General features: G+C 37.5%; 3 protein-coding genes across 3 annotated transcripts; 2 read left to right on the forward strand and 1 right to left on the reverse strand.

Annotated features, from left to right (window-relative positions):
- The first annotated feature begins 4,854 nt into the window (after window positions 1-4,854).
- Window positions 4,855-9,108, forward strand: LOC109180792 (cationic amino acid transporter 9, chloroplastic-like). The gene is made up of 8 exons (XM_019330492.1): window positions 4,855-5,200; window positions 5,730-6,139; window positions 6,301-6,477; window positions 6,590-6,814; window positions 6,906-7,082; window positions 7,349-7,585; window positions 8,577-8,666; window positions 8,801-9,108. Exons 1-8 carry the CDS (start codon window positions 4,954-4,956, stop codon window positions 8,948-8,950), a joined length of 1,713 nt encoding a protein of 570 aa, XP_019186037.1. The 5' UTR covers window positions 4,855-4,953; the 3' UTR covers window positions 8,951-9,108.
- Window positions 9,109-10,273: 1,165 nt separating this feature from the next.
- LOC109180791 lies at window positions 10,274-12,710 on the reverse strand. The gene is made up of 2 exons (XM_019330491.1): window positions 12,644-12,710; window positions 10,274-12,613 (listed from the first exon to the last, which is right to left on the reverse strand). The coding sequence occupies exon 2, from the start codon at window positions 12,611-12,613 to the stop codon at window positions 10,478-10,480; it is 2,136 nt and encodes a 711-aa protein (XP_019186036.1). The 5' UTR covers window positions 12,644-12,710; the 3' UTR covers window positions 10,274-10,477.
- An 18,352-nt stretch (window positions 12,711-31,062) lies between these two features.
- On the forward strand, window positions 31,063-34,114 carry LOC109180811 (phosphatidylinositol 4-kinase gamma 4-like). The gene is made up of 2 exons (XM_019330517.1): window positions 31,063-32,954; window positions 33,503-34,114. The coding sequence occupies exons 1-2, from the start codon at window positions 31,623-31,625 to the stop codon at window positions 33,875-33,877; spliced, it is 1,707 nt and encodes a 568-aa protein (XP_019186062.1). The 5' UTR covers window positions 31,063-31,622; the 3' UTR covers window positions 33,878-34,114.
- Window positions 34,115-72,089: the final 37,975 nt, after the last annotated feature.

A 72,089-nucleotide genomic window follows, 5' to 3' on the forward strand; every position in this document is an offset into this window, starting at 1 on the left:
TGAAATAAAACTATTAGCATAATCATGATCTAGCATCTCATAATGAAGTAGCAATATTGTCGCAAATCTCATAATAATAATAATAATAATAATAATAATAATAATAATAATAATAATAATAATAATAATAATAATAATAATAATAATAATAATATTTGAGGTGGAAGTTGCGGATAAAGGAGAAGAGAAAAGAGTTTTAATTAGGAAGGGTAAATTATGTCATTTCTTTAAAATAATAGGGATAAAGATGGAAAAAAAAGTTAGAAAGCTAGGAGCTTATTTTGGAACGCTACCTAAGATAGCGTTTCAAAATAAGCTCTTATTTTAAGCTAGGAGCTTATTTTGAGAACATTACCAAACAGGGCTTATAGCTTATTAGTAGCTTAAAATAAGCTATAAGCTCCTAAATAAGCTCGGCCAAATAGAACCTATATAATTAAGATTAATATATATATATATATATATATATATATATTGATTTTATTAAAATATATAGAGAATAGTAGTACGTCTCACTTTAGTATAATTTGTGTTACCGAAATTTAAAACAAATTTATAATTCATCATTGGGTTTAGCATTCTTTTGTGTATAAAATTTAATGGTTGTTTAAATTATCTGTCAACTGTCTAAATTGAAAAATAATATGAATTAAATTCATATATTTTTTTATACTATATTTAGCATTTTTTCTATATAACACGTGGATTTGTTTTTGAAAAAATATATCTTTTGTGACACCCCGTAAATCCAAACACTAATCGAGGATTAATTGAAGAATTAATCCAAGTTTCCTTGCTAATCTTTTTCTATACATCATGAAATTTAATAGTCGAGGGACTAGATTTTGACTAGTCACTTAAGTTAAAAGGTTGTACCTTGTGCTTCTTGAGTTGTGCCCTTGTTCCATTGTCTTTCCAACATTAGTAAGGGTAGAAATGTCTTTTCACCTAAAATTTTGATTCAAGTTAACCTAGCAAGACTCTCCCATTTCATTCATCCTTTCAACCCAAAAACTCTAGCCTCTCTCTAAAATGATTTAGCTTCTTCTCCAAGCAAGAAATTGAGCATCAAAGCTTTGCAAGATTTCCTACCAAGATTCCTACTTTCTCCTTCTTGAGCATAGGAAAGGGTAAGATCCTTAGCTTTTTTGGTGTTTTTAACCTTCTTTTAGGTGTCTTTTTCTAAAGTTAGGATCTTTGTTGTGTTTTGGTTTGTGTTAGGATCTGAAGAGGAGCTCTAGGAAAGGCTATTAAGGGTGAAAAGAAGAAGTTGTTAGGCTACAAAGGTAACCCATGCTATACAAAACCTATTTTCTTACTTATGATTCTTGGCTTCTACTTGTTATTCTTGCGTTGATTTGTGAGATTTGATGCATGATCTTGTGGTGATGCATGTTTAGAGCTTGTTCTTAGGGTTCTTGAATGCCATTGCTTGCTATTTCTTGGGTTCAAGTCATATTATTGTTGTGTGTGAGATTTTGGGTGTTTTAGACTTGAACTTGGCCTTGTTGTTAATTTTCTCCGAAGGGAAATGTTGGTGTACAGGGGTGTACCCGCGGGCGGAACGGCGGGCAGAGGCCTACCCGCCGCCCCACCCGCGGGAACCAGCCCCGTGGGTGTATGTACCCGCGGACGGAACCACGGGTGGAGGTCCACCCGTGGCCCCACCCGAGGGGTACCATATTGGTGATGTGCGGGGATTTGTTCTATGTGATTCTTTCTTCTCGGTATTGATGTTTTGACCTTCCGTTGTTGTTTTAATGGGCTATTTGTGAGTCTTCTTGATGTTTCGTATGTCTAGAACGGTGTGTTAGGAATCCATGTAGGATTTGGTGTCTTAAATCGTGCTAAGGGTCAACCTTTGTGATTCGTTGGGCTAACGTGAGTCTTGAATGTTCTTTGGAACTACTTTTGGTTTACCCATTTGATAAGCATACTAGTTTGATGTTGAAATGCTAGTATGTGTGGTTTGTTCCTTCATGTTGGGATTGGCAACTTGTGTTGACAATCATTAGGTGTGGATTGTAATCCTTTGTTGTTGAGTAGGATCTCATGTCTTTATTGTGATCTCTTGATTGATTCCTATGAAGTGATCGTGTGCAAATCGTTGTACCTTTGTTGATACTTGATTGAGAATATTGTTGAGTCTTAGTCTTCTTGGTAATGATGATGACCTTGTGTGACTATGATTGAGATTGGTGGTTTGTTACTTGAGCTTTGCTCACGAGATTGGCGGTTTTGTGATTATGATATTTAATGGTACCCTCGTGTACCGAGAGATCGGCGGTGAATAGGAGTGTCGACGGGGGGGCGACGATCCGCGGAGGCAAAAGGTTGGACTCAGAAGTACAGGGTGACACTAGGAGGTAATGGTTGGAACCGAAATAAGGTCGGGGTAGCCATAATGTTGGAACAGGGCATAAGGTTGGAACTATGAAACTTGTGACATGTAGTTGTCACTGTATGAATGTGATTTCCTTGCTTATGAGCATGTCTTGATGTATTCTACCTTGTGAACGGTAGGATGCATCCTGAGTTGTGTTGTCTTTCATGTTTGTGGTTTTGTTGTTATTGTGAGGAGGATGATCCTCGTTTTTATTGTGAGTGATTGATGAGTCTTTGATGTTGACTTCCTTCCTTGGTTTTGAAATGATATATACTGTATTCCCGTTCCAAATGGTTTTGATTATATCTATCTATACTATGTTATTTAACGCGTATTGATGGGTTGCCAGCATTATTCACTGACCGGGTGTTATCCCTTGACTTTTACAGGTTTTGAGTAGATGCTGAGCGCGCTAGATGTGGGCCTTAGTTAGTATAGACACCTTGCTGGACATTTATCCTTGTTGGCCTGCGTGCCTTAGAATTGTTAATATTTTGTTAGATTGTTGTTGACTAGCTTGTGCACCCATGGTTGGAGGGTGTGGCATAACGCTTACCGATTTTATATAGTTTCCGCTGTTGTTTATCTTGATGATTAGATGTTTACCTTTGAATTTAAGTTTTAAAAATGTGGTAAAAATCGGGGGTGTTACATCTTTAATCATGGTCAAAATGTACGTAGCACTTTCAAGAATAAGTAATCTAAGAGGATTAAAAATTTTGATTTGTGAGGATAGTGAATAATCTATGAGTATGACTAAAAATACCGTATACAAATAAGTTTTCAATAATGTTAATTGTTATTTAGTAATTTGCTATATACAAATTTTCTTATTTTGTTAGTATTATGTCATATTGTTTAATTATGTTATTATTATTATTTATGGCCGTGCATTGGACGGGTACAAATACTAGTATTTAATTATGGTTATATTATTATTGTACCTCATAGTCATTTCGCTTTTATATAGCACATTTAACATTCCGCTTTTATATGAATATATACATATATATATATATATATATATATATATATATATATATATATATATATGAATAACAATCATATAGGAACCCATGTTTAGGTAGGAACCTAGGAACTAATCTAAACCCTTTATTTTATTCAATCAACGGTGCATGTTTAATCTCTTTTTTTAATAGGCTTTTTCCACTGCTTTGTTTGTGTTTTGGGCGAATAGGGTTATTTTAGGAACTTTAATAGGTGCATGTGCGTGGAAGGTGAGAAATTCTCGTTGTTTCTTCGCAGTCTAGATTTGTTCACAGTAGGTTGGACTCTTTCGTAGACTGTCATCTTCCTCATGCTAGTTTGTCGTTCCCTTCTCCCTTGTCGACGCAAAATCCCTGCTTTCATGGACCAGAAATGTAATCCAGGTGGGCATTCTTTCAACTTCGTAGTCCTCAAGCTCGACGCATTCTTGAAAGAAGAATTGGATGTTGTCGACAAACGGGCCGGTGGGGAAAATGGGGTACCCCGCCTCTGCAAAACTGTGGAGACCGAAGAACTTTAGAGTTTTCTTCCTCTTCTTGAAAGCTTCAAGAATCGGTGGCGACATTTTTCCGGCTTCGACTTATGTGATTCAAGATTTTACCGTTCTTAAAATCTTTGCATGCAGAAAGAAGAAGACGATCGTAATTCGTAAATGGGTATTTCCACACGTCACCACCACCGCCATGTATATCCGGCCATACCCCCAGTCGGGGAGGATCTTCTGGCCGGCGACGGAGTGGGAATCTTGCGATTAAATGCCTGAAAAGAATATTATGCTGTAATTAAAACTACGACTACACACAATTTTGCTATGTTACAATAATAATTAAATGCTTCTATATCCCCTAATACTGTTTACCTGGAGTAAAAATTAATAAAGTGTTTTCCTTGGTTGTATTTCATAACAGTGGCGACAATAAGGTTTTATCCGATGGCATCGAGTCGCAACTCAGATCGGATATTGCAGCGATAGGGTCGAAATTTGATTCTGGACTTCATTTCTATAACTTGGCAAACGGGAGGCGAATCGGGTCGACAGAGTGGACTGATATATTGGACCTTAGAATTTACAAGGCGGCAATGCCATCGCCGACTCCGATGGCTCTGTTTTCGCTTCGTCTCAGTGCCAACACAGAGAGAATTGCATTCTTGTGATCGATAAATCCACCATGAAAGTGACATCGGAGTTGGGAAGACAATACAATAGCTCAGCCAAAATGACCCGAAGTAATACTGATGAAGAATAACACGTGAAAGGACAAAAATTGCCCTCCTACTTCACGACTGTTTAACAACAAATGTAACGGTAGACTAAAAGTGTCCATCTTTTAAAAAATTAAACAAAATATGACTAAATTAATAAAATCGGATAAAATATATCCATCGCGCAATAAATGTAAGACTAAAAGTGGATTTCACTCAATAAAGTAATTTTCGGTAGAATTTTCCGTACGAGACAAAATTGATATTATCTCATCCGCTACAAAAGAATATACGAAATATCTGCTGCTGACTTCCGTGAAGACAGCATTGAGAGATCATCGGGAAATAAAGTAACGATGCGGGTCGATAAGCGCCCCGACGATACTTCATCCTCGTCCACCTCATGCTTCGCTCACTTTTGGTCATCCGCTAGGCGGTCCAAACCTCTAGCTCCGCCGTCCGATGCCGCCGTCCGGACAGTCTCCGGCGAGGGCCTAGTACGCCGTCTTGGCCTCTTCGATCTCATTCTCCTAGGTATTGGCGCCTCCATTGGAGCTGGAATCTTTGTCGTCACCGGTACCGTTGCCCACGATGCGGGTCCCGGTGAGTTCGCATCCAATTTTGATACTTCCCTTTCTCCTTCTTTACCTTTTTCTTTCTTAACAATACATTATCAGTTGATGTATGTGAATTGTTATGTTTGTTATTTTAATTTGAGTTTTTAGATTTCATTTTCCCCTCTTTAATTATGATTCATTTCAAGTTGTTAAATTTGTTTGTCCAATTATTATTTTCTTGTTCAGTGTTCAGCATATATAATGTATAAACATAAATGTGCTTTGTAACTATGAGTTTAGTCACATGCTTCAATTTGGTATTAGAGCCGGTTTGAAGCTGATTTGTTGAACATATAATATATAAATGCAATCCAACTATAAGCCTATTAGGAGCACATGGTTCAATTTTTAGTATGAAAAAAATGATATTTTGCTCCCTATACTCTCCCACTTGCTATATTTTATGCAATTCTATAATCTATTCCTACCTCTCTTTTTCTTTTTATACACACCTTATTTCAACTTTATTGTTTGTTTGAATTGTTGATAACAAGGGGTTCACTAATTCAATGCAGGTGTCACTATCAGTTTCTTAATTGCAGGACTATCCTGTGTTCTCAATGCACTCTGCTATGCTGAACTTGCGTCACGCTTTCCTGCAGTTGTTGGTGGAGCTTACTTATACACATACACAGCTTTTAATGAGCTTACTGCTTTTCTTGTTTTTGCTCAGTTGATGCTTGACTATCATATTGGTGCAGCTAGCATTGCACGTAGTTTAGCAAGCTATGTAATTAATGCATTAGAGCTCATTCCCTTTTTCAAGGATAGCATTCCCAACTGGGTTGGGCATGGTAGTGAAGAGTATTTGGGAGCATTTTCTTTTAACCTATTAGCTCCAGTTCTACTTATAGTTCTGACAATAGTTCTATGTCGGGGTGTTGGAGAATCCTCTATGTTGAATTCAATAATGACAGTGACGAAGGTGATCCCTTTATCCTACTTTTCAACCTTTATATAATTTATATATATGGAAGTTGTGGTGCAGTAGGGCATTCATGTGTCTTCTCTTGATCTTCAACAATAAATTATGACTAGAGCAACAACAGCCACATGCCCTTTAAGCTGACATAAGATTTTCTGCAGGTAGTTATTGTTATCATTGTCATCATTGTTGGAACTTTTGAGGTTGATGTTTCAAATTGGACCCCATATGCTCCAAATGGTTTTAAAGCAATATTAACTGGAGCAACTGTGGTATTTTTTGCGTATGTTGGATTTGATGCAGTTGCTAATTCTGCTGAAGAATCTAAGAGACCACAGGTAAACTATTTGCAGTCGAACATGAATTAGACAGTCAGTTATTGACTAGAATAGTCATAACCTTTATTTTTGTCTACATTTATTTAATCTTATGTTATAAAATGATACTCAGAGAGACTTGCCATTAGGCATAGTAGGGAGCCTCCTGGTCTGTATAGTACTATACATTGCTGTCTGCTTAGTGATTACTGGGATGGTCCCATACAAACTCCTTGGTGGTGATGCTCCTTTGGCTGAGGCTTTCAATGACAAGGGCTTGAAATATGTATCTGTGCTGATCAGCATTGGTGCTATTGCAGGACTCACAACAACTCTTATGGTAGGGCTTTATGTTCAGGTAAGTTCAAGTTTCTTCCTGTTATCTGGTTTCTTTAAACCACTTACAAGTTACAACAGGCAATGCTGTTTATTACGTTTCTCTTGAGCAGTCACGACTGTATCTTGGGCTTGGAAGGGATGGTTTATTGCCTTTAATATTTGCTAAAGTGCATCCAACAAGGCATACTCCTGTTCATTCGCAAGTTTGGGTTGGGATCGTTGCCATCATTATGGCTGGTCTATTTAATGTGCAACTGCTTTCGCACATTCTTTCAGTGGGATCCTTGGTATGTTTTTCTCTATTATCTTCTCCATTGTGTTTAAAACTGACTGGCAAATTATTATTATGACTTATGAGTTATGAGACTAATCTATAAGCCGATAAAATTCAAGACGAGTCATTTTATGACAAATGATCTTGAATAATAATGCATTGACGATGGATTTCTTTCCTTGAAGGGTCATAATTGCTTTCTTGAATAATATATATATAAGCATACATTGTATAAGTTTTAAATTCTCGTGCAACTCACATTGCACTGATTTGATCCAGACAGGATATTCTGTTGTTGCAGCTTGTGTGGTATCCCTCCGTTTAAAAGATAAGCCTGTGAATCAGGTCTCCGCAGGGTGTGTTTCAAACAGGAATGAAGGCATCATTTGCCTCACCTTAGTTGCCTTTTGTGGGTTTGCTGCTGGAGTCCTTTACCGTTTTGGTGCTTCATTTGCTTTTGTGATTGTAGCTGCAGTTATTGCCATCATTGCTGCCGCGGCTCTTCATTTCCGGCAAGTAAGTAAATTCAATTATTTTGCTTTGGCTAGTATGTCTCCAAATATTTAGTAATTGGGGGAGTCCACCTGGATTTGGCATATCTTTGCAGGGGGAGAGTTGAATGTATAAATTTTAACATGCCCTCCTAAATTTTCCTGTGTACTATGATATTGGTTTTACTGTGTCATTTTGCACCTTATTTCCTCTGAATGCTTAGTGTTCATTTGTATTACACTTCATGCTCATTTCAATGTGCCCTCATGTTCATTTGCATCTAATATGAACCTGCAGTTCAATTGAACTTAGCATGTAACATAATATAAATGAACAAGAAATGTGGCAAAATGTAAATTGACGATAATATCAGCATGTGTATGTTGATGTAATCGTCTTGTGCTACCAGCCATGGGTGTCCAAAGCTTGAAATTCCTGAGAGTACCAAATAATCTTCCATAATTATGGCCATTTGAACCTTAAGTAGAACTTTATATGACATTGTGGATATGCTTAAACAATTAGACAGTTCTGAAATATTCTGCATTGCATTAAATTTGATGGTAAGAACCGTAAGATCAACACAGGAATGTTGAATTATCGGATGCTTACTCTCTGGCTCTCTGCTTAGGCAAGGCATGATGGCTCTCTCACCAAAAGTGACTCTTCAATATAAATTTTAGCTACACACAGAGCACAGTGGTGATACATTTCATTTGGTTCTCTAAAGCAGAGTTTGTGAAACAAAGTAGGAATAAGTAGTCCACAGAAATTTTTTTGGTTGCCTAATGGTTTCACTGCTCTCGTGTGACCCGAGGTAGCTCCTCATTTGATAATAGCTATCTTGTATTAGTTGACAGCTTCGCATTAAATTGTGTTAACTGTTTGCAGGTGTTGGTGGTTATGTATTAATCATCCAATTGCATTAACCGTTTCTTTAGCACAATGAATTTGGAAGTGTTTTGGTGCCCAAGCAGCTTCTGCCAAGGATTCACGGTCTTTCTTGTTTTTGCAGGTTTATACTAATCCACCGGGATTTTCTTGCCCAGGAGTTCCAGTTGTACCTGCTGTTTGTATCTTCCTGAACATTTTTCTTTTTGCCCAGGTTTGCTCATGAAGAATCATACTCTGTATCATATAATTTTTTTTATCGCACAATAACAACTTTGTCTTGGAACCGTAGCAAATGGATGTTGAAACAGTAAGAGCCAAGCTGATTTGTGTCTTCGTTTTCTGCAGTTGCACTACGAGGCCTGGGTGAGATTCGTTGTTCTGTGCATCATTACAGTTGGTTGTTATGCACTTTACGGGCAGTATCATTCGAATCCTTTAGGTTCAAGCTCTTTGGTTACTTACCATAGGGCACCTTCAGATGAAGCTAATGCTTAAGGCTCTTATAGTGTCCTTCAATGCCATTGTAATCTCCTTTGAGGAGAGTCAACTGTACTGTATGTTGTACAATAACTTCTTGGATTAAAATGCTGGATGTTTGGGTGTATACTATGTGTATTTGCTTGAATAACCGCTATTCCGATCACTTTGGATGAGATGGTGCAGGTCTTTTCTAGCGTAATTCCAATCACTTTTAGAAGTGGCTTTTTAACACATTATTTGTAATAGCTGTTAACATATTGGGAGTGTTTGGTAAATAGCTGTTAGTTGATTGAGTTAATGTGTTTGATTAGTTGATATCATTAGCTGATTGTAGAAAGACGCAAATTATGCCGTGGAAACGTGTTCACCATGCTTGGTGAACACGGTCCCAAACGGCATCGTTTTTACCGGAAAAAAAAAATAGTTAATGTGCTCTTAACAGTGTTTTGCATTCTATGTTCAGATTATGAATTTACATTTATTAAATTATGCTGTTATGAGATTATGAATTTACAGTTATGTAATTATGAATTTTCTGTATATTCATAATCTCATAATAGAAAATTCATAATCTCATAACAGAAAATTCATAATCTCATAAAAGAAAATTCATAATTTCATAACTGCACATTTATAAATTCATGCCAGTACATTCATAATTTATGAGTGTTGAAGAAACTTGTGCGAAAAGGAAGTGAAACCGCAAAATGTGAATGTGAAGAAGAAAAGTCGCACTGTTAATTAAAAAAAAAAATAGATTGGTGGAAGATAACGGTGTCCGTAGGCACCGTGTTCACCATGGATGGTGAACACGGTTCAATTAGTTGTTAGCTGATAGTTGATTATATGCAAAATGACTGTTTTTTGAATTTTAACGTTTTGGAGCAATAAATTATTACAAAAAGTTAATTAATCAAACACTTATATTGGTTGTTAACCAAGTCAAACAGCAAACAAGCTAAAATTGGCTGATAAGCTAAGTATGTTACCAAACAGGATCATGATGTGTTTGCTGTTATCATATTATATGTACATCTACTGACACAAATTTATTAAGTGCAGATACAATTTTTTGACCAAGATTCACAATGTAAGATGGATCTATGTGGTATAACAATTGCAAACTGATAGTCAATGTGAAAATTATTACTCCGTATTATTAATTCTCATAAAATGTCATCTACTCTTGGTTTTCAAACACACCCCTGGCATACATGAAAATGTCACTCTTACATCTTCACTATAGTTGAGGGGCCAAACTTGGCTTCCCTGAACTAAGAAGTTTGGAGAAAAATAACAACAATAATAATTTGTATCCTTTCAAGGGGGGAAAAGAAATGAAAGAAATAGAGCCTATATATATATTTCCCATGTAAAGGTTCTTGTATGAGTTGTATCCAAGTCAAGTACTACAAATAAGAGATGTACAGAGCATAAAAGAATACATTGTCTTGGTGAGATGGAGACCAGATTTCTATTCAGTTCCCCGGCAATGGCGCTTTATAATACACATAGTCACATACCTTTCTGATAAATGATCTATCAGGTGGTGGATCGTCGAAATGATTCAACCTTCTGAAGCCTGATTTGCTCTCTAAACTTTGCTATGAACTCACCGGCTTTTCTATCAACCTCACTTCCTAGTTCAACATCATCAACGAGGTAAGAACTAGATTTTTCGTCATCTGAACTCACATCCGAGTTATTCAGCACACTGACTGAATCATCTCTTGACTCCAAAATGTCACCAATAACCGAGGCCTCTTTTCCCCCGTTCTGTTTTGGATAAAAAGCTGAGTTTGGAACGGTGTCACCTTTCCCGGTGTTTATAGGGCCATTTACGCTTTTCACTGATGAAAATGATTCAACTGGACTGCAATGACTTCTGCTTTTAACAGAAGCACTGTCATTTGAGCTTAGATCATCCTCGAGTCTACTAGCTCTAATCGTCCTCACTGATTTTCCCCTTAGCAAAACTTTAGGACGGGGTGAAGGTGATGGTTTTACACGTGAGTCCAAAGGGCCAATTCTTTTGACATCCTTGCCAACATCTTTGTGAATATCTCTCGAGGGTCTCTGTGGATTCATCTCGGTCGAAGAAGGCCATTGATTCCTTGAAGAGATAGACTTTGCTACTCCATTTATTGGATGTGAAACCGAAATAGATTGAGCCCCAACGTCCTTGTTCTCCTGATGATCATGCATTTCGATATTTGGCAGTTCGGGAGAAGACGATTTGGAATTGGTTTCAGAAGGCGTTGGATGCCAGAATGACCAAGATTTAATATACTCATGCTCAGATTCTCCAATAGAATGCGAAGGAGGTTTAGCATAGCTCATCACTTCTTCTCTGCCCAAACCCTCATCGAACTCATCTTCCATCTGCATATTCATCTCTGCTGAAGACCCGGTGCTAGATTCTGCTGCCACATCTCCATGCACCGAAATCTCTGTTGGCTGTGAAATCGAGACTGGGAATTCCTCCTCAAGATCCATCTTTCCCTCGAAGTTTGGGTGCTGTTCTCGAGAGGGAGAGGACGGGGGTGTGCTTGTACCCGGTGAACAAGTCTTGGAACTACTTCGAGAAGATGGTGGCTGCTGAAACGATGTGGATCTAAAGTGCCTAAACTGCCTAAACTCAAATTCTGAAGCAGATTGAGACCTACAATACTGTGAACTAGGCTTATCAACTCTCCTCGTTTCTTCTCCCAACTCCCTCCTCCTTGGTCTCGAGCCCTGCAGCAAATTTGCAGCAGCCTCCTCAAACTCGGTCTCTGACACATTACTATCATTACCCCTATAAGAAGCACCTGCAGAACCAGAAAGAATTCTGGTTTTCTCAACTTCGCTATGGCTATCGATATCAGGCTTATCAGTGTCAGCTACTCTTGATCTCAAGCTCCTAACTGGCAACCCCAAGGGCTTATTATCAACAAACGAGAGAGGGTTAGTCCTATGATATCGATTAGCTACGACGACCGTGGATTCACCTATAAAATGCTGAGAATTCATCAAAGTCTGAGAGAACTTCCTACCCTGACACTCATTTCTAATCACAAAAGATCTGCACCTCTCATCTCCATCTAGTTCAGAGTTTCCTTTACCCACATATTCATCTTCCAAGTTCTGAAAACCCCTACTACTCTCAGGCATGCCAATTTTCCCATAAGACCCATACAGATTCTCATGCCCATTATCAAAAATTGAGGACACATTAGAAATCCCAGACAGATAAGCATGTGAGCCATCAAATCTTGGGTGGGTTTCTAAATCCACTGTGGGACTTCTCTTGCTAAACAGACCATAGCACACGGCAACGCCGATGAACATGAGGTGCAAGAGCTCCCAGAGCTCGGGAAAGATGCTTTTTTGTCTGATAAAGTCGGGAGCTTGGGAAGGGAACAGTGGGATAATTACAAGAACAAGAATGACAATCAGAGATTTGCCGAGGGAGTTTGAGCGAGATGACTTACTTGTTTTCTTCCGGTGGGGAGGTGTGAAGTGGGATTTCTTGGAGTAGGCTGGAGGCGTCGCCATTGTTGTGGGCGGAGAGAGGATCTGAGATTTCTGGTTTGGTGAGGAAGAGAAGAAAGGTAGACTTCTGACCAAAGGGAAAAAAATAGTGTGAAGGAGACTGAAGTGTATAACTCCTACTACTACTGTTTTCTTTTGTCCCATTAATAACATCCTAAAGTGACTTTCTCCCATCCCTTACTTACAACTCACTCATGTTACTTGTATCTTGGCACATATTTTATACTTTAAAAAATAAAAATAAAAAGCATGTCGGATGCAAAAAAAGAAAAAAGAAATAGTTAACCCGCCAATTGTCGCGTTCACTGCACGCGTTCGACTAGGGGTGTGCAGAAACCGAATAACCCGCCCAAATCGTCCGACCCGAATTCGACGGGTAAAGAGTTTGGGTTGGCCGTATTTGAGAATGGCTATCTGACCCGTGGGTTCAAAGAAACGAGGTGATGGTAATCGGTTTGGGGGCATTAAATGCCACCCGAACCCGTCCGAATATCCGATGTAGCGTTAGGGTTGGTATACTATGTGCTATACGACATCGTCCAAGAGTACTATATATACATACGTTAAGCTGAATCCCTAGGTTAGGTCATTCATTTGTGGAGTCACACCCCTTCGTCCCTTCTAGAGAATTTTCTCGTTCTCTCGAATCTTTCTTCTCTCTACTCTCCGAGTTCTCTCATCTCTCACTCTCTATCGTTATCCATATCCGATTCTCTGTGATTTCTCTGATGGCCCGTTTGGTTCACAGAATAAATTTGGAGGGAGTAGGAATGCTATTCCATAGGGAATGAAATAGGTAAAGAATAGAATAAGAATTGTATTCTGTTGTTTGGTTCGCAGAAGGAATAGACATTGGGAACTGTATTCCAATGTTTGGTTGGTTAAGGAATAGAATATATGTTTAAAAGACATAAATGCCCTTATACAAAAAAATATCATCATCATCATCATCATCATCATCACCATCACCATCATCATCACCATCACCATCACCATCATCATCACCATCACCATCACCATCACCATCATTATTATTATTATTACTACTACTAATACTAGGCATCAATTAATCATCATTCCATAATCAACTAGTAATTAATATATTATCATGATCATCATCATGATCATATCAAGTCAACTTCGTAATCAACATATCACCATTATTCCTTATCAATAATATTAAAATAATGATATGTAAATTATGAAACAAAATAGTCATATAAATAACAAAATTTTTTAAAGAATAGTTAACAATATTCAGAAGAAGCATAACATATGTTATTTTTAACAAAATACTCAAAACAATCCAATGATAGTTACAATGTTCATAAAATATAACTATGAAGAAGAATGATTAATTGATAGCAAGGAATCTTCTGAACCACTGTAGTCTTCGATCAGGATCAAGACTGAGAAAAAAAACTACTTTATTAGGATGATCAGTGAGCTTAAACGAAACAAGGTCCATTTCATCATTTGTCAAACCATCAACCTCTTTTAATGCACGTTCAAGCTTCTTAAACATATCCATATCACGATCATATTGAAGACCATCGGACAAATTCTTACCAACCTCTGATATTGTATTGCTTATTAGCTTCGCAGTATTAAGCATATTCTCATCACATATCTCAATAGCTTCATCATGACTTCTTTTTCTCTTACTTGAATTGCTTCTTTTTCTACCATCATTTTGTGGCTCAGGTTGTGTACTCGTTAAATCAATATCTTTCAAACCAACAAATGCACTATCTTCCGTGTCAGCTCTTATATCATTATGTTCTTCAGCTTGTATTTCTTCAACTACGTCATCTGCTGTCTGTGCATCTTTTCCAGTTGCACGATCTTTAGAATATATTGCAGATAACTCATTATAAAACCTAAAGCTTCTTGTTCTAAAAGGTGCAGCTTCTTTGTAACTCTATAATAAACATAAATAAATTATTTGTATGTATACATTAATAAAAATAAATGAAAGTGCAAAAAAAAAAAAAAGGTAAATACTTACAATTAAGTATGATTCCCAAATTGCATCTTCAGCATATACCATGTGCTTTTGCTCATTCCAACCGAACCCACTAGTGTTCTTACCTTGCACCATATCATGAATAATGCCCCATTCTTTTTTCAAGTTTTAATTCTACTCTCAATATGTGGCTTAGCTTTTATGGTACAATTTGGTATTTTGTCCAAAATTATTCTTTCAAGTTCTAATAAATAACTTGTCTTAAACCCTGTATCAGAATTATATTTTCCTACATTATGCATTTCGATCAAACAGGACACTAATATAATGTCTTCTTTGAGTGTCCACTTTCTTTTTGTTTGCTTAACACTTTGAGAGCCAATGGTTGCAGATGTAGGGGAGAAGCCAGTCTTAACTACAAATAAATTGAAATAATAAATTATTAATCAAACTCAAACACATTACATTGTTCATAAACCACATTACAAAAAACACCAAATCACAAAATCAAACATCAATGAATATGTCCTTAATTTCTAGATGCTATCTATTCATTGAACATGTCATTTGCTAATTCTGTCATCCAATTATTCCAAACTTCTGAAGGCTCTATTTGTGTAACATACATCATCATCTTCATGTATGCCGTTACCTTGTACGAATTCATTTTCCATAGGATCAACATTCATCTCATTTCTAATAAAATTATGCAGCAAACAACATGCAATTATAATTCTATTATGATGGGCTTCTGAGTATAGCCCATCTCATTTTCAATTACCCAAAACAGTGTTCTATGACATTGCGAGCAGCTGCATGTTTCATATTAAAGAACTCTTGAGGAGTTGTCGGTTGATGACCTTGCCACCATTCATTTAAGTGGTACCTTTGACCTCTAAATGGTGCCAAAAATCCCTCACTATTAGCATATCCTCCTTTAACTAAGTAGTAACAACCTAGAAACATAAGTTTATAGTTTAATAAGAATGCATATTATATTACATGATATTTGGAATTTAATATTATAATGCTTACCATTAGGGACCTTAAGTGGATGCCTTCTAGATAATGCATCCCGAAGAACTCTACTGTGCTACAGATCCTTCCCATCCCGGAAGAACATACACAAATTGCATATTAGGCGTATATATACCTAATATATTTGTTGCAATTTCACCCTTGCGAGATCGATATCTAGGTTTATCTTCTGATGGAACTTGTATTCTAATGAAAGTTCCATCTAAAGTGCCTAGACAATTCTAGAAATAATATTAAATATTATTAAATATATATTCACATTGTAATTAAATTTATAACTCAAGTGTAGGGGATAGGTTTAACTACCTTAAATCATTTCCGTCTATGATATGTAGAGGTAGCTGGAATTGGTTCAGGATCTTTGAATAAATGATTTCAGAGTTTCAAAACAATATTTAATACTATATTAAAGTATCGACTAATAGTTTTTCCCGACCCTTAAAAATTGTTTTGAATCATCCTATTTTTTACGTGATGAGCAATAATATCTAAAAATATTGCTACTTGCTCATCAACAAGCATATTTCTTGTTGGCCTTAACCCTCCTATAGTTTGTAACATTGCACACAACTTCACAAAAGCATGTCGATTCATCCTAAGTTGAGATATGCATTTTTAATCACACGAATACACCGTTCGTAACATATATTCTCGAGACCCAAAAGTATTAATAATATAAGATTTCACTCATTTTTTATTACAACACAAAATTGTCAACATAGACATCATCATTATAAACAATAAACTCACAGAAGCACACATATCCAACCACACACGCAATATAGCTACACATCTTTTCCTTCTTTCAATACAGGTTATTAAATGCAATCGAGTCATAACTGCAAATTAAATTTAAAACTTACAGTAATAAAAACTATAACAATAACTTATACATGTATCAAAAACACATATATGCAAATACAGATTATAATAAACAATATAAAACAACAATACATACAAATTGCAAAAATATAAAACATAAAACATACAATTGCTGTATACATGCTTTATACATGTTAATATATTGCTGAGTGCAGCAGTGTGTGTGTGTGTGTGTGTGTGTATATATATATATATATATATATATATATATATATATATATATATCATTTATAAAAGAAATTTAGAAGAATACCTTGATGATAAATTTCAATTTGATGTTGATCAGCAATGGCGAGAGAAGATGCGAGTAAGCGGGAGAAAGATTAACGTAAAAAATTAGGTTAAAGAAAGGGTAAAAAATAAAATAGATTATAAAATCTATTCCTGAGCGTTCAGTAATAGGCTAATACTGGGAGGGGGGCCAGTAATAGCTATTCCCCCTGGAGAAGGAATGGGTCATTCCCAGGAACATTGTTCCTGGGAATACAAATGTTTACCAAACAACGGAATAGGCCCATTACTGGGAATGCTATGCCATTCCCAGCATATTCCGTGAACCAAATAGCCCATGATTCTCTCTAGTCTCTAGTGCTTAGTTCTCTCTTAGTCTTATGACTCTTATCAGTTCTCGTCTTCGAGTCTGAGACTTTGACTCTTTGAGTCTTTGAGAGTTTGATCTAAGAGTTTGAGTCTTTCGTTCTGGACTTCTGGACTTCTAGGTGGTCAGTGGTCTGCTGACTTTGAGGACTGAGAGTTTGAGGCGGTGACCTTTTGTTTTCTGGACTCTTTAAGTTCTGGTGGAAGCCCTAGGCCATAGCTGTTTGCCCGGTAACTATTGGTGGAAGCCCTAGGCGTTTAGGCCATAGTCATTGCTCCGGTGACCTGTGTTGAATTCAGAAGACCTTGTTCTCCGGCCGAAGTAATTCTGAAAACTCTAGTTTTATCACTTTGTGTATTATTTAATATTTATGTCATTAACTCATTATGCGATATTATATGTCGTTGTTGTGACTTGTGATTCTATGATTCTGTGGACTATGATATTGTGAATCTGTTGAGAAGTTCCAGATTGCATGTCACTTGTCTCTTGATTGTGAATTTGTGATACTTTGTTGTGATTCTATGATTCTGTGGACTGTGAGTTTGTGATGCTGTGAATCTTTTGAGAAGTTACAGATTACCTTAATGAGTTTATGGCTCCTTATTCCTTAACGGTGGAAGTAATGAGTTTATGGCTCCTTATTCCTTAATGGTGGAAGTAATGAGTTTATGGCTCCTTATTCCTTAATGGTGGAAGCCTTTAAATAAAATCCATATGATGATGAACTTTTTCAAGTGCCTGAATCTGAATTTTATAACATGTAAGTTTATGGATATATGACCGTTAAATCTAAATAAAGCCTCTAAGTAGCTAAGTTGCTAAATGGTAACTGTGAATTACTTGATATACTAAAATCTAGATTATACATGATGAAGTATGAAATGTTTTCAATTGCCTGAATTTGGATTTCTCTCAATTCTACCTGTTAAAGTAAATATGTGGTAATGTGCATGCTTGATGCCTTTGTCGATAATTGTTGATGATTTTCCATGAGTGATTTCCCATGAGTGATTTCCCATTCACTAATACTTTCCCTTTTTAGATGGAAAGTATTAATTGTATATCTGGAAGTCAACCTGAGGTGGAAGCCACAACTGGAGACAAGTCCATCTCAATCTCAGCAGCATTTGCCTCCACCTGTTCCAAAGAAAAGGAAAGAGGTTGAGACCAGATCTCCTGTATGGGATCACTTTGAAAAGATAAAAAACAATGAGGGATGTGTGATCAAAGCAAACTGTTTATACTGTTCAAGGTTGTTTGCATGTGAGTTTAAGAAACATGGGACTTCTTCTCTGAGAAATCATATTTTAAACTGCCTTAAAAATCCTCACTAAAAGGATACAAGGCAGTCCTTGCTTACTTTCCAACCTGCACCTTCTTCTGCTGGAATTGAAAGTAGTGAAGGAACTGAAGGGGTGTTAGGTACTTGGGTGTTTGATCAAGACTTGATAAGGAGAGTCATAGCGGAGATGATTATTGTGGATGAATTGCCTTTTAGGATTGTTGAGGGACAGGGTTTTAGAAAGTTTGTTTTAGTTTGCTGTCCTAGGTTTAAAATCCCATCAAGATGGACTATTAGTAGGGATATCTTCAAGATATTTTATGATGAGAGGATGAACTTGAAGAAGTTCTTTTGGACTAGTAGTCAGAGGGTCAGTATCACAATTGATACATGGACCTCAGTCTAGAGAATAAACTACATGTGCATAACTGCACATTTCATTGATAGTGAGTGGAAGCTCCAAAAGAAAATCATTTCATTTGTTCCTATCTATTCCCACAAGGGGGAAAGTATTGCAAAGGCTTTAGAAAGTTGTCTTTTGGACTGGGGTCTAAAATCAGTTTTCAGTGTCACAGTTGATAATGCTTCCAGCAATGATACTGCCCTAGGATTCTTGAAGAAGAAGTTGGTATATCTTGGGGTTGTACTACTGTTAAGAGTAAGTATTTCCACATGAGGTGCATTGCTCACATCCTTAACTTGGTGGTACATGATGGGTTGAAAGAATCTGATAGTGCTGTTAAGAAAGTGAGGGATGCTGTTAGACCCTAGGGACAAAATAGAATATATGCCCATTCAGTTTAACCAATTATATGGTGAGGACAAAGTTAAATCAATGTTTGATAAGGTTCTTGTTGGCCTTAAGGAGTTGTTTAATTTCAAGATTATGTTGTATGTTTTCTTGTCCAGTCTGTTCCTGAACAATCTGACAAATCACCTCCCTCAATTATTATTTCTGATTCTATTTCTGTTGGGAAACCTCAATCATTATTGAAATCCCAGATTAAGAAACAAAGATTGGAGAGTGGGGATTTGTCAAGAAAAAAAACTGAGTTGGAAGTGTATTTGTCTGAGGTCAGTGTGGATGAGGAGGATTCTTTTGACCTTCTAAGATGATGGAAGCTGAATTCTGATAGGTTCCCTGTGTTATCTAAAATGGCAAGGGATGTACTTGTTGTTCCAATCTCTACTGTTGCATCTGAATCAACATTCAGTACCAGTGGCAGGGTACTAGATGCCTTTAGGAGTTCCCTAACTCCTAAGGTTGTTGAGGCACTTGTGTGTGCACAGGATTGGTTGATGTTAGCCAATAAACCAATCTCTGTTGAAGAAAACATTGATGATGTTGAAAGGATTGAGAAAGGTAAATACTGAAAATTTACATTTTTTAACTTATAACTATTACTTCTTTTATTTTAACTTACATTTTTTTTTTTGCAGAGTTGTGCAGCACATCCAACACTGGAGTTGGATCTTCACTGCCTACAATACCTGTATGGTTATATACTTATATATTCATTCAATCATTCTGAATTCCTAATTAAACCATAAAGTATTTCTTTATTTATTTTGATATTTGATGAATGATGAATATGCTGGAGTTGGATATTCACTGCCTACAATACCTGTATGATTATATACTTATATATTTATTCAATCATTCTGAATTTCTAATTAAACCATAAAGTATTTCTTTATTTATTTTGATATTTGATGAATGATGAATATGTGATATGTCTGTATCAGTCCCTTAGTCCCTGATTCCTTGGATGGGAACTGAAAAGTGCTCAATGGCGCTTAGGTACGATTCAGTACTCATTTTTGTCTTTGGCCCCTTTATCCGTGTCTGGTAATGTATATTGCGCTTAGGTACGATTCAGTACTCATTTTTGTCTTTGGCCCTTTTATTCGTGTCTGGTAATGTATATGGCTTCACTCTTCTGTTCTTATCTATGTTATTGTCTTTGGCCCCTTGTGTAATGATGATGCTTCCACCATGTTGTCTGAATATATAGAATTGGATTTGGTATGTTGGGCATGTTTGGTTAGCAGCATCCGCCATTTTTTGATAAATTTGACTAAAATCAACATTTTGACTTGATCAAAACACTAATTTTAGTGTTTGGTTATCAGCGGTTTAGCTCCAAACTGCTGAAAACCCAAACACTGCAATTAGCAACATTTGAGGTTGGCGTTTTGGGGAATGTTAAAATCTTCCCAAAACACCCTCCATTTATTTATTAATTAAAAAATTAAAAAAATAAATTTAATACTGCATTAGAAGCCTGAGGCTGGTTTCTCTACTCTTTCCCATCCCACATGGGATGGGCAAGGGTACAAAAGAAGGGGCGTTGAGCTCCCTTTTATAAGGGAGCTCAGTGCCCCTTTTCTTTTAAACTACCGATGTGTGATCCCACATCTTTTTTATTTTTTTCTTATTATTATTATTATTATTTATTAATTAATAACAATAATAATAATAATAATATTATTATTATTAGTATTATTATTAGTATTAATATTATTAATATTATTAATATTATTATTATTATTATTATTATTATTATTATTATTATTATTATTATTATTATTATTATTATTATTATTATTATTATATACGTATACCCTTTTGGTCATTTTACATGTTAATCGCTAACCTTAACTGCTAATTTTACCAAACATATTTTCACAAACCGCTAATACAATTTGCTGGTCAAACCCGTTAATACAATCCGCTATCTGATAACTGCTAACACAATCCGCTACCACTAACCGCTGACCGCTGATAACCAAACAAGCTCGTTGCCTATGTAGTGTGCTGTTTTGTGCCATACTCATATTGAGCAATTTGCCTCCAATTCTTAGTTGATCTGGAAAAATAGCAATCTGAGCACTTTTTATAATTTATAAATTATCTATCATGTAATTCATGTTCAATTGTTTAAAGTTTAAATATTTTAAATCTTATCAAAGTTTTATGTTATAACTTATCAGGAAGAGGAATAGGTTATTATCATATTAGGGAATTTCAATATAGACATATGGTGGTATCTGCCTATATGGTATTCTTTTGTGGAGTTGTGAATGCTGAATGCTGAATTGCTGATTGGTTTAAAAACTTGGAGGCTTGTAGCTTGTAGTGACTGCTGACTGGCTTTTGGATTATAATTTCTAAGTTTCTAAGTTAAGTTCTAACTCTGAATTCTGAAATGTAAATATGTAATTTTGTATGATTAAATGCTTAATGCTTAGTTTGTAAATTCAAGTCTCAAGTCTGTAAGTTTGTATCAATTATCATTGTATGTTTTGAAGTTAGAAATGTACATTTTAATTTAAGTTTGTATGTTTCTAAATAGTTTGTAAGTGTTAAGTGTCTAACTGCTTAAGTAGTTCAATAATTTAGTAGTTAAGTTTGTAAAATCAATTCTTTTAATTAAATAAATTTATTATTTTTGCACTTACAATTTTATACTAAATAATCGATTTATCCGACGGTTTTAACGGATTCCGTTGGATAATTCGACTGTATATCCGACGGATTTAGGTTTAAAAAAAAAACGGATAGGGGCTCGAATAGCGTATCCGATATCCGATTGGGGTGATCTTCCGTGAACCCGAACCGTCTAAACCCGTCCGTTGCACACCCCTACATCCGACTGGGCGTGGTCTGTGCAATTCACGCACGGAATTGCTCCTCTCTTCTCCACTTTCTCTCTCATGCGGACCCCACAAAAAAACCAATATCTTGCTGGCAGTCCCCAAACCTTCTCTCTCCTCCACATAAGTAATGATTTCCTAAAAAAACTGAGCAAAAATCACTATTGTGATTGCTCTAATGGATTTTAAATAATTTTTTAAGTAATCCTTTCAGACATTTATATACTTTCTAAGTATTTATAAATGTTTTATATCACAAATATTTATAAATTTTTATTTACTTTTACAATCATTTTTATTTAAAAAAGTTTACAAAAAGTATTAAAACTCTAAATTAAATACACATTTACAAAATTTTACTAACTTTTATTGGTTGTCACAAAAACATAATATATTATAAATTTAAAGACAACATCAGTTTCAACATGTAATAGGAATTAAAACATTTATTTCTTGTATCAAAACAAAATATTCAATTCTTAATACAATTATAATTGATAGGTATCGGGTAACGGTACGAAAAAGGATATTGTATATGATTCGTGGGCCCAAGACCCCTAAAACAATGTAAGTGAGCTAACTATCAAGCCATACCACAAACTGGTATATTACAACTACTGAACTACGTACTGCACCGTTGACTAATAGGATATCTAGTAATAGATACGAAAAAGGATATTCGATTGACGGGACCCAAAACTCATAAAACAATGTAAGTGAGCTAACTATCAAGCCCAATCATAAATTGGTGGACTACAACTATTGCATGTTGACTAAGGGAGAAGTTGAGTTGTCAAAATGGGTCATCCCGACCCATACGGGTTGACCCGTCACGAGAGTTGGGGAGGAAACAGGATGGGCTCAACCAACATATTTTGAAACCGGGTTGTGAATTTAAGCCCAACTTAAGTAGGTGTGGGCTAGCGGCAGGCAAAACGAGCCACTTGCTAGCCCACTTTTTTTTTTTTTAATTAATAATTTAATTATTATTTATATTTTAAAATATTAAATTTGTTTGTATAACCTAAGATTCAAACCTATAACCTTTGAATACAAGGGAAGAGTGGAATTTCGGGGAACAAAACAAGTCAGTACCGCGACAAAAGGAACGCCTAATCTATCCTTGCGGACATACTCCGCGAGCTCGTCATTAGGGCAAAAATATAACATGGCCAACTTGTGGTTCGGAGCACAATTTTTCGCAAGTCAATCCGCCACTTGATTTTGTTCTCGCAAAATGTGGCAGCATTTAACATTCCAATTTTTCATTATCCAGGCTTTTCACTCAAAAATAATATTACAAAGGGTTCCACCACCTTTAGCGTAAAAAAGAGGGTCATTAATATGATTGAGCACATTGGTATTTGGGTTGCCTTCCCCGGCGAGAAGGTGACCACAATGGGTTGCCTGAAAACGCCGGAAAATGCGTCAAAAAATGACTGAATTTTCAATAACCTATGATAGCAAGTCATTTACCTATATTTGGGCTTCATTGCATCAAAACGCATTGTTTATAGGTGTAATTGCACATTTAAAAAGTTGGAGGGGCTAATTGACTCTTTAACAAATGTTTGAGGGCCTATTTGACCCTTTTCTCTTTATTCTTTTACCAACCAAACAATGTATTTTTTTTTTTTTGAAAGGAAAAAACAGATTTCATTAAACAATAACCAAGTGAGAGATACAGGAAGATGGCATAGCAAACCACGAATCTAGGACAGAAGAAGAACCTGTTACCCGTGCTAACACATGAGCGACATGGTTCGCTGACCTTCTGACATGGTGAACGGACACGTTCCCTATGTCATTTGCAATGCTACGACATTGCTCCATAACCAAACCAACACAAGAGAGATCTAATACAGTAGAATTAAAACGATTACAAAAAATAAGAGAGTCTGATTCTAAAATTAAATTATTGAAACTTGCAACCTTCAACCAAGTTAGAGCTTCCTTGACTGTCATGAATTTCGCCATTAGTGGGTCACGATTACAAACAATACGAGAAATTTTCTTGATATATATTTTTATTTATGAAATTTCAACTCTATATTTCCTTCAAATATTTTTTCGCGAACCAAACGAACCGTTATAGTTGAAGGAGAAAATAAATAAACTATATTGGATAAAAGTGACATTTTCCTGAAACGAGAAATCATCAACAATTTAGGGCTTTAACTTTGAAACCTTCAAACGAGTAACTCTGAGAAGAATTAACATTATCGAACCAGTACTCTTGAGAATGGCGGAGCTGATGCTGAACATGGGGGTCCTAATCGACATTGTTGACGAGGAATGGATGAGGGACACTCTGCCTAATGATGGTATCCCATTTTCTCACTAATTTCTTCTGTTAATTTTTTATTTTTTATTTTTTTTTATTTTTCTTGATCTTAATCAGTCCTAGATGCGAAAATAATGTTTGCTTTCTTGATTTGTATTTACAGATCTTACACTCCCGTCGCATGTACTACTCCCGCGAACCGATGATACTGAGGATGCAAGTAAGATTTTCTGTGAATTTTTAAAGCTTTGTTGTGGAAAGAAATTCTGAATTTTCCTTTTTTTTTTTGGAATTCTTGTTTATGCGAATTGTACTATGAGCCAAGCTCACCTAGCCCAGTGAGTTGGAGCGGATATTGATTATCTATGAACTTAAAATTTCATCACATTTAAGTTAAACGCTCATTATTGGAATGTTCAGCTGTCTTTCTACTGAATGTTCATATCATTTTTACAGAATGTCTATCGGGGCTCATGTAGCTATGCCAGCAATATTACCAATGGATTGCTGAAACACTTAGAATGATAGTATATGAACTGACTATTTAAATACTTGGAACATCATGTATACATCACATTGACATATTTTTCTGGTATGCATACAGCATAGACGATGACCCCCCATTTTTCACTGTTTCGATAATGGTTTGTTGTACCTTTTTCAGGATCGGTAATTGTTGTTATATATGTTGGTAGTGTTTGATAAAGTTTATCTAATCTGTTGTTTTGAGATTATAGAGTAAATTGTCTACTTTTACTTGATTGGTGGCTAAGATTTTATAACACTTTTTAACTTACTGAAGCTAGTAATCCATAAGAGTTAATTCCAGCAATGGTCCACCGACTATTGTGATTTTCCAAAATTAGTTCTCGACTTTTAATTTGGACAAAAAAGACACTTGACTTTTTAATTTGTTCCAGTAATGGTCCTTCCGTCAAATATTAGTTAGAATGGCGTTAAGTTGAGGGGTAATGTTGTCATTCCATGTTGGTAAATTACTTATACGGTCTTTTACAAGGAATTGACCAAAGACGACCACCGGAGTAAACTCTTGAATCGACAGCAGCCAGCAGCGACGACTCCAAACGATTCCACGCGACGCTGCCACAAACCTCCGGCGAAATCTGTAATGCATTTACAGTAATGCTTGCATTACAGATTTCGCCGGAGGATTCTACAGCAAAGTGGCGGAAAGTGGCAAAATACCATTTCAGCTGATTAATACAATTCCAGTATGCATTTTGCACTTTAATTTCCAGTAGCATTAAATCAGTAGCAAAAAAATCGCAGTAGCAAAATACCATTTCAGCTGATTACTTCCAGTAGCAAAAAAAAAAATCAATTCCAACAAAAATCCAGTAGCAAAATACATCATTCTTTTGTAGAATCCATCACCATAGTATATCTTAGCATTTTGATACTTTGGGTTAACAAAATTAGTTTACAGAATTAGGGATTTTAGCATTCTTGTTAGTTTACATATTGGGGATTTTGATACTTAGGGTTAAGAAAATTAGATTATACAGTTCGTGGATACATGGAGTCGCTAGCTAACCTTGTGGCCGAAAGAGCAGGTTGTCGTCGTCGCCGCCGATTCACAGATTTCGCTGGAGGTTTGTGGCAGCGTCGCGGTGGAATCGTCTGGAGTCGTCGCTGCTGGCTGCTGTCGATTTAAGAGTTTACTCCGGTGGTCGTCTTTGGTCAATTCCTTGTAAAAGACCGTATAAGTAATTTACCAACATGGAATGACAACATTACCCCTCAACTTAACGCCATTCTAACTAATATTTGACGGAAGGATCATTACTGGAACAAATTAAAAAGTCAAGTGTCTTTTTTGTCCAAATTAAAAGTCGAGGACTAATTTTGGAAAATCGCAATAGTCGGAGGACCATTGCTGGAATTAACTCTAATCCATAACTTACATTAAGGACATTATAGCAGTGCATTATGTATTATTCACATTTCACAATCTGTAACTCTGTTAGTCATAATCCATTATCATAAAATTTACAGAATAGAGTCATTGTTGGTTAGATGGGGCCTGTTAAGGAATTAATGATTTCAGTTATTGTTCATTTTGTACTATAAAGCTTAATGCTCCTTTGCAATGATACAATGGGTGTCTATTTGAGCTGATAATTGGATAGTAGCTTGAAGAATGCAATATTGTGTTTACTGCATTATTATTGATATAAATGTGATATCTTCATCGCTTAGTGAAGCGCATGTCAAAAATGTTAGAGAACTAACGCAAAGATTCTAAAAGAAGAGGCTGATTAGGCATTTAATTTAAAAAGATTAAGATTGAAGGATAAAACTTCTAGAGAGTAGAGACTGACAATATCCTTGCATAGTTAATGTCCATCTGTGAGATCCTCAAACTGTACATTTCTTAATGTAGTGAGGTTATACTTTTTTGCTTGTTAAGATCTTATTGCTCAAGCATACTTATCCTGTTATCCATATATAGTTAATACCATCTAGGGTCCTCTGAGTATAGTGGTTTTGCCACGTTTAGTCCTAAACTTTCAATTTGACCCTTCGACTTTCAAATTGTTACCATCCGTGGTCCAAGTTAACCACCCTTGGTCCTTCAACTATCAAATTTTAACTAGCCATTATCCTTCTAGGATGACCAGATCTGGTTAAATTTTAAAAGTTGAAGGACCATGGGTGGTTAACTTGGACCACGGATGATAACAATTTGAAAGTCGAAGGACCAGGCGTGGTTAATTTGAAAGTTTAGGATTAAACGTGGCAAAATCACTATACTTGGAGGACCCCGTATGACATTAACTCTATCCATATAATATACCATCTTATCTGTCAAGTTGTGTAATGTTTGCTTCACACCATCTTATCTGCAAACTGTCTTTTTCAGATCAAGAGACTCAACAAGTTGATGGAGATTCCTGGCACGAACTAGCATTGGGAAATCAGTGAGGAACCAGTGAGTGAAAGTCTCATAACCTTATCCAACATATAGTTGAAATTCTATTGCTATGTTTTGTTTAAGAATTCATGTAAAACCATGAAACCATGGATTTTGCAATGATACATTATTTGGCAAACCCTACTCGGCTGTCAATTATTATGGAGTACTATTGTATACAGACTTTGTTCTTAACCATTTATGCTAGTTGCTAAATATGAAAAATGGATTAAACATAAAGAAACTTTCCTATCATTTGAGATTAATTGCAAAAGTTCCCATTGAAGTTGAAGTTTTACAATCCAAAGCATGGCCTCCCTGCAATGTTGGTCTATAATTAAGCATTTTGCTGGACTTGGTTTAGAGTTTTACTAGGTTGTAGTTGTAGCCATTAACTAGTGCCTAGCTATAAATAGTGTTAACTTGGTCTGGTTAAATTCACCAAAACTGAGTGCATATTGGTTTGATAAGGTACAAATTTAAATGAAAAGGTTTTGAAGAGTGATCTTACCTCAAGGAGTTCTACAGTAAATTCACTAAACTTTTTAAAGTGAAATATTTATTAAAGCAAAAGTGTGTCAAAGAATGAATATCTGTGTGCAAAGGCTAGCCCACCAACAAGTTTGAGAATGAGAAATTGAAAAAGAGGTTGAAGAAATGCAATTCATCAAGACGAGGGGTGGAAATAGGCTGAGTCGAGCCAGGTTTTAGAAAATTAGGCATGGGCTTGTTATGGAAATCTAAAGCATGTGTCTGTATGTAGGCTTTTTGTTAGGCTCAAGTCTGAGCTTATAGTTGGCCTAGCTGCCTAGCCTAGCCTGAAGTCTTTTTAGCCTAGCCTGAAGCCTTTTTAACCTAGCCTGAAGCCTTTTTAAAAGCCTATTTAATGTATAGGCCTTTAAAAAGGCTTCAAAGTAGGTCCTAAATATAGGGGTGACCACGGTTCCGGTTCCATGGATGGCGAAACCGGAACCGAAACCTTATAGTAAGGTTCCGGTTCTGGTTGGACGAAAGAGTCAATCCTCAGTAACCCCGTGGGTTTCATAATTGAACATGACACATGAAATTCTTTCAAGCGCTTGTGTGGATCTTCACTTGCAAGATCATGAAAACAAAGTAAAAGATGAATTAGTCCATATTTTAATTCAAATGTAGCATTAGCATCTATCTCAAGAAAAGTATGGGTCTGAACCATGTACACTTCTTTCTAAGTCAGAATTGGTAAAAAATGAAGAATAAGAAAATAGGACACTAAACTCCAACTTCCTTCGTGCTTGGTTTCTTAACCCGCATAGAGTGTTTAGAGTTTTTTCAATTTTTGGATCATACTGCAATTTTTCTCAATTAGCCGACTGAGTTATACGCATACCAACAAAGATATTACAACAATAATGCAAAATATTCAAGATAAATTTTTATTTTAATTCAAGAAAATGAAATAAAAAGCACAAAAATAAACTAGAAAAGTTCATTTTTATTTTAATTCAAGAAAATGAAATAAAAAGCACAAAAATAAACTAGAAAAGTTCATCGATTACGGCGCCTAAATTTGATGAGCTATCGTATGCTCTCTAATTAAAACCATATAAGAGTAAGATCATTCCCATAATAAGTAACTAGTTTAACTTTTATGAATATTAAAAGAATGGGAGATTTGAAACATAATGAGAACAAAAATCAAAGAAAAGAAAGATTAACAAATAATAATTCAAAATAAAATATTTAAGAGAAAATGGTCAAATAGGCCCCCTAAAAAATAGGCCCCTAAACTTTACCCCAAAAGTCAATTAGGCCCCTAAACTTTAAAATGTTCAATTAAACACTCAAACATGTCAAATTGGGTCAATGAAGCCCAAAAATCAGTAAATTACAGGTCATTTCAATTCCGGCAACGAATTTCGACCACCGGCGACAATTTTCGGTCGTCCGGTCGTCTTCCAGTGGAGAAGACGGCCGTCTGGTCATCTTCTCCATTGGAGAAGACGACCAAACCAGATCTGGTCGTCTTCTCAAACTGGAAAAGGTGGCAGACGACCGCCTGCCGCCAGCCGTCCGATCGTCTTCTCTAGTGGAAGACGACCGGATGACCGAAAATTGTCGTCGGTGGTCGGGATTCGTCGCCGGTGGCTGGGATTCGTCGTTGGAATTGAAATGACCTGTAATAAGATGAATGGAACACTTATGGAAAACTTTGGTCATTAAACATTTTTAATAACAGATTATGGGTAATAACATGAATGGAACACTTATGGAAAACGTTGGAATTAATAATAGGTCATTTACCGGTTTTTGGACTTTATTGACCCAATTTGACATGTTTGAGTGTTTAATTAAATATTTTTAAATTTTAGGGATCTAATTGATTTTTAGGATAAAGTTTAGGAGCCTATTTGACCATTTTCTCAATATTTAGAACACTTATGGAAAACATTGGTCTTGACATATCCACCTACTAGAGTTTAATACCAATCATTAATTAAAAATGCTCTCTCATCATTTAAGAGAGGTAGGGAGATCAATTTGGGTTGGGCGGGTGTGAACATGAATTAGTCTGGGTATAGTACAAGCTTAAAGATATCTCCTATAGTTAAGAGTCTACTTAAGACATCTCGTGGTCTAACAAAAAAAATGCACTTAAATATTCATTGTGGAATTATTTCATTCATGTTTCCCTTTAATCGTAGGTAACTAAAGCACACGTGACTTAATTACCCATAACTACTAAATATTCAAAGACAAGTACTATAAATTTAATTTTTGTAGCAACAATAGAAATTAGAGAAATCGATAAACTGAATAACACAAACACAAAAGATTGTATTTAATTTAAAAAAATATTCCCCTCCCGACTAACTATCACTAATGTGTCAATAATTAATCTTATTCATTACTAAAATTAGAATAACTTGTAGCACAAATTATTAGCTAATATAGCAAATAATTATATTGAATAAATAACTAGTAGGTCTCCCTAATAATTAAATAATACAACTATTAAAATAGATTCAAAAGAATATTCAATATTCAATGCGTTATATTATATATCAACAATAAGTTTAGTAATCTCTCTAGCATAATCAATTTCAGAGTTTCAATTTATTAAACCAAGCTAAAAGAAATTAGTCATGCATGGCAATTAATAAAACTTCAAGGAAAGAATATCTAAAGTAAAGTAAAAAATGAAATGAAATAAATTAAAAGTTTATGATTTAATTAAAAGGCAAAATACAATGGTTTTTATACTAATTCTAAGCACAACAAACTACCTACTTTTTTCCATTTTTTCTCAATGCCACATAAAATATATGGCTATGCATAATTTCTCTTTATTTGTTACTTGGGATAGAAAATAAATGAAAAAAAAAAGAAAGAGTCAAAGGAGAAATAAAATTAGCTAGAATGGACCAACATAAACATGCATATTGCAAGACTATAGAATTAGTAATCAAATCATTTTAATTGCTAATAAATATCTTAGTTATTTATTCAACACAGAATTTAAATAAGAATATCATCATCTTACCATATCGATTAGAAATTATTAAGATGATCATAATTTGTTTTGCTTTCACTCGTGACTTGCCATAAAGACCTGAAAAAATGAGCAATTAAGTTGGTGAATCATGAATTTTATATTTGAAGGTCACAAGTTTAATTCTTATCAATACTCTCCTAATCGAACATGTCGTACACGATCATGTGTAGTTTGTAAGCTATTACACATGTTTATGTATTACTTCGTATTTGTAAACTATTACACATAAATATAGTTTACTTAATACACTCATGAAGTATTTACTACAATTATTTTTATTTTTGTATCAAAGTGTAAAATAGCTCAAGGTCAAACTTAACCCAATCAACTTGGAAGTTATGAAGGTGAGCATCCAAATTCCAAAGTCCTAAAAATGTTTGAATAAGAGATTCCAACACCCCCAAACGGGGCATAATACTCCATTTCCATTCAAAACTCGAAAGTCATTAGTCAATATTCAACGCGCAATGCATTGAACCCAACGGCGGCCATCCCCATTCATCTCTCGCTCTCATTCTCTTCTCGTTAATCAATACCGTGCATCATCGCCGATTCATGTCCGCGTAGATCGGAAAGTTGATTCAATCTTCACGTATATCAGCCTCCCGATTGCCCCTTCCTTCTTCGATTCTTGCTCATCGGGTAAGAATCCCCGATTCCTTTATCTCGCGCTGCCCCTGCAAATATTTTTTCTCTCTGCACTCTCTAGGATCAATTAAAAGCTGTTGCAGTGAAGAAATGATCAGTCATGAAATTATAGATAGGGGGATTTATTTTTAGTTTTGTATGAATTTATTTATTTATTTATTTATCAAGGGCACCTGATTGTGGTAGTTATGGGGCATTTAACAATGTGGTGACCATATTTTGGTGGCATTTTAGGGCTTCTCTTGTGTTATGATGTATTAGGTTTTGTAGGAATTTCTTCCCTTCTTTTTTTTTTTTTTGGTGTTTGGGAATTTTGTAGAAAAATATGTCGTCTGCGGGTATGCTAGCTATCAGCACGGTTCGAGAAGAGCCGGTGGGATTTCCGTTGCCTGTACATTTTGAGGAGCCTATTCTGATATATGTGGCTGTGCCGGGCTCCAAGATGCCATTGAGGGTTCTGGAGTCTGATTCAATTGAGTCTGTCAAGCTTCGCATTCAGACCTGTAAAGGGTTTGTGGTGAAAAATCAGAAATTGGTATGTGGAGGCCGGGTACTAGACCGGAGCAATTCCCTAGTTCGTGACTACGGGGTTACGGATGGGAATGTGCTGCATTTAGTACTCCGCCTCTCTGATCTTCAGGTCATCAATGTGACGACTTGTTGTGGAAAAGAATTCACCTTTCATGTGGAGAGGAGTAGGGATGTTGGGTATGTTAAGCGTCAGATACAAGAGAAAGGTGGGTTAGCTGAGATTGAGGAACCGGAAGTGTTCTGCAATGGTAAACAGCTAGAAGATCACAGGCTCATACACAATATTTCCAAGAGCAGTGATGCTGTGATTCATCTGTTTGTTCGGAAGTCTGCAAAGATTAGGGCTAGACCCGTGGAGAAGAATTTTGAGTTGTCTGTTGTGGCACCACAGCTGGGTGGTGTGGTCAAAGAAACTACAAGGGTGAATGACACCGAGAATAAGCTTATTGTACCTAGGAAGCCTCCTGATAGAGAAACGTTCTTGGAACCTTTCATTGTTAACCCAAAGATTGAATTGTCATCGGTGATTCATGATATGATTGATTCCACACGGGAAGGTTTGTACCAAGGAAATTACCCTATTAGGACGTCAGAAGGAACAGGCGGAGCATATTTTATGCTTGATGCATTAGGAAGTACATATATTTCAGTGTTTAAGCCAATTGATGAGGAGCCCATGGCCGTGAACAATCCACATGCATTGCCTGTTTCTTTTAGTGGTGAGGGCTTGAAGAAGGGGACAAGAGTTGGTGAAGGTGCATACAGGGAATGTGCTGCCTATGTTCTGGACCATCCAAAAAGTGGTAGGCGCTCATTTTCTGGCCAGGTAAATGGATTTGCAGGTGTTCCTCCTACCACTCTTGTCGAGTGCCTTCATAGTGGATTCCATAATCCAGAAGGCTTAAATATTAAGCTTGGATCATTGCAAATGTTTATGGAGAATGATGGCAGCTGTGAGGATATGGGCCCTGGTATTTTCCCAGTGGAGGAAGTGCATAAAATTGCAGTGTTAGATATGAGGCTTGCAAATGCCGATAGGCATGCTGGAAATATATTAATGCGCAAACTTGAAGACGGGCAGACTGTGCTCATTCCCATTGATCATGGTTACTGCTTGCCTGAGAGTGTAAGTCTTTATCCCGATAATTATAATTGCAATTGATTCAATTTTATAGTTCTTTAATTGGCAAAATTTGCTTATTTTGTTTACATCTTAGAATTGTTGTGCAATGTTATTAATTATTATTGGTTTTGCTTTTTCACTTGTATCTGTTGCATAGCTTCTTAACAGACCCAAGTGAGACCTTTACGGCTTTACTGATTGAAATATACCAAGTTTTCCACAACGGAACACTGATCTCACATCTTTACATTTCATTTTTTTTTTTCTAGATTGTCCATTTTCTTGTCTTTATGTTTTTATTAATTTGTTGCGTTTTTGGTTACAACTTTTGATGGATGTATGCAAAATTTGTGTTGGTTGAGCATATAACCATTATTGTGCAATCTAACTATCAGCTTAGGCTTTTAGTTCAGATGGAGCGCATGCTTCAATTTGGTATCACCCATAAACGACTACGGTCCACGTGTTGCTTGGCATCACTCCAGTGCACTTCCTATGCAGTTGTAGTATCTATCTAGATTCTGAATTCATTTATATTCCCTTTGGTGCAGTTTGAAGATATCACATTTGACTGGCTTTACTGGCCACAAACACGTAAGCCATTCAGCTCTGAAACTCTGGATTACATAAAATCTCTTGATGCCGAGGAGGACATTGCGTTGCTGAAGCACTACGGATGGGAGTTGCCTCTGGAATGTGCCCGAACACTTTGCATATCTACTATGCTTCTGAAGAAAGGCGCAGAGAGGGGGCTGACACCATTTGCCATAGGCAGCATCATGTGCAGAGAAACCTTGAACAAAGAATCTGGAATTGAGAAGATTGTTCAGCAAGCACTGGATTCGATGCTTCCTGATTCCAGTGAAACTGCGTTCCTCGAGTCTGTCTCGCAGATAATGGACCAATATCTTGCTGAGATTGCCTGATAAGGTTTCCGACTAAAAACTATGGGTACGTATGTGTTTATGTACTGTACATTATTGGGGTGATTATTATTTGCTTATAACTCTTGAAAATAGATTAAGAGATTACAAACAAGTTGTTAGTAATCTCAAAAATCTCTTTGTTAATTTGTTATGCTTGCTCCTCCTCTCAAGAATATTCGAAAGAGTTTCAAATTTCTAAAGTTCCAATAATGTTTATGCTTTGTTTTGAAATTTAAAGTGCTGAGAAAACTGCACTCCTCTTGGCTTGGCTTGCTGCATTGTTCATGTTGTATGGTTTCTTATGGGCAAAACCTTCAGCGCAGAATCTGTAACAGTATTATGTGGCGACCCAAAATACTATGGGTGTGTTTGAAAGTCATACAGATTGTTTGGTTGATTAACTTTTTAAAACACAGATATAAGATTTGATTATCTCTATAATTACAAAACCTATTACCTAATTTAAATCAGGTATCATTCCATTAATTCGGTCTTATCCCTTATCATTTCATCGCCTCTTCACTCATCTCTTCTCACTTAACCTAATTTAAATCAGGTATCATTCCATTATAATGTCATACATAATTGAATATCAATATTAGTAATCATTCCAACCTCATCCTAATACCAAATATGCAATGGGGTCCACATGAAAAAATAACTTATCAATGTTTATCCCATTAAAGAATAAGAATTGGGAGTACGTCTGTTAGAACTCCTGCAGGAATTCACATATTGCTCAATGATTACCGTTGAGGTGATGGTCACTGAAACACACGATTCCATATGTATCATAAAAGCTTCTGTGAGTTTTTTTTTTTGTTGGTACCATCTTAGTCTCTATGTTTTTTAAACACAGTAAAAAATTCACTATTTGATCTGCACTGATGTAAATGGCTAAATGCATGTTTTAAAGACCACATTAGAAGTAAAACCACTCACCATCTCTAGCTTTCCTACCAGTTGTTCTTTGTTTGACTTTTCTATCAATTTGGTCGTTTGTTGAAATTGGACGAGAATTGCTTATGTGAACTTATATTATGGCATTACGTATTGGACTCAAAAAGGAGGACGAAATCAATCAATGAAATAGATCTAGTATTTAAGTAAACTCTTTAAACACTTGTCGGAACAATTACTTCTTTTTATCTTATTTTTACTATTTTTACTATTTCACTAATATTTTCACCCGTGCGTTGCATGAAATAGATTTGTTATAATATTTTAAGAATATTTGGATTGATATATAATTGTATAAATTATAATATTGAATATTATATAGTGCAATTGAGGAATTGAGTTGGATTAATTATGTTTTATGATGTTATCATTGCTTGAATTCGTGCAAATAATTATTCAATTAATAGCTAACGTGTAGATATACGCATTCGGTGCTGAAACTTTAGAGGGTTTATATATCAGTGTTTAAGATTTGTATTAATTGGGCTAATTAGCTCGTTGTCTAGCAACTTAGTTGTAGAAATTATTTTGTACAGAAGATATATATTTTCTATGTAAATATATAGCAATTTTGTCATCTTTCTATTAAAAAACATAATATCATTGGTTTGAATTACACATTATTAGTAAAATCTCTTTGTAGACGACATTGGTAGTAGTAATAGAATTTTGTCCATCCTTGTCTAGAGCTAAAACATTCAGGCCATCAAGATGGGTGACTCGGGAAAAAAGCCACGTACACCTGAAGGGCAATCTCGTATCAGAAGGGGTGAAAGACATTCAGGGTATAAGAACTTTGGTTCTTTGATGTGTCTCATTAACTATTCTTATTTTGACAATGTGATCTGTCAATCTTGTGATGATGATGCGCGTACTGTTGCAAAGACCAAGAGAGTGGTCTATGTTCCGCAATAACATAACAGGTGCACCAACCTTTAATGTCAATGAATGATTAGGAAATCCATACAATCTCAAACTATTTAAGAATTCAGGACTGTGTACTTCAGATAGATTTTCACCGTCTTATTCTGCCTTACATAGGGGTTGCAAAATTCGGTAAATTTTTGGTTAACCGACAAAGTTAGGTTCGTTTTATAACTGAACTTTTTTCGGTTCGGTTAATGGTTAAAGGTTTTTTAAAATTTTGGTTAATGATTAATTCGGTTTGAAACTTCGGTTAACCAAATTAACCGAACGGTTAACCGAAATTTTTAATATATATAATTATATATATAAATAAATAAATATATAATCTAATATGTAAAATTCCTATAAATTTGTAATGTTGTTGTGATATTGTTTTTGTATATTTTCTTATTGATTTATTATTATATGTATTATTTTAATTGGATTTATTATTATTATAGGTATTATTTTTAGGATTTAAAACTTTAGTTTTAAAAAGTTCGGTTAATCGATTAACCGAAAAAAAAAAAACTTCGGTTCGGTTAATTCGTCAATACAAAGTTTAGTTCTGTTAACTGTTAAAGTTTTAAAAATTTCAGTTAAAACGGTTCAGTTAAAATGGTTCGGTTAACCGATTGAACACCCCTAGCCTTACACAAAGAGTCACAACTTAATTTTGCAGTGTTCATGTCGCACATGTAGTGATTAATTTGATAAATGACATCTAAAGTCGGTGAGAGGATTGCTCGGCCTTCTAAGTGCGACTCATCAACGCATGTCATATGTCGCGCTTGGGAATGTGCTTTCCACTATAGTTGCTATTGGATCGAGTCCACACTTCAACAGAAACCGTGCCAGGATATCGATCTCAGACTAACCGTCGTTACAACCCCTGTAATCCCATCTCTAATGTCTACAATCCATTTTGAAATCCAATCAACCGTCTGTCTATTTTCCTTTGAAGCTAAGCTCTATAGTCTCAAGTTATTCGTGAGTCTCAATACCTTGCAATTTGTCTAAGGTAAGAAGAATTAATAGTGGCTCCGACAACTATTGGTCTCGTTTCTTTCAGAATAACGGGAAGAATCCGTCTAAAATCACCGCCCAAAATTACTGTCTTTCCACCAAATATCTTTTCTGCACTACCCGGTATGATGAACCTCGATAGATCCCTCATGATTTTCGGTGCTTCGTCCCATATTATCAATTTGCTCCTTGTTATAAGCTCAGCAAGGTCATTGCCTTGCGATGTATTGCACGTGGAATCTTCGTTCAAAGAGAGTGGTATAGCAAATTTGGAATGCGTCGTCTTGCCTCTTGGCAAGAGCAAAGATATTATTCCACTCGAAGCGGCGTTGAGAACAATGTCACCGCGGCTCCTTATCTTTGACGATAACGTTCTCCACACAAACCTCTTGCGTATTCCTCCGTAACCATACACAAAGAATAATTCACATCCATTAGAATCAATATCATTCATCACAAATTCGTAGACATTCTTATGCTCGTCCGTCAATTGTGTTACCAACGTTTCATGCTATCATCAACGATTCCTTGTCATACGCCAACTCTTCGGCTATCAGCATGTTTTCCATCAAAACACATGCTGCTTTCGTCTGGAATTGACATTTCTGAAAAGTCCCTCAGACTCTTCCCCCACAAAGATAGCAACTTCTTCAACTCCACTAGAGGCAACTGTTTCATGTCCGAATCTGATAACACCAACTTTTATTAATAATATAGATTAATTAATATTCATATTAGGTATGGCGAGAAAAATGAAGGGGATGATTTGACTTTTATTAATAGTATAGGTTGATGTAAAATCAGTATTCGAATTATTATTATTGGTGTAAATAATAATTAATAAATCATTAGTTCCTTATAAAATTACATAATTAATTAATAAATCATTATTTCCTTATAAAACTACGTTATTATGCAGAATTTTCAACGAATATTACCAATTAATAGATATTATTAATTTTCATATAACATTTCGTTATCAATAAGGAGCCAGACACGAAAACATACTCCATTAGTCAATAATAAGGAGAAATAGTAGAAATACCAGAGAAGAACATAAAATAATCGATGAAAGAATTGTTCACGATTAAGAGAGTATTTATAGTGCAATTTCAAGATTATTATTTGTAGAAATATTGGTGCATGTTTCATGTACAATTGTATTAAGGTTAGAAAAATATTTATAGCGTAGTTTCAATCAATATTATTATTTGGAGATTCAGTAAAATAATAAGTAAAATTGTATTACGGGATAGGAAAGTATTTATACTGTAACTTTTTTTCTAAATTATTGCAATTTCTATATTATAATTGTACAATTGTACTACAGTTAGCACCATCCCCCAATTAAATTTATTTCCTATTTCGCCACCGCCACCACCACCGCCATTGCCACCGTCGCCGTCGCCGCTACCACTACCGCCACCATCGCCACCGTCACCGCCCACCACCAGCACCGCCCACCACCACTAGCACCACCGCCACCAGCACCGCCGCAACCACCATTACCACCACTGCCGCTGCTGCCACCACCACCACCACCACCACCACCGTCACCACCACCATCACATATTTTTATAAGGATATTTATGTCTTTTAAAACATATTTCATTTCTATTTCTTAAATCAACCAAACACTGTATATAATCCTAAAGTCTATTCCTTCCGCGAACCAAACAATAGAATACAATTCATATTCCATTCCTTATGGAATAGCATTCCTATTACCTCAAAATTCATTCCGTGAACCAAACGTACTGTAATAGTATAAGAGTGTTTTGGGCGGAAAAGTTGAAATGGAAGATTTTACTTTTATTAATAGTATAGAAGTATAGATATATGTTGGTGTAAAATTAGTATTCGAATTAATATTATTGATGTAAATAAAAATTAATAAATCATTATTTCCTTATAAATTTACGTTATTATGCGGAATTTCCAAAGAATATTACAAATTAATAAATATTAGTTAATTTCCATATAATATTTTGTAATAACGTAACTTTATTAATTATTTTACTAATAAATTAATAAATTAATTAATTAATATTAAGAAAAGTTTAAGCGGGAAATTTGAAGAGGAAGATTTTATTTTTATTAATGGTATAGATTTGTTAAACTAAGATTTTTTTAGTAGCATATTTTCTTTAACATTTTTGTATATATAAAAATATATAAATATAAATAAATAAATAAATAAATAAATATAAATATAAATATAAATATATATATATATATATATATATATATATATATATATATATATATATATATGACAAAGTAATGGTATTAGCACCCAACCTGGATCACCAAAAGGCATCTAACTCGACACCACGTAGAATTCCAACCGGCAGAACTCCAACGGGTGGAAACATTATGGTCATTCATTGCATTGAAGGGAGAGAATTAAAGCCTCGGCGCCTCATTCATGACTCTTCATGTTATTTCCGTTAGCCTCTGCTCCCCAATTATGACTCTTCATGTTGTTACCGTTAGGACCTAGTATAAATAGAACTCCCTCAGCTAGCAAAGGGGGAGGTTCAATACTCTCTACTAGGATACATTCTGATTCTTGTACTAAAACACTTGGCAATACAACTATTGTTACTCGATCACTTACACAAAATAATATTATCTGGTAACATATTTACCGTCATTGGTGTTTTCATTAAGAGCCTGAGTCCAACACTCAAGCATGCGACGATACACACAACTCTTTCCCTCTTTCAACGCCAAGCTTGAAAGAATGGCGTCCTGCAGCTCCCACGATTCCCGCAACGTGAACAACAACAACGCCTCAGGTGACCTCCGGGACCAACTCACCAATAACCGTGGAGGGGACCTCCGAGAACAGCTCAACAACGGGAGGCCTGGAGACCTTCGAGACCAACTCAACAATGGAGGGGCGAACCAAGCCGTGAACCTCCAGGCGACCGCCGAAGCCATTCAGCAAGCGGCGACGGTGCTAAATCAGGCGGCGGCGGGACTGCAATGCCAAGTCGCCCCGCCGTGACCTCAGGAAATAGAGGTAGAATCCCAGCAGAGGATAAATGCCCGGCAACGACAGGACGCAACCCGTGCAGCGAGGGACGCAGGGCGTCATAATAGGACAGGGGGTCCAGAGGAGGGCACCCAAAGAAGTGGACCGGCCAGACGGCGACCAGGATCCTTCTACTCTAGCCTTGAACGATTGGGACACAGGGCGCCCGCGCGGCAAAGATTAGGATCACGGGCCGAAGGGTCCTCTACCAGAGGCCCTCGCCGACACGAAAACAGAGAAGCAGAGAAATCACCAACAGAGAAGATGGGCGAGTCTCGTGAGCGGCCCATGCCAGCACGTTGATGAGTCGGCCCTAAGTCGACACTCGGATGAACGGCACGTCGATGAGCCGGCTCCACGTCGACACTCGGATGAGCGATGCGTCGATGAGCCGGCTCCGCGTCGACATTTGGCGGACGAGTGACGCGCTGATGAACGGGTTCCACACCGACACTTGGATGGACGGCACGTCGAGGAACCAGCTCCGCGTCGACACTCGGATGGACGGCACGTCGATGAGCCAGCTCCACGCCGACACTTGGGCGAGCGGCACGTCGGTGAGCTAGCTCCACGCCGACACATGGATGAGCGGCAGCCGGCCCCGCGCCGACACCCTGACGAATCGGCTCTGGTTGAGAGGCTACAAGGAATAATCGAGGAGTTAGCAAGAAGGATGGAGGCACGGGAGCAGTCGTCGGAACCCGAGGTACGGATGGCAGCACCATTCTCCCCAAGTACAATGGACGTACCTTTGCCGAGGGACTTTAGGCTGCCCGCTATCAAGGCATACACGGGGGCCACTGACTCACATGTCCACATGACGAGATACAAGACTGCTATGGTAATGATCGGGGCAGGGGACGCCGTCATGTGCCGAGCATTCTGTCCACTCTGGATGGAGCGGCCCAAGACAGGTTCAACACCATCCCGGATGGGTCGATCCAAAACTTTGGGGAATTGTCCAAGAGCTTCCTGACATACTTCTCCGGTAGCATACAGCGTAAGAAACCCTTCTCTCACCTCTGCGTAGTAAAGCAAGATAGAGGCGAGAGCCTCAAAGACTTCCTGAACAAATGGAAAAATGAAGTCAATAATGTCAATGACTTCGACTCCAAGGCAGCGATCCCAATATTTATCCATGCCTTAAGATCGAGGTATTTCCACAAGCAGCTGAACGCTCATCAACCCCGCTCTTACGAAGATTTGATGAGGACAACCAATCGTTATGCAGAAGCAGAGGAGGTTGATAGGAAGAAGAAGGATGAAGAAGATGGTAGAAAAGGCGGGAAGCCTGGGAAAGCTAGTCCGCCCAGCCAGGCACCACGCCCAAACCACTCGTCCGCAGGGAAAGACCGAGACCACGAGCGACCTCGCCTGGTCCCCCTACGTAATTTAACCCCGCTTACCCATCATGTCAGTGTCATTTTGAAGCAAGCTGAGGAGATGGGAATAGTAGAATTCCCATCGGAGTGCATGAAGGTCTCCCCAAAGGCAGACCAAACAAAGTACTGCAGGTTTCATAGGCAAGCCGGCCACGATACGGATGAGTGTCACGTTTTGAAGAGACAAATATAGGAGCTCATTCAAAGGGGATACTTCACTCAGTTTGTGAAGCATCTAGGGAAACAACAACAACATCGGCAACTCATAAACAAAAACATGTGGTGAAAGGGAGAGGGCCTTGAGCCATCCTATTCAGACACAAAGAGGGGGTACGAGCAGATCATGGAAGAAGGAGACAAGGAGCTAGAGGTGGAACCCGTGCGGCGCAAAAAACATGTTATTCGCTAAAACACGACAAGATCAACAATATAATTATTGATGTAACTATTGTTCATGGTCTGCCTTGATCAATTGTGTTGAATAAGGAAAAAATTCCATGGAGCCCTTGTGTTAGTAAGGTAGTAGGCATGTCATCATTCACCATAACCGTGACAGGAAACAAACAAGGGAGGCCACGTGCCTCGACCTCTACCATGGTCTTCGGCCATGGTAGCGGAGGCGGTGTATTAATTACCGCACTATACTCCATAAGGGCCGGCACTGGATCTGGTCCAGCTATCTACCCGACGGAAGGTCGTTTCTTGGTCAAACTCAAAGTTTGGTTACGGAAACGCTATCCCCTAAGGAATAGTACGAGGTCTAACCTCGCTCACTACTCTACGGGAGAGCCGACCTTTGACTGAGCCTACGGCCTGTTGAAGTAAGCTACAAACCTCTACCATGGTCCTCGGCCATGGTAGCGGAGGCGGTACTAATTACCACACTCTACTCCCTAAGGGCCTGCACTAGATCCGATCTAGTTAGCTACCCGACGGAAGGGCGTTTCTTGGTCAAACTCAAAGTTTGGTTACGAAAACGCTATCCCCTAAGGAATAGTACGAGGTCTAACCTCGCTCACTACTCTACGAGAGAGCCGGCCTTTGACCGAGCCTACGGCCTGTCGAAGTAAGTTACGAACAAACACAAAAAAAAAAGGAGGTCGAGGCACACTCCTCGGCTGACATCAGCTGAGGCGCCCGCCTCGGCCATCATTGGCGAGGCGCACGCCTCGACCGACATCGGCAAAGGCGCCCGCCTCGTCCAACATCAGCAGAGGCGCCCGCCTCGGCCAACATCGGCAGAAGCGAACGCCTCGGCCAGCATCGGCCGAGGCCCCGCGCCTCGGCTAGCATCTGCCGAGGTCCCGCGCCTCGGCCAACGTTGGCCCGGACGCACGCCTCTGCCATCATTGACCGAGGCCCCGCGCCTCGGCTAGCATTCGCCATCATCGGCCGAGGCGCGTGCCTCGGCCAGCATCGGCCGAGGCCCCGCGCCTCGGCTAGCATCAGCCAAGGTGCGCGCCTCGGCTAGACACCCGCCTCGGACAACATCGACTGACGCCCCGCACCTTGACCATCATCGGCCAGCATCGGCCGAGGCCCCGCGTCTCGACCATCATCGCCCAGCATCGGCCGAGGCCCCGTGCCTTGGCCAGCATCGGCTAAGGCCCCGCGCCTCGGCCAGCATCGGCCGAGGCACACGCCTCGGCCATCATCGGCCGAGGCGCCCGTCTCGGCTAACATCAGCCAAGACCCCGCGCCTCGACCGTCATCGGTCATCATCGGCCGAAGCCCGCCTCTGGGGACTTTGGTTAAAAAAAAATGAGGATCTTTGATTCAGTTTTACTCCCAAGTCAACTCAAACACATCCATAGACTCGGGAGTAGGGGGCTGGTGACAGAGTAATGGTATTAGCACCCAACCCGGATCACCAACAGGCTTCTAACCCGACACCACGTAGAATTCCAACCGGCAGAACTCCAAGGGGTAGAAACATTATGGCCATTTATTGCATTGAAAGGAGAGAATTAAAGCCGGTATGTCGTGTGCATGGCCGAATGTAGTCGTGTGCCACAGTTCGTATGTCGCTTGCTAGATTTGTTAAGTTATAGAGCCTGGGTTCGAAACCTGATGTTTACATTTATTCTTGTGTGTCATTATGTATTAAATTGTGTGCCTGGTATTAATTTGTTGTGTGCCCATTACTAAAACCTTCAACTATTAATGAACTCTGATGGATGACTGAGATCAATCCTCAATTTTTATTGGAGGATCTTATTCTCATTTGATCTTGCTATAAAATGTGAGGACTGATCTCAGTTGTCCATCAGGGTTCACCAATGGTTGAGTATTTTAGTAAAAAATATGCGCGTTCAATTTTAGAACTATTGAAAACTTTTAAGAGTGGGGTTCTGCTAAAAGTGGACTATGCATGTGGTCTGACAGGATGTTGTTTAGCTCCAAGACAAATCCTTTAAGAGTAACCCCATTAGAGATTTTTGCTCAATTTTTGAGGTGCAGAATATGCTAAAGAGCCAACTAGGCTGCATGCAGGGAAAGCAACAAGAGTAAATTAAATCGCGCATAGGGAAGGCAATGAATATCATAGATGGTCTCACACAAATGGAAGGCGGTCCAATAGGTCCGCATATAGGGAAAGCGGTGAAAAATTCCAATTGGGCCCACACGTAGGGAATGTAGCCATATATATTCACAAGTAGGGAAGGCGTCGAAAAATCCTAGGTGTGCCCGCATACAGAGAAGGAAACCTAATAGATCCGCATGTAGGGAAGGCGGTGAAAATCCTAGTTGGGCTCGTACGCAGAGAAGTTGGCCCAATAGGTGCGCATGTAGAGGATGCGGTGAAAAATCCTTGTTGGGCCTGCATGCAGGTAAGTCAACCCAATAGGTTTGGGTGGGTGAGCACAAAGGCCATGATGTGGTACGGTGAGTTCATGGTTTATTACTTCCTCTAGTTGTCTAGACATCTAGAAGAAGTTGGGAACTCGTGATGGGGTAATATAGATGCCTAGTGGGCCATAGTCACTCAATCGGTTTGTGAAGGGAGGTGATATATGGGCCAAGGAGGGAAGTAATGTCATGGCCAAAATGGAGTTTGGGGGAGGGGGGGAGGAGGGGTTGTGGGTAGCCACACAAGAAGTCAGATGTGGTACCTCAAGGTGCTCCTTCGGACATGACACGACTGCACAGGGCTGATTTTTGCTAGCAATGAAAAAGTGTGATGGCTCTAGCAAGGGGTGACACATCAGGCCATGGATGGTTGGCATGCTATGCTACGACTGGCTGGCGGGGTTTCCCATGACACACCGTCGACCAAGGCACGACGATCGGTGGGCGTGCTAGCCTCGATGGCCCAGTGATGCCCCCTAGTGGGGTTTGCTTTATGGATGACAGAGTGTGATGGTTTTAGTAAGGGTGGTGATGTGGGTGGGGGGGGGGGGCATGGACGTGGTTGGTTGCGACGTTTGGTGTCTCTTGGCAGTGGCACGTGGGTGGTGAGGGAGGAAGGAGCAGCCCACCCTTGACAATAATACGTGGGTGCAAACCCTATAAAAGGGATTCCTGCCTGCTTTGAACATCATGACGGTCGATGTGCAACTCACCCACTCTCTTTCTTTTTCCCTAATCATTACACCACTATTTAAATTTTGCAAGAAGCTTGTCATTGGAGTTTGGACCCGTGTCTAGTTAATAGTCAAAACTCAAAACTAGTGTTGGGCCTTTGACCGTTGTTGGGTTTGACATTACTTATATGTTAATAGCCCATCTTGTAAATATGATTCAAATCTTGCATCTAATTAATTTTAATCATATTTGTCCTCGCTTTACTAGTACTTACCCAATTTTATTGTGGTCCTACTCCTTAAAAGCATCACATGGGCATATTTATCCATACCAATTTTGAAGTGACGTCACATAGGATGAGATTAAAATTAAAGGCAGTCCCCACTAGAGATTGTGCTTCTCCTTATGGAGTTTGAAAAGTATAGTTGCCAAATATTATGATATGATTTTGATGTGTATCTATCACTCACAAAGCCTCAACTTCAATTTCCACTCGATGTGAAAATATGGGCATCAACTCCGTCCTTCAGTACAAGAAGAACAGTGGCCATGTGGGATCAACGCTTATTGGGGTTTGGCCAAATGCAAGCTGAGAATAATAATAATACTTGCATTCTTTCATCATATGATAAACATGACAAACTTTAAAAATTCAAATTAAATTAAATAAAAAATTTAAAAGAAACCGAGAAAGAAATATTATGGCCGACAAAAAAGTGCTAGAATAGGGTCATCGTCGGCCATCGATTTCTGGGAACAATAAATCTGGCAAAAAATCATGGCCGTTCATTTTCGTAATTAACGATTTGATCTAATAAATAATAGTGTTAGTTTTTGTATTTACTTTTTGTATATGAAATTAGTAATTCAATAACATAGAAACCTCCAATTATTCTTATTTTCTTTAACAATTTCATGTAACTTTCAAGTTAAGATTGTTTGTTTTTGTTTTTATTTTTGTTTTTTGTTTTTTGTTTTTGTTTTGTTTTTGTTTTTGGGTATTAATAGATTGAATTGAGCTTTTATTATAGTTTTTAAATATATAATTATCAAACTTAAATTAAATTCCATAAAATTGAAATGTAAATAATTTTAATTTACTAGATATATAGTGATGGTTTTATTGGAACCAAGTCAATCATAAATCGGGTATGGAAGTATAAAATAGGGAGTAGAAAAATAATAATTTTATTACTCGAAGCGCTAGGCTCAAAAGAATATACACAATGTTCGAGATAACGGCCCAAAATTGAAGGCCAAATAATAAATAAATAGTAAATATTATAACCCAAGTAGTGTACTAGAACTAATAATGTTGTTGTAGGAACTATGGATCACAAGCCACTGAACCTAGATGATTATAGTGAACCAAGGAATAATGTGTAAAGGGAGACATGATACCCTTATATAGTGTTGAAGACCTCTCTATATGTTTGACAAGTGTACGACTTTGGTTATTCTTCATTCTTAGTCATAAATCAGTCTTCCGACTATTTTGTTACCAACGCATTTTACCTGAATAAATAGAGCATCCTGTCATTTGGTAAACAAAATATAGAGTAGACTAGCGGTCGGCACATGTGTTGGTGTGTTTAAGGTTGTACGTGGGTTTAATATACTTCCGTTACACTTCCTTTAATATTTTGCTCCATCATACTTCATCCCTTATTAAAAACGGACTTCCCCATGTCAAGATATTTCCAATAAGATAGTGGCGGGACCATGGTCACATAATATTGTAATTAAACTTTAGTATTAATTAAGGATGGACATGACATCATTGATGATTATATTAGGCTGCATGGTGGACGACTGGACGGTTTGTGCTGCGCCGATTTTTATTGTTTCTGCTGCCAATAACCTCTCGGAGGAATTGAAGCAGATAAGAGATGCTGATAGATATATATGAAGCAAAAAGTGAAATCTTGGTTTAAAGGCATGAAGTAACTCTTCGAGATGGGAAGTTAGATATGAATAGATACTACATTATATAAGAAAGTTTTTTAGTACTACTAATTCTATTACAATGTAGTATCTGTTCATAACTACTTTCTCAAAGTACTGAAGCACAAAGAGTCAACACAAAGTATATATATTTTTTGCATACTCCGTCACACTACATTGTCTTGAACTTATGTTTATAATTACTTTCTCAATCTACTAAAACACAAAGAGTTAATATTACCTCTACTGAAACTTGAACACACAACCTCCCATATGGAAGAATAACTTGGTGCCACTAGACCACAAAATCGATGGCGAGTACACACTACCTTGTCAAACAATAAAAAGTTTAAATTAAATACTCCAACTCAATAAAATCATGCAACTAAGCACTTTGTACTTGTCAATGCCACATCCTTATATTTGCTTGTTTGGCATCTTCTTTACACAAGAGCCATAATAAAATTCAATTAGGTTTTTTTTTTTTTTTTTTTTTTTTTTAATCATCTTCTTCAAAGAATCACCCCATTTAGATTTAGACACCACAATAGCCACCTCCTTCGTCTCTGTTATCTCTCTAAACACTCAATAAAAGAGCCAAATTGAGAGACCATTTTTGAGATTTTCCTCTCATCTACTGTCTACCTATCATTCATTTTTCTTATACACATTGCATACATTGCTTAATTAGATTTATTCTATCAAATTACATATCCCTAAGAGAAGCAAGTATTTTTTTTGAATGTTACTAGCCCGGCCTATTACATTGTAGTATCTGTTCATATACTTTCTCAATCTACTGAAACACAAAGAACCAATAACGCCTCCACTGAGGCTCGAACTCGTAACCTTCCAAATGAAAGTCCAACCCGGATACCATTAGACCACATAGTCTTGGTAGAAGCAAGTATTTACTACATCAATTTTTAACTATAAATTATAATTTTATTTTAATATAAAGAATATGTATTATCTTCTTTAAAATAAATAATATTTTATAAAAAAAAATAGCATAGTAATAGATTTATTTGCATATCTTTTAAAGAAAAAGTACCAAACAAAAAAAGTACAATTTTTTTGACAGTCAACAGAAAAAAGAAAAAGATTTTTTTTTTGCTAAAAGAAAAAAGAAAAAGATATTGTTTTGACTTTCGATCAAACAAAAAAAATAAATTATTTTTCAGAAAATAAATCATTATTATAAAATAATTGTTTGTGTTTTTAAACAGATTCTTAGTGATTTATTCTAGGTATCTGGCATCCAAATATAAAATCAACAATTAATGTGGGCAGCTCAACTGGTCATAGGGGTGAAACTTTGGAAGAATGACCAGGGATCAAGTCTCACCAGCGGCAGTGTGGGAGCAACCTCTCAAAGTGAGTGGGGTTCCTTGTTCCTTGTGCGCAGTGAGCACCGGTCTAACCTCTATGGTTCATGTTCAGTTGAGTCACCATAATTTACATCCTCTCAAATGCTTTGTTGGGCTGGGGTTCGGGTTCTTCCTTTTGGAAGAATTAATGAACAAACAATTATCTCGTGGACCAGAGTACACAATATACAAAATTTGTCTTCATAATACACATAATTCATATTTATAATGCACATAGTTCATATTCATAATACACCTACACATAAACATGATATAATGAACATTAATTCTGTATATTATGTTAAGTGTTTATGTGTCCTCATTTATATAATACACATAATTCATATTCATAATGCACAGAATTCATGTTCATTATATTGTGTTTATGTGTATGTTTATTATGAACATGAATTCTGTATATTATGTTAAGTGTTTATGTGTCCTTATCTATATAATACACGGAATTCATGTTCATAATGCACATAATTCTTGTTCATTATATTGTGTTTATGTGTATGTATATAAGTATATTATGAACATGAATTCTGTGCATTATAAACATGAATTCTGTGTATTGAATCAGGTCCACAGTGCATTGTGGACCCTGGTCTACGATATAATGATTATCAAATGATGCCCCAATCTTAGCGTAGTTGGTTCGTCGTCTGACTTAAAGGTCATAACTGAAGGCGAAAATGTAGGGTTTCAATCTCACTGAAAATATATATAGAAAAAAAAGTCTAAAAATACTAAAAATTCTGAATTGAATCCCTTGTGCGCCCCAAATGAAGGGATCTGACCGGTGAGCAGGTTTAAGATTTACCTAAATTTAAAAAAAAAAAAAATATTAATGAACAAATGATATAAAGCTGCGTGTTTCTGTCACCGTTTCTAGAAGGAAATTACTATTTTTGAATATTAGATAGCATCTGCAAGGCAAATTATATTATGCACCCCGATTATGCACCACGCGTCTTTTTTTTTTTTTTTAAATGAAAATAAACAGTGTTTGTTTTCGCCGTTTCGCACCCTTTTACAAAAAGTAACTCTGTTATTCAGTGTCATTTTGTATACACTGTAGTTTCAGTTCAACACAACTACAGTTTCATTTCGATATAACTATAGTTTTATTCGATATTTATAGACTCAAATATGTGAAAATGTTATTTAATTTTATTTTATATACACTATAGTTTAATTAAAACACAACTACATGATCATTTTGATATAATTACAGCTTCATTATACAATATACACTCAAATATGTGAAATGTTATTCAGTTTCATTTTATATACACTGCAGTTTCATTTCACTATAACTACAGTATCATTTTGATATAACTGCAGTGTCGGTTTAGATATACTGTAGTGTCAGTTAGTGTTTAATACACCAAACAAGCGGACTCCGTTAACTCTAACGGCGGGCCGTTTCTTTACTTAAATAAAACGACATCGTTTTGACAGTGTCGATTTAAACACACTGTAGTGTCTGCGCGCGGTGCATAATTGATTATGCACCGCGGTACATAATATAACGACCCCATCTGCAATCAAAGGGTAAAATGATAATGACAAACACTGGTTATATACTTAATTTAGATATATTATTATAATGAATTTGCATTCTTGTAATTAATAGTTTATTTGTTTGGACTTTATGTGTTTTTCTGTAGTAAAGTACTAACTAAATAAATAATTAAGCCCAATTGATTACTTAATTATTCGGATAACCCATTTAAAACATTGGGCTGCTAGATGTCTTGAAATATTATTATTATTATTATTATTATTATTATTATTATTTTATTATTATTATTATTATTATTATTATTGTTGTTATTGTTGTTGTTGTTGTTGTTGTTTGAGGAAAATAAGCCTTAATTTATTTGGCCCAGGATTTTAAATTAGTATATATAGCCAAATTATTCCATGTACTTGGGTCCACTTTGCAAGGTCTACTTGGGTCCAAATCTTCATAATTTACCTTTTAAAAATACATAATTTGTATACTACGAACACACAATGTTATCATATATATAATTAATTATCTTGTTTTGTATTCACAAGTTCTTTTTAAATACTACAATTATACAATATTAACAGATTAGGATTTGATGACCCTGTATTGTATTCGGAAATTCCCTTCTACAATTGTTATGTGTTTTGACTTAGAAACACAATTTATATTCTAGAAGTTCACAATTCCAATACAAAAAATACACAATTTATACGTCGTTTAGGACCAGGGTCCACCTTGCAAGGTGGATCCTAGTGGTATAACAATTCTACATTGGATTGTTATACCATGAACCATGGTCCACCTTATAATGTGAACAAAAATTTTAAAAATAATTCCAACTTAATATTATTTTCATTTTTTTTGTACACATAAAATTCATATATAAAAAATATTTCCTTTTTTTTTTTTTTTTTTTTTTTTTTTTTTTTTGGAGGTAACAAGCAAAAATATATTAATTAACAGAAAACAAGTGTGAAATACATCTTGGAATAGAAGATAACCACATGTGATGGAAATCCATAGCTCTAGCAAGTGTATGAGCTATGACATTCTATGATCTAGAAGTAGGTAACCGAAACTGATTCAAAGTGTCCCATGAGAGAACGACACCTTCTCAAAATGCATCCAACATAAGAAGGACCAGGAGAAGAGTTATTCAAAGAATTACAAACCATCTAGCAGTCATTTTTGATAACTTCACAACACCAACCTCTTTCGAGCAAAAAGTTCAGAGCTTCCTCAAACGCAAATGCTTCAGCCATATATGGATTTTTCAGACTTCGAGAAATGCCTGATTTTGCTGCCAAGAAAGCACTATTAAAGGATGTGATGGCCATACCAAATGTTGCATAAGAAGAAGTATTGAAAATTGCAGCATCAACATGACAAAATACATGATCATGAGAATCCTCCATAGAATATTATACGTTAACATGCGGAGTGACCGGTGAGGTAACATGCAAACTAAATCCATTCCAGAATAAGAGAGTCGATCATGACTTTAACTACAGCTGTGTCCCATCCTTTTCCATTCCACACCATATCATTCCTATGCTTCGAGATTGACCATAACAACGCAATTGCACGAATACAGACAATATTGTCTGAGTGAGAAATCAACACATTCAACCAATTAGAAAAATCCAAATTTGCATGCATGGGTAGAGAAGGATTAAGAAAATCCCATAATGGCTCCACATTTATACATTCACGTAATAAATGGACTGCATGTTCGTCAGTTGCTTGACAAATTGGGTAGAAAGTTGGAATGTCTATGTTGGGAATAACAATCAAATAAGTGATGTTGGAAAATTCATGAGTTGGTCCAAATATATGCAACATATTTTATCCAATTAATTTTGTGTGGTCCAGCATAGTTTTTGGATTTGGATGGCTAAGAAGTGAAGCCTATGCTAGTGTATAAGGGGGTCTTCCCTTGTTCATTAACACACAACAATTGATTTTTCATTCTTTTCTCTTCACTCTCTTCTGCCTTCTGAGCATTGTAAACACAGTCGGTGTTAACTGGTCGAAAGCAACCGGTCAGACCGTCACAGTCACCGGGCAAATTTGCTTCGTGCACGTCAGCGATACAAGCTCTTTTCAAATTCCGGCCTGCATAAACTGTAGTTCCAAACTACAACATTGTTCAGCCCACTTCCCAACAGTTAAAATCAAAATTTGAAACCTAGAGAATGTCGTCCAAAACAGCTTCGGACCTTGTAAAGCTCCAACCACTTGACGGGCCCAACTACATAAACCTTGCCACAGCCGAATTTGCAACTGCGCTTCGTGATTGCTGCTGAATTGAAGTGTGGGTCTAATGCATTCTTCCACCCCAATTAAGCTAAGTATCATTTAATGCTTTAATATCATTAATGTGTGTGCCTATTATTTTAATGAGTATAGTAGTGCATCTATACATTTTATATGACTTTTAAAAGTCATGCAACCTTCGTACTATGAACTTATATATATGCATTATGCACATGAATGCATACACTATCACTAAAATGAGATTTGCATGGTTAAAAGATTAGCTACATTAATACATGTAAGGCTCTATTTTAAATATATAATAGCTTAGCTTCATGCTTTTTATACCACATGTATCTTCCATAATTTATGTGATTTTGTGATCTTGAATTTTTAAGAGCAAGTATTTATAATTATGATGATATATGAGATTATACTTTATTACAAAATTATCTTTTGTAGCATACTGATTTTGAAGAATTTAAATGGCATGATCATTATGTTATTTAAATATTCTCTATTACTCTTAACGTCCAAGATATAAATGTCGGATCTTGATAATTAATATCTTATGTTATTATATGCCTATATGGAGACATGTAATTTTTTGGGCTTGGAGTTGTATGTAAACATTATTTATGGTGATCCTTGCAATTTGAGATTTAAAATTAAAATAAAAAGGGAGAAAATTTGTTTGTGTTTAGACAATTGAGGAACACAAATGTTATCATACCCTTAATTTATTAATAGGGGATGCTTGTTCTTTCAAAAAATTAAACATGAGATGCCTATATATCATTGTCACATGATTCTTAAAGATTTGAATCATGTACTAACATTATTTGTATAAAGATATAATAAGCATATATCAAAGGCTTTAATGCAACTTGTTTGTAGCATGGACTTGAAGAGTCATCATTCATGTATACTCTTTGCATAGCTTAGTTTTGCCAATGAGATTTGCCTCCTCATATTTTAATATGATACATGCATTCTTATATGATAATAGACTATCATATGCAAATGATTATCTTGAGCATTAGTAGTCATGTATTATGGGCATTGACCATGTTCCCTTAAACCTATCATAATGACATAATTTAGAAGATGGTTTGCATATATCTTTGCATCCAATTGATTATTATCTTTTGAGAGCATGTGAAACGTGAAATATATACCGTGATAAGCATTTTAGAAATCATCATTCCATATTTTGTATGTGTTGGAAAAAAAGGGCTTGTAATCTGTAATACATTTGAGATACAACAAAATATAGAATACAACAGGGAACAAAAACTGGATCATTTGATACCTTCAAGCGTGTAATCACATTCCTATAAGCTTTAAATCTCCCTCTATAAAAGCAACAAGGTTCAAGATTTAATCTTATGGGATACAAGAAGATGAATGAAATTCTCAAGTTGCTTTGTTTGAGAATTCCCTGTAGAGATGTAAGCCTGTGAAGTATCTTGGTTTCCTGCAAAATAATTGCTTGTAAAAAATGCATCTGTTGACATTTTTCTCTATTTAATGCAAGTTTTTGCATGTGTGTTTTTCAGATGATTCTCTAGATTTTATAGATGTAAAAATTAGTTTGGAGAAGTTTACATGGAAGTTAATTATTTAAATTTAAAACTTAACTTCCAATAAGATAAAATCTTATCTAAAATACATGGGAAAAGATGATTACATATAAAATATATGTAACTAATCAAAGTATGAACTTTCATATGCATACAATATTATTAAATAAATAATATCAATATATATATATATATATATATATATATATATATATATATATATATATATATATATATATATACCTATGTTTTACTTGAGTGCATGTGACCATGCAAAGAGTAAAAAAGGACACACACACACACACACACACACACACACACACACACACACACACACACACACACACACACACACACACACACACACACACACACATATATATATATATATATATATATATATATATATATATATATATATTCCACGCATACTGCATGCATAACCACACCAAATCAACAAAGCAGATGCCAGTCGATTTGATGGACACCGAAAGCATTGATCCGTTTAAAACTAACGATTCGTTAACACCAACGAATCATGAAACTTCGGTTCCAAATCATTTTTCCCAACTTACTTTCTACCAAACTAAAATAATATTTATAACTCCACAACTCCAAATATTATTTAAGCTTTCATGGTAGTTCATCTGAAACATTAATCTCCATTACTATATAAATTTCCAACAGTATGGTGAGAGCTTTGAATATTATATAGAAAATTAACAGCGGTGCACATAAAGATAAGTGAATTGTTATTATTCATGTATGAGCCTTATGAATTTGTTGTGTTAGAAGTGTTGATTTAACACTACTGCTAAGTGATTAAATCATCAATATGATATAGAGCATATAAATTGTGTACTTATGCACATGTCAATTTACAACGTTATGTGTAATTATTGTGGATATGTTACAAACATTGCACTACTTGATAATATATATACTATATTACAGTCACATAATCTTAAATATTTAAATTGTGTACTGAGTTTAATTTCAAAGGCTTTACTCACATTTATGGTGGTAACATGGAAAAGTCATCGTTCTTGAATACTCTGTCTAGGAAGATGGTTTTTAAGAAAACTTCGGTTTCACCACTCGACCTGGGAGTTTTAAGAGGGCGCTCTTGATCTTCACCTGAAATGAGGTTGACTTTCATATGTTGTTAAACAATCAAAGCCTTGCAATAGAAATTGTTGAAGTACTGCAATTGTAATGTTGATCTGCAGCATATGAATGCTTTATATGAGTTTTTAATTTCCTCAAGTGAAAGAAAAGTTGTGTAGGTGGAATAACTTTGGGTGTTAAAGTTATACTCGTTGAATTCACCTTGCTGAAATATATTCCTAATAAATGTCAGTTTGAACATATTCTTTGCATACGAGATTAATTCCTTTTAAGAATATTATGTGAAATTTGTGATTATGTTATCCAACTTGAAGCAGCATGCAGACAACATTATCTATGTGACTTAATAACAATGAGCATTTATACATATTCTTGGTTTAGTCATCTTGAAAGACCTATAATCCCTGTTTAAAGGGTAATTATGATGGGTTGAGATAACCAAGTTTGTTGAAATATATTCAACCATTGAGTATGTATTAGCTAAAGTACAGAGCTACTGTAATGTTTCACAAAGCAAATCTGCAAAACTCAATCTATAAAGAAGCCAATGTTGGGCACCAAAGATCAATTTGGGTAAGAGATCAAATACTTTTGAGAAAAATATTTGTAAGTGATACATTGTGAGGGTAATTAACTCTTTATATATTTCTTTCTAAAAGTCTCTCTGTGGTACCGACAATAATGGTAAAAGAGAATGTTTCATGTTGAACATGAAAATCTTAAGGGAATTATTTGTGAGTAAACAAAGTACTCGTCAAAGTGTATGTAAGTTTGATCGAGAGGATCAACTTACCTTAATAGAGAGGACTAATTATGTGGTTAGTCGTTGAATTATTGATGGAATGACTTAAAGTCCATGAGGTGATGAATTCGTGGTGGATCCCACTTTTGTGGTCAACGAAGCCATGAAAAGAATCACAAAGTAGTACACTAATTGGTCGATCACGATCATTCCTATAATGTGTTCACTTGTGAGGTTGAGCTACAGCTCTTAATGAATTTATAACCCTATGATATGGGTGGTCATATTGAGATGGACTTAACGAATTCACCACATAATGCTTGAGTACAAAAGTGCTCTTAATGGTTTATAATGAATTGGGGTGGTCTATTTTGAGGTAGACCTAACGAGATCCTTGACTTGAATGAAAAGGGGTTAACTGCCTCTTATGAAAGATAATGGGGTGAGTGGCTAAGAAATATGTTGATAAACGTGGAGTTGTGGGGGTGTCTAGCTAACACCTTCGCTACATATACATTGTGATTCACAAATTGTCGTTTGCATTGTAAAGAACAATGCATATGATAGAAAGAAAAGACTTACAACTGATTTATGTCCTTAACTACTCTATAAGCCTTTAAAGGTGGTCTATACTGAGATAGACTTGATAGAGTTAAAAGTCTATGTTGAGATGGACTTGACAAGACATAAAAAACTATAATGTGATTAGACTTGTCAGAGTTAAAAGTCTATGGTGAGATAGACTTTTACAGGGTGGAAGGCTATATTAAGATAGACATAACAGACTTGTATAAGCTAGATCAACAATGGAGAATGAATTTATACCTCTTGATCTAGTTGGGCAAAAAGCCGCTATACCTCTTGATCTAGTTGGGCAAAAAGCCGAGTGGCTGAGAAAGCTACTGGCAGACGTGCTATGGTGGGGCTGTGCTACACCGTCTGTGCCCATACACTGTAACTCACAAAGAAGGCACATAAGGGTCAGACATGAGTCTGTAAGACAGTTGAATACGACTAGAGCACTCACATTAGAGCATATGGAGTCCGAGAAGAATATTGCAGATCCTCTCGCTAAAAGACTAAATAGAAAGACCGTCCTCGATACATCGAAGGAAATGGGCTTAAAATCAACAAAGTAAGCCAAGCTTACATACTCATAAAGTAACTGAACATGAGATGTTCTAAGTTAGGGTCTACACAGAGGTAGATCTCAAGTCAAAGAATTTGACTTCTGAAGAACCTGCATAATGGGTGCTGATATGTGCACATGAGTTCAAAAATACCTCTCCTTGGCTAGTTCAAGATTCAAATCACTATTAAGGAGAAAGTTACTCAAGTCACTATGTGTCAGTTCAAGGTCTAAACCACTGGCATTAAGGTCAACGCTCACTTCCGCTCGAACATCTACTTCCTTCACACTTGTTTGAATGTGTGTGGGATGTTGGGAATAACATTCAAATAAGTGATGTTGGAAAATTCAGGAGTTGGTCCAAATCTATGCAACGTATTTTGTCCAATAATTTTGTGTGGTTGCTAGTTTTTTCACTCAAATGAGTGAATCACATTCGTTAATAATGAGTGGTCCAGCATAGTTTTTGGATTTGGATGGCTAAGAAGTGAAGCATATGTTAGTATATAAGGGGCCCTTCCCTTGTTCATTAACACACTACAATTGATCTCCCGTTCTCTTCTCTTCACTCTCTTCTGCCTTCTGAGCATTGTGAACACAGTCGGTGTTAACTGGTCGAAAGCAACCGGTCAGATCGTCACAGTCACCGGGAAAATTTGCTTTTAAGGTAGTGCTTCGTGCACGTCATCGATACAAGCTCTTTTCAAATTCCAGCCTACATAAACTGTAGTTCCAAACTAAAACATTGTTTAGCCCACTTCCCAACAGCCTACTCCTTTGCTTCTTAAAGCCATTTTAGTTGGTAAAACTAACCTCCCACACCTCCACATAAAATTTTTGTATTTTGGAGGGATCTTAAATCTCCACAATGGTACCCGGGTTGGACTTCCATTTGGAAGATTGTGAGTTCGAGCCTTAGTGGAGGCGTTATTGGTTCTTTGTGTTTTAGTAGGTTGAGAAAGTATATTAACAGATACTACATTGTAATAGTGCCAGTAGCATTCCAAAAAAAAAAAATCTCTACAATTTTTCCATGCTTTGAAACCATTAGTAGTCATAGTTGTTTCCGCCATTAAAAGCCGATAGCCCGACCTCACAGAATAAACTCCCCTCATATCCAGTTTCCATTGCCACTGATCTTCATATCCAATGGAAATCGGAATTTTTTTAATAAGATTTGCATCTCTAGAATTAAACATCTCTTCAAGTAAGGGAACATTCCAATCCTGTGTTTCTGGGTCAATAAGAGAACTTACAGTAGCCATACTATGATGTTCAGATATTGGTGTTGTGACAAATGGATTCATTGTGTCTGGAAGCCATGGTTGATTCCAAATAGAAGTAGAAGTACCATTCCCAATTCGTATACTACAACCATTAGCCAAAAGTCCTTGTGTAGCTCTAATGCTTCTCCAATAAAAATTGGGATTTGCACCCAATGATGTTTCAAGAAAAGAGTAGTTGAGATAGTACCGTGCTTTATAAAGTTGTGCCACCTTAGACAAAGGATTTGTCAACAAATCCCATCCTTGTTTTGTTAGTAAAACCATATTAAACTGGTGCAAATTTTTAAAGCCTAATCCTCCACAGGATTTCGGTAGACAAGATCTATCCCAATCCAGCTATCTTAATCCACTCCCAGTTGTAGCATTAAAAAGATCTAATTAGAATATTTCAAATCACATTAATTATTTTTATTTTAACATTTTAAATTGACATAAAATAATTATATTAAGTTACTACAGCTGGTTCATTTTTAATATATATACTAAAGGTTTATTTTCAAAAATACTGTAGGTTCATTTTTACAATAATACAAGTTCATTCATTTCTACAATTATAAACATTATAATGGTGGATCTTAAATTTTTTTTTTGAATGCTACTAACTCTATTACATTGTAGTATCTGTTCATACATACTTTTTTAGCCTAGCCTGTTGAAGCACAAACAGTCAGCACCGCCTCCACTAAGACTTGATCTCACGACCTCCCATATGGGAGAATCACTACATGACATCTGAGCACAAGGTGGATCTTAAATATATTCATTAATGGTTCATATTTACAATAATGAGTGTCCATCTTTACAATAATAATGCAGTTACAATATATTACAAATGAACATAAAATAAGTTTGATGGTTTTATCGGGACTTGGTCTGCCATAACCGAACATAACAGTATAGAACGAGACAAAGAAAATAATATTTTTTATTATTGGGACGCGGGGCCCAACAAATATAAAAAGCTCAAGGTACCGACCCAGGAATGGCGCGCAGCCCAGAAGTAGCAAAATAGTATAAATAATAAGCATAAGCTGAAGGACCAATAAATAAATAAATAAAGAATTGACGGACTAGTGAATACATAGAATAAAATAGCCTAACTATGTTACCACTTACCACTAGGACTTGAACCCAGGCATACCAGCATGAAGAAAGGAAATTAAACCACTGGACCAAGAGTGCAAATCATGTTTGAGGGATGCCCTACATGGACCAGACCCCCCACCCCCACGCCTTTTATACTATTGGAAGATCCTCCTTCACCCTCCACGTGTACGGCATCCAGGCCCATCAAATCCAACCCGACACGCGTCCTACATCGTTATGTCGTGGAACCGTCTCGAATCCCCATCCGCCCATCAGGCGCCACGTACTTAGGGCCGCTCACCAACTTCGCAAAGAACCCGACGAGACAAACACGCACCCGGGGGCATGACAGGGTGACCGTACATGAGGAGTATATCACGCACCCACCGCGCCTCACGTGCCCGATCGTCCCAGCGTGGGCGGAGTCCTTCGTGATCATCGTGGGTCGTGGCTCGTTGGCTTTACCATGAAGATTGACATAACAAATAGCTTTATTGCAAAATGTTGGGGTTTCCAGGAAGGGCTGTTTCTAGCAAGGAACCAAAGTTTCAATGCGATCATTGCGGAGACTGACTCCGTATCCATGGTTCAGGCTTTAGAGAAAGCGTCAGGGTCCAACCTAGAGGCTGATACTTTGATTTTAAATTGTATCTCCATCATGACCCAATTCAACACTTGTAAAATTCGACATGTTTATCGTGAAGGAAACCAATGTGCCAACTTCCTTGCCAACTTGGGACAAATCAGTCCCTAGGGTACCTCTGTCCTCCTTCATCATCTCGACGGTGTGCGAAGTATCCTTGATCGAGATGCTTTGAACGTGGTTTCTAGTAGAATTTTTTAGTCGTTCTTGTCTCTCCCCCGAGACCTATGGTCCCGTCCTCTCACCAAAAAAAATATATGCAATTCTAGAGTTTATTTACGTGTTATATAAATTTTTAAAATCAAAATTTGAATTTGGTCATTTAGGATTTAAAATAATAATAATAATAATAATAATAATAATAATAATAATAATAATAATAATAATAATAATAATAATAATAATAATAATAATAAAACTAATAAGTTTGAATGAAGGTTATACCCTTTATTTATGTCTGTTTTTTCATTACATATTTTTTAATACATTTGCTATAAGAGTTGTACTATATAATATTTTAGACAAACATACCCCTACCATTATAACTTCCATTATCGTTTCAACTATTGTTACCATGAACATGCATCCACCATATATTTTCCTATCTCCTTCAATAATAATAATAATAATAATAATAATAATAATAATAATAATAATAATAATAATAATAATAATAATAATAATGAGGTGTTAAGTTTTTTCCTCTCGCTTGTTCACGAGTTTTCCTCCTCCTTGCCTTTTGTGCAGTTTCTAGGGTTTCCGTTCGTTCGTCGTACTCGATGGCGGATGCCGTTTTACCAAACCTGTGTGTTAATCTCACCTTGGCGGATGTTGATGATGATGATGTTACCATGCAAATTGCGAATGTTCCCGTGGAGAATACAAAGGGCACGGAGGCGCACTACGTGGTCTGCCAGTTGATCACTACAAAGCGATAAAATTTCAGTACTTTCAGGACACAATGGCGGGGGTCTGGAGACCGTGCATGGGTGTCACTATGAGTCAGTTGTAGCCCCAGAAGTTCCTAGTTCGCTTCTATCATGAGGCAGACATGGAGTGAATCTTTGTGGATGGTTCTTGGAGCTTTGAACAAAGTTTGTTGGTGTTGGAGCGTCTGCCTCCAAACACGGATGCGGATGCGATCACGCTCAACCATGAAGAATTTTGGGTCCAGATACACAACCTTCCTCCGGGTTACCGATCTGAAGCCGTTGTTGCCGCCATTGGTGCGTTTATAGGGCCTTTTGTCAAGGCTGATGAAAGGAATTTCGATGGCTCTATGTACACCTTCTATCGAGTTCGGGTTCTAATCGATGTGACGAAGCCTCTTAAGAAGCAGATGAAACTTAAATGTGACAACGGGCAATGGGCTATTATTGACTTCAGGTATGAGAGGCTACCGACTTTATGTTTTCTATGTGGTGTGATTGGGCACGGGGAGAAATATTGTCACAAGGCTTTGCGGGGGCTTGATCAGACTAAGGAAAAGCAGTATGGTCCACAGCTACGTGCGGGTGAGCGTAAGCTGGTGCCCTATGCAGGTCATCGTTTTGTTGCCCCAGCGAAAACGGTGGAACGCCAGCAATGGTCTTCTCCTGTTTTTGAGGGTCAGCAGGCTGGAGGTTCCAGTAGCATGGTGGCTGATCAGAATGGTGGGGGTGGAGGTCAGACTGTTGTGGAGCCCATTGTTGGTAATGCGGGTCCTGATGCACCTCATGTCAGCGTTAGTGTGGAGCAAAAGAAGCGAAGGTTGGACGAGGAGTCTATGGGTTCGGGCTCATCTGTAACGATTATGGATTTTGAAGCGAACAGTTCAAAAAACGGGGAAATGGTGGGTTTGGTTATGCCAACTCGCGAAGAATCATGAGTATCTTAGCATGGAATTGCCGAGGGTTTGGCAACCTGACGACAATTTGAGTGTTAGCGGATTTGATCCGCACTAAGAGGCCGGGTATGTTGTTTTTAATGGAGACTTTTCTTACGAGGCATCGGTTGGAACCGATCTGGAGGCAGTTGGGTTATAGTAATATGTTAGTTGTTGACGCAGTGGGGCATATAGGAGGGTTGGCGTTATTGTGGTTGGGGGCTATAGATGTGGAGGTGACGAGCTACTCTAATAATCACATTGACGCTACAGTTGTCCTTGATGTAGGAGTGCCGGAGTGGAGATTCACGGGATTCTACGGTTACCCGGAAAGGCATCGCAAACAAGATTTTTGGGACTTCCTACTCACTTTAGCTGGGATGAGTTCCTTACCTTGGCTAGTAATGGGAGATTTTAATGATTTGTTACTTCAAACAGAGAAGAAGGGAAGGGCACCGCACCCAGACTGGCTTTTAAGGGGTTTTCAGGAGGTTGTGGCTGACTGTGGACTTCAGGACTTTCCGTTCAATGGCCATCAATACACGTGGTCAAAGTCACGGAGTTCTCCTATATGGTGGATGAGAAGTTGGAGAAGATACTCTTAACAAACTCATGGAGTTCTCTTTTCGAGGGGGCCCAAACAACCTCAGTTACGTGTCCATATAGTGACCATCTACCCATACTGTTGTCGCCGGTGGTTGTTGTGCATGGGCCGGTACGCACTCGTTCTGCTTTGATAATATATGGCTAAGGGAGGAGGCGTGCAAGGAAATCGTGAATCACAGTTGGGATTCGACTTTGGGAATTCTGGAGAGGGTAGCAATCTGCAGCGAGAATATTTGGCAGTGGGGAAAGAAATTCAATAAGGAATTATAGTGCAAAATTGATTATAATAAGCGTGGGCTGGAGAGTTTACGACCACATATGGATCCATATGGCTTACGTGAGTATAATTACATTGAGAAGGATCTATTGAGATTGTTAGAACAATAGAACTTGTTTTGGAAGCAACGGGCGAAGGAGCACTGGTGGAGGGGTGGGGATTTGAACACAGTTTTTTCATAATTTCGTGAAAACTCGGCGCAGAAGAAATAAGGTGCAGAAGCTGCTAGATGATAATGTTATTCAGGTTGAGGGTGCAGAGGCGATCGGGGGAGTTATCTCAAATTACTTCACTAAGTTATTCACGGCTGAAATTGGCGATGTGGAGGAGGTAATTTCTTGTATCGATTCTCACATTCTACCATCTGATGATGCTAGATTGGTTCGGCCAGTGAGTGCGGAGGAGGTGCGACATGCTCTTTTTCAAATGCATCCGAACAAATCTCCTGGTCCAGATAGGTTTGGCTCGGGGTTTTTCCAACACTATTAGAATATTTTTGGGGGAGATATCACTTTGTTCTGTCGCCGCTTTATTGAGTAAAAAAAATTGCCGGCTAGGGCAAACGATACTTTTGTTGTGCTGGTTCCTAAGAAAGTTATCCCCGAATCTATGAAGGATCTCCGTCCTATAGCATTGTGCAACGTGCTATATAAGATGGCGTCGAAGGTGTGTGTTAATAGGATGAAAACCTTACTTGATGGAATTATTTCACCAGCTTATAGTGCTTTTGTGCCAGGTCGTCTCATCACTAATAATATAATGCTTGCGTATGAGGCGCACCACTATCTAAAGCGTAAGACGCAGGGTAGGGATGGAGTGGCTGCTTTAAAAATTGATATGAGCAAGGCATATGATCGGGTAGAATGGAATTTCCTTTGTGCAGTAATGAAGAAGATGGGTTTTTCACAGGACTGAGTGGATATCATTTATGAAACTGTTAGTTCAGTCAACTATCATGTCCTCCATGAACAACGTAAGTTGGGCCCTATTAAACCGGGAAGGGGCCTACGACAAGGTGATCCGCTGTCCCCTTATCTTTTCCTATTGGTAGCTGAGGGTTTGAGCGCATTGATAGATAATCGTATACGGAGGGGTTTGCTGCACGGAATTTCCATATCTCGGGGAGCGCCTTCAATTTCCCATCTACTGTTTGCAGACGACTGTTTCCTTTTTCTACCGGCTAATAGTGAGGAGAGCTCTATAATGAAGGGGGTGTTGGATACATATGCTACCGCGTCGGGCCAACGGGTTAATTTTGATAAATCTATGATCTGTTTCAGTTCGAATGTTGCACGGTCCACAAGGGGGGATGAGGTGAATATTCTGGGAGTCAGCCAAGGGGACACTTCTGGCAGATATCTGGGGTTGCCTTCCCTGGTATCAAGGAATAAAAAAGCAATACTTGGTTTTCTAAAGGACAGAATTTTGAGCCGGGTTCGCAATTGGAACTCGAGGTGTCTATCTCGTGCGGGACGGGAAGTTTTATTGAAGAATGTGCTGCAAGCTATGCCTTGTTATTCCATGATGGTGTTTCTGCTCCCAAAGGGTCTGTGTAACGAGATAGAGGTGCTTCTGAACAAGTACTTTTGGACCGAAAATGTCAATAACGCCAAAGGCATACGGTGGAAAGCCTGGAAGAGTCTTTGTTTGCCAAAGGATAAAGGAGGCATAGGCTTTAGACAGTCTCATGAAATGAATCTAGCTTTGCTGGGGAAACAAGTTTGGCGCTTACTTACTAGACCTAACTCCCTTGTCGCTCGAGTATATAAAAGTTGGTATTACCCACGTAGCTCTTTGTTTGATGCAACCGCTGGAAGTAATCCGTCGTTTATTTGGCAAGGTCTGTTGAAGGCAGTGGGAGCCATACAGAGGGGAAGACGAAGGTGTATTGGGGATAGCCAGACCATTACCATTGGTTGTGATCCATGGTTACCGTCCAGTGACAATCCGTTCGTGATGTCGCCGCTGCATGATTCCATTATGGCGGCTCTTGTGTCGTCCTTACTCGATACTCACGACGCACGATGGGATGAGGATTGTGTGAGGAATATCTTTAACAGCCGAGATGCATCTCTCATCATGAATATTCTGGTCAGTTTACGAAAGCCTCCGGACGCCTGGGTGTGGGGGGCGAACCAAAGGGTGAGTGCTCAGTGAAGTCGTGCTGGTTAGTTTACGAAAGCCTCCGGACGCCTGGGTGTGGGGGGCGAACCAAAGGGTGAGTGCTCAGTGAAGTCGTGCTACAGACTGCTCACGGGGGAAGCTCAGGATGCATGGTCATGGAGTGTAATTTGGAATTTTCAAGTACCTCCTAATGTCAAATTCTGTTGTTGGCAGCTTGCAAGTTTTATTCTCCCTACCCGTGATGCTCTTTTGTTGAAGCAGGTGTCGTGCATGATTTTATGCCATATGTGTAATTTTGTGAATGAATTTGCGAGCCATCTTTTTATGGAGTGCCCAGTTGTTTTGAGTGTCTGGACACAGATGGGGTTTCCGTTACTGCATAGTGCTCAAGGTAATGTAGGTCACTGGTTTTTCGAAATGATTTATACTCTTAATATTGTTGATAGAGCTAGGTTCGTTATGGTGTGTTGGGGTTTGTGGGGAAGCAGGAATGAGAAAATCTGGAATGGTGTCCCTTTCGTCCGTGATGTTGCTATTATAAGGGCTTTGTGTTTTCTGTCGAACTGGAGAGAAGCTAATGAGTCACCCAAGCAGTCGCATACTACCGGTGTAGGAGCAACCCGATGGAATCCTCCTTCTTCTGGACGCATAAAGCTGAATACCGATGCAGCAATGGATTTACAGAATAATCGGATGGGTCTAGGGTAGCTCTTACGGGATGATGTCGGAGTTTTCTTGGCTACGAAGAGCATAACTGTTACGGGTAGGTTCAATGTTAAGGAGGCGGAGGCGATGTGTGTTCATGAAGCTCTATCTTGGCTTAAGGAAACGGGACTTGGTGACGTCGATGCTGAAACAGATTCCCAGCTTGTTTTTTAACGCTTTAAATTCAAACTCTTTTACTTCTGCTTTCGGTTATGTAATTGATGACATTAAAGAAGTTGCCACCGAAGTACACGGGGTAGACTTCTGCTTCGTAAAGCGATCTGCGAATCGTGCGGCCCACTTTGTTGCTCGAAAAGCCGTTTCTGTGTCAGGTTGCGGGGAGTGGTTTGATAATCCTCCTCCTTATCTTGCTGATTGTTTACTGTCTAATTTAATGAATTGATTTATTGTTCTCAAAAAATAAATAATATAATAATAATAATAATAATAATAATAATAATATACATTATATTGGAGTTATAGGTTAGTTATTTCTTAAAATATAAATATCAAATTTATAAAAATATTTTACATTATTATTATTATTATTATTATTATTATTATTATTATTATTATTATTATTATTATTATTATTATTATTATTTACAATAATATGAATATATAAAATCTAAATAAATCTAAGATTTTAATATAAAGTACTAATGTTGGGCACATACATTTTTTTGCACTTCGCGCTGAAAATACTAGTAATAATAATACAATAGACATTTTGGACTTTATACTAATTCCCTTTCAATTCTCATGTATACCAAACATTACAATTGAAATTCTCAGTAATTTTATTCCTACCAACCAAACATTGAAATTTAAATTATCAATTTATTCTCACATTATTCATCTCCAATGAAATTGCAATTCATTTCCCACATAATTCTCTATCTCTAACACTTTTAACCAAACGCCCCGTAAAATACTTTTAGAATTAAGATGAAATATGAGAAATTAAAATATACTAAAAGTGTAGTCCTTCTATTTTATCTTATGATCTTAGTGGTGGGTAAATCGGTTCAGTTTTCCCGAATCGAACTAGTTCAGTTCGGTAATATACCGAATAACCAAACGGTAATAGATTCCTGTATACCGAATCGAAAACCAAACCAAACTGAATACAACAGTAATTGTAATTTTGCATTTCCTCTTTTTAAACAGATTAACTGGATTAATCAACTAACGAAATGGACTGATTGATTCAGCGATGAAGTCAGTCAGTAATAACAAATCATACAGAAGATTAAGGAAAAGATACCAGCACAAAGCCAAAGATCTGTTTACCCAGTTCGATACAGTGTGTATCTACATCTGGGGGACGATCACATAGGCGTCCAATCCACTAAATCATAATCCAATGTACAAAGGTAGATATACAATAATCTTACCCAAGTGCCCCACACAAGGTACATACCCAGTCTACACAGGTTTAGTGGATTGTTGAAGGTGGAGAGCCATGCATACAGAAGTCCAATGAAATCCCTTCACTTGGAGAGCCCACTCTGATGCAGTCCACTTCAATGACGCTCTTTACAGTTGTTCCCACAATAGTGTGATCACAGTATCCTTTCGTTTAAGTTGCAGTGATTCTTCTCAAGTTCGTCATCTTAATCACCATGAACATGTTGTATTGAGAAGAGGCAAGGTAATCCAAGATCTGATCTCATAAAAATGATGTGGAGTGTTTTCTTCTCTATAAAGGCGTAACCCTAATTCTCTTAGCATGAGGGTACTTATAGTTCCGTCGATAGAACACTCCTTCCATAGTTGTCTTTGATTGTAGATGGTAGGACAATATTTGAAGAATGTAATCTTAAAGATTCGGTCCATACCTTTTTCAAAGCAGATACACTGATCTTCTTTCCAAATCTGTCTTCTGTAAAACCGCGTACAGCTTTTAAGAAATCAGCTTCCTAAAACAGATCTTCAGTGTCAGTCCTTCTGTTGTTGTGCCTGATTGATCAGTCCTTTGTAGAACAAAACTGACACTAAGCTAATCCTATCTTAGTATGCCATAATAATATTGCCAATTATAAGTTGGGTTTTTTTTTTTTTCGAGCAAATAAAACACTAACAAACTCCCCCTTTAGCTATTATTTGGCAAAACAACTCGACTATATATGAAGAAGTATAATACTGCAAAAGACTAAGATAGGATAACAAAAACAAAACAGATCCAATATTCGATTACATAGCAGGGATAAAAAACACAGCATACACATCATGCTGGATCAAAAACAAAAACATTCTTCAAACAAGAGATGCCATCACAGTCAATCGCCCAGCCAGGGCCAGAAGGTACACAAACACAAACAACTCCCCCTGAGTTCATACTCCCCCTTTTTGCCAAAAGAGAGCCAAAGCCAAAGCCAGGTCAAGCGTTGGAAAGAGTCTCACTGTCAGACTTCACAGGATCAGCAGCAGTGGCCTCAGTCAGGCTTAAACGAAGAAGAACAGTGGCCAATTCCGTGCGAGCCCCTGTTAGCTGTTTAGCGATTATGCCATGAACTGTCTCGAGCTCAGAGACTCTCGCCTTCAATTGGATAGAGAGTTGAAGATCTCGTGCATGTGGTGAGTCATCCGCCACTGTATCAGTCTCAGGATTGGAGGGGGCAGTCACCGATGTAACATCACATATATGATCTCCAGTCAATAGACGCCGGTCAACCGTGTAGAGAAGGGTCGAACTGATCACCTCACTCGCCATAGGCTCAAGGCCCTGTGATGTAAGAATTCCAAAGATCAAATTAGGAAAGGGCAGCCGTACTTTTTGTTCTCTCGGGTGAATCAAAGTGAGAATATGAGAATAGATCCACGACCCAAGATCAAAGGACATCTTGGTTCCAATTCTGAATAAGAGACTGGCCAGTTGCTTGCCCACAGTGTGAAAATGTGCCGAAGGGAGCCAGTTATGCAGAGCAAGACGATGAAGAATCACATACTTGGAGGTGAGCTGAGAACTAGGTAGAGTATCCTTATCACTAGTAGGTCATCTGTCAGCTTGTCCACCAGTGATCGTTTTGGCCACTGCATCCCAGTCAGTGATAGCCTCCTCTTGGACTCCTTGCAGGCCATAGTACTCGTTAATCTTGTCAGGGCCAAACACATACCATTTCCCAAGAATGAAAATCTGCATTGGACGCACTCCAGACAAATTGTCCATCTCATCATTGAGATTACAGTAAAATTCGTAGGTGAGCAGCTTTGAATAAGGACAGATGGCAATGACAGTCTTCAGTAGACCCACTTCTCTCAGCAAAGACAGAACATCACAGACCGAATTCATCTGGTTTTCATCAACCGATCTTTGGACAATCAGATCTCTTCTGACCATTGTGGACCACTTGGCTTGAGCAGTAGGAGAAACAAATTGAGGTCTGGAAATGGATGTGTCAGAGTTTTCAACAGCTTGAACCTCAGCTGTAATGCTTCGACCTCTGGCACGGGTAGCAGGTTTCACTTTTCTGGTGGAAGATGTGGGGACAACAGTTGGTTGAGCAGCAACAGAACCCGTTTGCTTAACAGAAGACCGTAGAGTCTTAAACGCTTGTTGAACAGGGGGATTGGTCTCAGGTTTTGTAGGCTCACTAGACTTCCTTTTCTTCTCTGGTTGATCTACATCAGTAGTGTCCTCACCAGATTCAACCACAACCTTCACAGGAACATTCTTTCTTTTCAACTTCCTTGTCTCCTTGGATGGGGAGTGGACAGGAGACACAGAGTGACTAGAATCAGACACATGAGCAGATGAACCACCAAGGAGATTTGTGACCTCTCGTATTCTGAAAGTGGTGGAATCAGGATGAGCAGTAGCCTCAACAGTTGGAACCTGAGATGTGGGAGCTTGGTTCCATAGACTTCAGCCAGTATTTTTTCATCTTCACTCGAGGATTCAGATGGGTGAATCACTCGGTATGGTTGTGGAATGGAAGCAGAAGATAAACCAGCAAAGTGTCGCACATGTTCCAAGCTTTCACCTAACGATGTGGAAGTGTAGACTGGGATTCCACCCTTTTTCTCAGACTTATGGGGACTTGAGAGATTAGCAGTCTCAACATGAGCAGGTAAAACAGAAAAGTCATCAGCAGGTACAGCAGAAGAAACATCAGCAGGACAGATTTCTTTCGGATCATCAGCAATTACAGCAGGGGACAGACCAATATTATCAGCAGAAAACACAACCAGACTCAAATTGTTGGGCTCATCAGATGGTTTTTCTTTCTCATCCGACACATTCAAGACTCCACTTTTCACACAATCAGACTCACCCAAAGGTATAGACGAAGGATCAACAAATACAGATGATTTCACAGAAATTAAAGCATGCACATTCTCAGAATCAACAGGTACAGTAGATGGGGCAGCATTAGACACTAGATCCTCAGGTTTATCAGGTGAAATTTCTATAGGGGAGTCAGAAGTATTTGACCTGTTACGCAGAATCTCAAGACGATGTCTGGCTTCATTCTTGGCAGCCTGAAGATATAGGGGTTGTGCAACAGCTCGACGACGGATATTTCTTCAGACTCAAGGACTCTTTGAGCAAAATAGTGAAGGAACGCCCCAGCGCGATTGCTATCTGAGCGCTCTGGAATTGATGCCGGAGTAATGTCATCATCTGCCTCGGAGGCCAGCAGCAGGAGTTCACTGGTGTCATCGTCGGACCAGTCGACATAGAATTCTGGGTAATCGGACAGCACTGTGACAATGATTTCATCACGGAGAAGAGGGTCAAGCTTGAGTTTCTTCTTCATTGCAAACTGCAAAAGTGTCTGAATATGTTTAAAGGCCACTTCTGGAGAGTGCGTCTTGCTTCCAAGTTTGATGATGATATTTCTTACAGGGTCCGCCATTAGAGATATTTGTGAGCAGAAGAGAGAATTCAAGCTAAGCAGAGATGCAGAGAGAGAGAGAGAAAACTGAGTGCAGAGATAATCTTAGAGATTTTTCTTCTATTCAAGATTGGCCCGATAACAAATAGACCCAAGGGTGATGAACCCTAATCAATGCGGCTTGTCAAATATCATGCAGAGGCGATGTGATTGACACAACGGTATGCCTTCTTTTTAGGCAAGAAACGGATGCCAAGGAATTTGAAATTTGAAAAAGCCTAATCACTTTTATGGTAAATTAGGTTAAGATATTTTCTTAACAAAAATGAAGGGAGTTTAAAAGGAAGTCAAAACTGAAATTTGACCAGAATACGTAAACCTTGCACTCTCCTTATGAGTGACGATCTACCCTATTAGTCAATTCTGCAGATTCCCTGTGCAGATCTGAGAATCTCAAACCGGTTTGCGTCTAGGGGCTTAGTCAGGATATCAGCCAACTGTTTCTCTGTTTGAATATATTCCAACTCAATCTCCTTTGATTCTACCAGGTCTCTGATGTAGTGATGCCTTATATCAATATGCTTTGTCCTGGAGTGTTGAACTGGATTCTTTGAGATATTAATAGCACTGACATTGTCACAATAGAGTGTCATAATTCCTTGAGTAAGACCATAGTCTAATAACATCTGTTTCATCCATACTAACTGAGTACAGCATCCACCAGTAGCTATGTATTCTGCCTCTGCAGTACTTAAGGAAATTGAGTTCTGTTTCTTACTCAGCCATGACACCAAGTTCTTACCAACAAAGAAGCAACCACCAGATGTACTCTTACGGTCATCAATGTTCCCTGCCCAGTCAGCGTCACAGTATGCAATCAGACTCAGTTCACTGTCCTTGGAGTACCATAGACCATACTGAATCGTTCCTTTTATATATTTCAAAATTCGTTTAGCAGCTATGAGGTGTGATTCCTTTGGATCAGATTGATACCTTTCACATATTCCAACACTAAACATTATGTCTGGTCGACTAGCCGTCAAGTACAACAGACTTCCTATCAGGCTTCGGTAGACTGTGTTATCCACTGATACACCAGTGTCATCTTTGGATACTTTTGTGGAGGTGGAGATCGGTGTCCTGGATGGTTTACATGATTCCAGATCAAACTTCTTGACTAAATTCTTAGCATATTTCTCTTGTGAGATAAAGTACCCTTCAGAACTTTGCTTAACTTGCAGTCCTAGGAAGTATGTCAGTTGACCAACCATTGACATCTCAAATTCTTCCTTCATAACTTTTACTAATTCATTTGTGTATTTCTGTAGAGTTGACCCAAACACAATGTCATCCACATAGATCTGAGCAATGGTGACATGACTCCAGTAGTTTTCACGAATAAAGTTTTGTCAACACTCCCTCGTTTATAACCATGTTGTAGCAGATACTGGGTTAGTCGTTCATACCATGCCCGTGGGGCTTGTTTAAGACCATAGAGAGCCTTTCTAAGCTTGTAGACATGCGATGATACCTTTGGTGTCATCTTTGGATACCTTTCACATATTCCAACACTAAACATTATGTCTGGTCGACTAGCCGTCAAGTACAACAGACTTCCTATCAGGCTTCGGTAGACTGTGTTATCCACTGATACACCAGTGTCATCTTTGGATACTTTTGTGGAGGTGGAGATCGGTGTCCTGGATGGTTTACATGATTCCAGATCAAACTTCTTGACTAAATTCTTAGCATATTTCTCTTGTGAGATAAAGTACCCTTCAGAACTTTGCTTAACTTGCAGTCCTAGGAAGTATGTCAGTTGACCAACCATTGACATCTCAAATTCTTCCTTCATAACTTTTACTAATTCATTTGTGTATTTCTGTAGAGTTGACCCAAACACAATGTCATCCACATAGATCTGAGCAATGGTGACATGACTCCAATAGTTTTCACGAATAAAGTTTTGTCAACACTCCCTCGTTTATAACCATGTTGTAGCAGATACTGGGTTAGTCGTTCATACCATGCCCGTGGGGCTTGTTTAAGACCATAGAGAGCCTTTCTAAGCTTGTAGACATGCGATGGATGTTCTGGATCTTCAAATCCCTTAGGTTGCGCCACATAGATATCTTCATGCAGGTGCCCATTCAAAAACACTGTCTTGACATCCATCTGAAACAGTGTAAATCCCAGAATGCATGCAACAGCTAGCAGAATTCTGATTGACTCCGGTCTAGCCACAGGAGCAAATGTCTCATCATAGTCAA

Source organism: Ipomoea nil, unplaced genomic scaffold, assembly GCF_001879475.1.
Source record: "Ipomoea nil cultivar Tokyo-kokei standard unplaced genomic scaffold, Asagao_1.1 scaffold1034, whole genome shotgun sequence".
Classification (NCBI taxonomy): Eukaryota; Viridiplantae; Streptophyta; class Magnoliopsida; order Solanales; family Convolvulaceae; genus Ipomoea; species Ipomoea nil.

Excerpts from the sequence above, each read along its gene's own strand:
- LOC109180792 (XM_019330492.1), top strand. The coding sequence starts at position 4,954 with ATGCGGGTCGATAAGCGCCCCGACGATACTTCATCCTCGTCCACCTCA. Across the intron at positions 7,586-8,576 it reads CGGCTCTTCATTTCCGGCAA|GTTTATACTAATCCACCGGG; the intron begins GTAAGTAAATTC and ends TTGTTTTTGCAG. Across the intron at positions 8,667-8,800 it reads ACATTTTTCTTTTTGCCCAG|TTGCACTACGAGGCCTGGGT; the intron begins GTTTGCTCATGA and ends CGTTTTCTGCAG.
- LOC109180791 (XM_019330491.1), bottom strand. The coding sequence starts at position 12,613 with ATGGGACAAAAGAAAACAGTAGTAGTAGGAGTTATACACTTCAGTCTC.
- LOC109180811 (XM_019330517.1), top strand. The coding sequence starts at position 31,623 with ATGTCGTCTGCGGGTATGCTAGCTATCAGCACGGTTCGAGAAGAGCCG. Across the intron at positions 32,955-33,502 it reads GTTACTGCTTGCCTGAGAGT|TTTGAAGATATCACATTTGA; the intron begins GTAAGTCTTTAT and ends CCTTTGGTGCAG.